This window comes from Rutidosis leptorrhynchoides, chromosome 8 (assembly GCF_046630445.1).
Source record: "Rutidosis leptorrhynchoides isolate AG116_Rl617_1_P2 chromosome 8, CSIRO_AGI_Rlap_v1, whole genome shotgun sequence".
NCBI classification, from domain to species: domain Eukaryota; kingdom Viridiplantae; phylum Streptophyta; class Magnoliopsida; order Asterales; family Asteraceae; genus Rutidosis; species Rutidosis leptorrhynchoides.
Window position 1 is genome coordinate 356,358,352 of NC_092340.1, and position 72,089 is coordinate 356,430,440.

At 34.8% G+C, this 72,089-nt stretch overlaps 3 protein-coding genes across 3 annotated transcripts; 1 reads left to right on the forward strand and 2 right to left on the reverse strand.

Annotated features, from left to right (window-relative positions):
• Positions 1-19,388: 19,388 nt before the first annotated feature.
• LOC139864646 (uncharacterized) lies at positions 19,389-20,267 on the reverse strand. The gene is made up of 2 exons (XM_071853222.1): positions 20,049-20,267; positions 19,389-19,949 (listed from the first exon to the last, which is right to left on the reverse strand). The coding sequence occupies exons 1-2, from the start codon at positions 20,265-20,267 to the stop codon at positions 19,389-19,391; spliced, it is 780 nt and encodes a 259-aa protein (XP_071709323.1).
• Positions 20,268-21,449: 1,182 nt separating this feature from the next.
• On the reverse strand, positions 21,450-23,243 carry LOC139864647 (uncharacterized). The gene is made up of 3 exons (XM_071853223.1): positions 22,259-23,243; positions 22,079-22,141; positions 21,450-21,829 (listed from the first exon to the last, which is right to left on the reverse strand). The coding sequence occupies exons 1-3, from the start codon at positions 23,241-23,243 to the stop codon at positions 21,450-21,452; spliced, it is 1,428 nt and encodes a 475-aa protein (XP_071709324.1).
• Positions 23,244-56,914: 33,671 nt separating this feature from the next.
• LOC139864648 (uncharacterized) lies at positions 56,915-57,649 on the forward strand. The gene has a single exon (XM_071853224.1). It carries the CDS (start codon positions 56,915-56,917, stop codon positions 57,647-57,649), a length of 735 nt encoding a protein of 244 aa, XP_071709325.1.
• Positions 57,650-72,089: the final 14,440 nt, after the last annotated feature.

Below are 72,089 nucleotides of genomic sequence, written 5' to 3' on the forward strand. Positions count from 1 at the left end.
CAAAAGCTGAAAATAGAAAAAAGCGCTGTGTTGATCTATTTTATGAGCTCACCACAGCCAAAACCGCCGTTGATGATTTGAAACAGCAAGTTTCTACTGCAGCTGACAAGGAAAACAACCTTCAAGCTACTGTTAAATTGTTAACAGAGGCGGTTACAAAGCTAACTGCAGAGCGAGAAAATGCTCTAGCTGGTAAGGCTTCTGCGGAGCTTGAGTTCGCAAAGCTTCGCCAACATTTACCAGAGTTGGCTAGAAAAATTCTCAACTCACAACCTGTTTCCGCGAAATTTTCAAACTATGCTGATGTCGAACGAGGTGTATATAAAATAGCTTATATTTTACTAGGAAAAACTATTAAATACGATACAATTTTACACAAGATATTTATTTATTTATAGAATGGATATACTTAAACCTTGCTACAACACTTATAGGCAGTGTACCTAATCGTACAGTAGTGTAGTTTTTAGTAAGTCCGGTTCGTTCCACAGGGAAATCTTTAAACAAAGCTCAACGCTATATTAGTTTACTTTTATAAAAATACAAATATATATATATAGGTAATATTATTATTATAAAGGGGGGGTTTTTACCGTTTAATGACCGGTTTGTCGATTTTAAAACTTTAGTCGCAGTTAAAACCTAATGTAAAATATAAAATAAATACAAGACTTTAAATTAAAGCGTAAAATAAATAACGATAATGAAATTGCGAATAATAAAAGTGCGATAAAATAAACTTGCGATAATTAAAAAGTAAGATAATTAAAAGTGCGATAAAATAAAATAAATAAAAGTGCGATAATTAGAAGTGCAATTAAATATAAAATAAAGAAAATTAAATATGATATAAAAGAATTATGCATATTTAAACTTCCGTAATCATGATGTTTGACGTGTTGATTTTAGTTTTATGCCCTTGGGTTAATTGTCCTTTGTCCTAGATTATTCAATATGTCCGTCTGGTTTTTGTCCATAACAGTCCATCAGTCATAAATATAAATTGCAAGTGTCCTTGTCAAATTATTATTATACCCGAAGTTAAATATTCCAACTAATTGGGGATTCGAATTGTAACAAGGTTTTAATACTTTGTTTAATGAATACACCAGGTTATCGACTGCGTGTAAACCAAGGTTTTACTACTTTGTTAACAATTACACCAATTACCCTTGAATGTAATTTCACCCCTGTTTTGATTATTCTAGTGGCTATTAATCCATTCCCGTGTCCGGTTAAATGAACGATTATTCGTACATATAAATACCCCGCCCATCGTGTCCGATCGAGTGTATATGGTAATTTATAGGGACGCCCAATTGTAAATCTTTATATTAACATTAACAAACTTTCATTTAGTTAAACAAATATAAAGCCCATTAATAGCCCATAGTCTAGTTTCCACAAGTGTCGTTCTTTTGTCCAAACCCCAATTATGGTACAAAGCCCAATTACCCAATTTTAGTAATTAGCCCAACATCATGATTACTTCGTTTTAAACAAGCATAATAATAACTTAGCTACGAGACATTAATGTAAAAAGGTTGAACATAACTTACAATGATTAAAAATAGCGTAGCGTTACACGGACAGAATTTCGACTTACACCCTTACAACATTCGCTAACATACCCTTATTATTAGAATTATAATTAAAATTAAAATATAAATTATAAATATAAATATTTTTACGTATGAAGAGGAAGAGAAAAAGATGTGTTTTTTGATCAGAATTCGGGTTGCTTTATAGCCAGGGTTGAAAATTGGGGCTCCGCGACTCGCGGCAAAATGGCCTTAAAACTCCGCGAGTCGCGGAGAGATATTTACAGCTCACACCCTTGGAGTTTCTTGCTGCCGACGGTTTTTATTATATATATATAATATATATATAATTAATATAATTAATTATATATTATATTATATTTATATACATAGTTAACTTGTAATTTTTAGTCCGTTGCGTCGAGCGTTAAGAGTTGACTCTGGTCCCGGTTCTGGATTTTCGAACGTCCTCGCGTACAATTTAATATCTTGTACTTTGCGTTTTGAATCTTGTACTCTTGTGATTTCGAGACGTTTCTTATCAATAATTGGAACCTTTTTGATTGTCTTTTGTACTTTTGAGCTTTTTGGTCGTTTGCGTCTTCAATTTGTCGAATCTGTCTTTTGTCTTCACCTTTTATTATTTAAACGAATATCTCTTGTAAATAGAACAATTGCAACTAAAAGCTTGTCTTTCTTGAGGAATAATGCTATGAAATATATGTTCGTTTTTAGCATTATCAAATATTCCCACACTTGAGCGTTGCTTGTCCTCAAGCAATATTGTCTTGAAATACTAGAATCACTTCTTTATTCTTCACACTTTGTACATCAGTGATTTCTATACAGCGGTATAAACAATGGTAGTAACGATATGGTTTACAGTCCCACATGACTATAAAAATTTAGATCCATTAAGGAAATTGGATCTTTATGAAAACATTTGATCTTTTGAAAATTAAATCTAGTTTTTACCCTAGATAAGTTTTTCGGAATAACCCTTTACCGGTGTTTGCAAAATATTTTTGTGGGTTTGGTGGGTTTCAGATTTGAAAATTTTAGCTCAAAATTTGCGGTTTTGTGTCACCCACTTGCTAACCTTGTATTTGGAAAGCAACACGTCCAGTTTACTTGTTCCGTATATTACCTTTCGGCAAACTACCGTCCGGTTGTAAAGGAAAGCGTTGAACAAGCAACTGTTAAGGCAATGTCTCGTGACATGCTTTTGATTATAGTTTATAACGTGTCGGACGCAATTACTATCCTTGGTAGGAGCAATAGTAAAGCTCACCCTTATAATTTGTCGGTTTGGCACAAAGTCCTGTCTTTGACCATGCTATGCAACCACCGTTCTTACGGTTGACACCCGATTTGGTTCAGGTGACCTAATGAATTCCAGGTGAATTCCTAGGATTTTACGTTCAATGGTAATGAACGCATTGAAAATAGGGTTTTCAGAAAACAAATCGGTTTGTAATTTTGATCAAAATATTTTCTCGTTCAAGCTCGAGTTTAGATATCATCGAATTCCATGAGTTTGTAATTCTCAATCTTTAAGGTCAATCTCTAGGATTGAGTAATATCAGTCTTAAAAGCTGATTTTTAATCTTTAAGGAGATTATCCTTTCTGGGGATCTGATTCATTAGTCTTATCCAGCTAATTTGCATGGTGCCCCCCCCATTGTACGAGATAAATCCTTCTCATGGTTAGGATAAATCTGACCACTTGGCGACCCTGTTTAATGCTGAGGTCCGTGGATTTCCTGCTGATTTTAGTGATGACTTTTCTAGATTTTTCGTCAACCTACAGCTGGTCTGGACGACAACTTCATGACCTAAATCAAGAAGCGCGTGTCTTTTTCGGAAGACTTTACTTCCTTTTAATGATGGAATTGATTCATCGTGTAGATCCATCTCTTCTTTTCTTTCATTGGGTAAAACAGTTTAGTTTAGTCCAAAGCAAAAGTATTTTCAGTTATTTGTTACAGATATATGTGACATATGTTTAAGATAACTTGGTAAATTTTCCCACACTTGGCTTTTTATTTTTCTTTTTATCGTCCTCTATTCCATTTTAAATGAATTTTAACATTTTAGTTTGTTTCTCAATTTATGTCCTTTCTGAGGTAACAATAATTTCGGTGTTAAAACCTAGTTTTATCGTTCATAAATATGTATAAACATGATTTTAATTCATTTAATTGAAAATTTTGAAAACTTTTACTAGAATTGGGTAGTCAGTATATAAGACTAGGGCTGTTCTTTTTTATCAGAGAGCACTAGATTCTAATACAACTACTGCTTTACTAGTATTTTTAATGGTAACCAAGTGTATAAAGTAAAAATTTTTAAAATCCGAAAGAATTTAATCCCTTCCCACACTTAAGATCTTGCAATGCCCTCATTTGCAAGAAATCAGTAACAATTTAAATTATTGAGGGTGATTTGTGTGAAAATGATTAAATTTTTACCAAAGTTTCCAAATATATTGGCGTTTGTTTGCTGAATGATAAATGGTGCACATCATTTGTTCATTCCGTCTTGTTGTTATTTCACATATATTTTGCATCTTGTCGTCAAAATTACTTGCTTTTGCTGAACTTAATGCCAGTCTTTGAAAATGCGTTGTTTTACCCTGTTGTATACATAAGATAAACTGCAAACATATATACATATTTTTTGAAGTTTGGTTTATTACCCCACATTCAAAAAATTTTTAAAATCTAAGAATAAAAGTTAGAAATTATAAAAATGATTACAATATTAACAAAAATATTAAATGTATAAATAATTACAAATTACAAAATAATAAAAAATAATAAGTAACCTAAGGATGATATTGGTACCAATAGGGGTTCCACGCATAACCATAAGTGCTATAGAATGCTTCGGCAGGGTCATACGTAGGATATGGTGGCTGCATCTCTATCGACCAAGGAGGGAAGACGGGTTTCGGTGTAGGAATATAGTTTCTACCTATATGTTGGCAATGCGCTATGATCTGGTTCTGATGAACTTGCCAATCTTCAAATGCTCTCTGTCTAGCATTTTCGTATTCCTGAGAAGCTATAAACCTATGCATTTCTTGCATCTCATTCCCCCCTCCTACATTACCTTGTTCCTGGTTTCTCTCTACCTGTGGATGTCTACCATTGTATCGTACTGCGGCGTTATTTCGCCGCTTCAAAACTTTCGCACCATGGTATACATTTAAACCTATAGTGTCGCGGGGTTCCGGCTCTTCTACTAATAATCCCCCCCGACTTATATCCACACCGAGATATTCACCAATCAAAGTAATAAAAATACCACCTCCTATTATGCTATGTGGACGCATCCCTCGAACCATAGCTGATAAATAATAACCCACACAATATGGTATACTTACAGCGCTGTGTGGGTCTCGAATACACATATGGTAAAACAAATCTTGTTCATTTACCTTTTCTTTGTTTTTACCCCTTTGTGTAATCGAATTAGCTAAAAACCTATGTATTACTCTTAATTCGGCTCTATCTATATCCAAATAAGAGTAGTTTCCCCCTTTAAAACGGTGATGGCTTGTCATTTGACTCCACACACCGTGTGTATCAAAATTTTCATCTATTTTCCTACCGTTTAGTATCAATCCTCTACAATCGGAAGACGCTAATTCCTCAGGCGTATATATACGTAAAGCCTGAGCCATGTCCAGTAAAGACATGTGGCGCATCGAACCGCCTAACAAAAATCTAATAAAAGAACGATCGGTTAAACTAGCTACCCGATCATTCAACTCTATACTACATAACAACTCTTCACACCATACTTTATATACAGGTCTGCGTATGGTGAATAAACATATCCAGTCATTAAAAGAAGAATTACCATACCTCTGTACCAGTAATTCCCTAATTGGCCCGGCCAATTCTACAGCTTCCAAGGGTCCCCATTCTATGACCCTCGGTACCTCAACAACCTTGGAATGAAGAGTATGCAAACCCCGTTGATATTTTGGATAATCTATCCAAAGTCTGTCAAATCTCAGGTTCGGGTGCAACTGTTCCAAGTGCATATCTGAAAAGGTCATGACTGGATGAGGTACATCCTGCTTGTAGTAGTTATCTACCTCCTGTTGTTCCAAGTTCTCAGCAGGAGCATGGCGGGCTTGGGATGAAGATTCACCCCTTTCATTCGTTTTTCTTGAGTAGTTCTTAGATATCATCCTTCTCAACATGATTTTAGCAAAAAATTTGGTGATTAACGGTTAAAAATTGAGATTTTTGGGGGTGATTTTCGTGGGTTTTCGGGTTCTTTTCGAGCTGTATTTGGGTGTTTATGTGTGTGGGTGAGTGAACTGATCGTGCAGCTTGTTATATTTTTTTTTCTGTAATTTTGTCCCTCCGCGAGTCGCGGAGATTTGCACTGCAAACTCCGCGAGTCGCGGAGTTTACCCTTTTTTTTTTTTTTTTTTTTTTTTTTTTATAATCTTTAACTTATAAAACAATTAAGAAATTAATTTTAAAATTTTGTTTCCCTTGTTATTTAGGACGAGGTCGTTTCGGATCGATGTCCTAGTCCGTCCCTCGACAAAATTTTAAAATTTGTCTTTTTGTAGCGATTGTTTTAAAAGCTAATATTTTTGGGTTTTTTAATGTTTTTGGCATACTTTAAATCAATAAGATTAAAAATAATGATAATAAAAGTTCTCGTCCCTCCCTCGGGTAAAGCAATTTCGGTTCAAAGACCTAGTCTTCAACTTACGACGAATTTTAAAAATCATATTTTTAACTTAATGAGATAAAGTAAATTTTTGTTTTTAATTTCACACAACTTAAATATAAAATTCAAAATTAAAAATTCACACCAAACTCAAAATTTAAAATGCATAAAATTAAAATTTCATATTTTAAAAATTAAAAATTCACACCAAACTTAATTTAAAAATTCATAAATTCATACCAAACTTATATTAATTTTTCAAATATTTACAATTTTAAATATATTGTTTTTACAAAGTTTACAATATTAATTTAAGATTTAAATATTAAGATTAAAAACATGGTAAAAATAAAATTAAAAATCTTTTTGTCTTTTTATCCCACTTTAATCAATCAAATATTATCAAAAATATGCGCCCCTCTTTTCGGTAAAGTAATTTCGGTTCCAAGACCTAATTTAACTCATGACGAATTTTTGAAATATTTTGGTTTGATTGATTAAAGATATTTATACCTTAAGAATAAACGTTAAATTTCGCAGTGATGTAATAAATTTTTGAATGATATCAATAATTTCGGTCGCCAAACCTAATTTTATTTAATACCAATTTAATACTTTTTAGCGAACAAATTAGCGTTTATTATCAAAAGGTTAAAAATAAAAATAAAAATAAAAACTGTACAGACATACCTGTGAAATAGATTTCTTAGTTATATGATCTATTATATTCATAAGATAGTCGGTTTAATTGGTTTTCCATGGCTGCATAGGCGTAACCTCGAGCATTCATTGTCTTTTCTTCTAAACATATGAACGGTCCGTCTCTGCATAAAGTAACAAATTCGGTATTTGAATAGGTTTGATTATTTGAACATTTACCTCCATGTGACCATTTTCCGCATTTGTGACATCGTTCTAAGTGTCGTGCTCTTCTTTTCGCTGCGGATTTTGATTTTCCTTTACCAAATTGTAACTTATTATCTTCGCATCTGGATCCTTTTCTAACTCCGTCCATTCTTTCTCTGATTACTGATACTATTTCACTCGGTAGTATGTCATTATTTCTTTTAGTGATCAAAGCGTGTAGCATTAGACCATGGTTTAGTTCACAGGCAGTCTTCATTTCGTAAAAACCTAAAAAAATAAAAATTCAGAATGGGGGGAGAAGACTAGTTCTTTAGGGTCTGCTAGGGAAAGACCATACGTGTTCCATTTTCGAGAACTACACGAAAACAGACAATCTAACTCTAACAGAAATACATATTATCCTTTAAAGACTTGATTCTCCCCACACTTAGTTAGCTGTGGTGTCGAAATTGTGAGTAACTTCGTTGTCGACTTCCATCGGACCATGTATGTAATGTTTAACTCTGTGACCATTAACTTTAAATTCAATCCCATTTGAATTTATCAATTCTATCGTTCCGTATGGGAAAACTCTTTTGACTATGAATGGTCCAGACCATCTTGATTTCAATTTTCCAGGAAATAGCTTGAATCGTGAATTGAAAAGAAGAACTCTGTCTCCTTCTTTGAATTCTTTTGAACTTCTGATTCTTTTATCATGCCATTTCTTCATTCTTTCTTTATAGATTAACGAATTTTCGTATGCTTCATGTCTTAATTCTTCTAATTCGTTTAGTTGACTTAATCGTAGACGTCCGGCTTCATGTAAATCAAGATTACATGTCTTCAAAGCCCAAAATGCTTTGTGTTCAATTTCTACTGGAAGATGACATGCTTTTCCATAAACAAGTCTAAAAGGTGTGGTTCCAATTGGAGTTTTGTAGGCTGTTCTGAAAGCCCAGAGTGCATCCTCCAATTTAATGGACCATTCCTTCGGATTTGATCCTACGGTTTTTTCTAGAATACGTTTTAAAGCTCGGTTGGTATTTTCAACTTGTCCACTTGTTTGTGGATGATATGCGGTGGAGATTTTATGAGTTACTCCATATCTTTTAAGAACTTTCTCAAGTTGATTATTACAGAAATGAGTACCCCGATCACTTATTAAAGCTTTCGGTGTTCCAAACCTTGCAAAAAGACGTTTTAAAAAGTTGACTACAACTCGTGCATCGTTAGTTGGGAGAGCTTGTGCTTCCGCCCATTTAGATACATAGTCAATGGCTACGAGTATATATAGATTATTATGAGATTTTGGAAATGGACCCATAAAGTCAATACCCCAAATGTCAAATACTTCACATACTTGGATGACATTTTGTGGCATTTCATCACGTTGACTTATTTTTCCGGCCCTTTGACATGCATCACAGGATTTGCAAAGAAGGTGTGCGTCTTTGTAAATTGTAGGCCAATAGAATCCAGCTTCATAAACTTTTCTTGCTGTTAGTTGAGGCCCATAATGCCCTCCTGTTGGTCCTGTGTGACAATGGTTTAAAATTTTACTAGCTTCATCTCCAAATACACATCGGCGTATTATTCCATCGGGACAACTTTTAAACAGATGTGGATCTTCCCAGAAATAGTGTTTTATATCACTGAAGAATTTCTTTCGTCTTTGGTACGATAATCCTTTTTCAAGGAATCCACAAACTAAGTAGTTTGCATAGTCTGCAAACCATGGGATTTCTTTATAATCTATCTTCAATAGATATTCATCAGGAAAGTTGTCTTGTATGGCCGATTCATTCAGAACTTCTAATTCGGGATTTTCAAGACGAGAAAGATGATCAGCGGTGAGATTTTCTGCTCCTCTTTTATCTCGGATTTCAATATCAAACTCTTGTAAGAGTAAGATCCAACGGATTAATCTTGGTTTAGCATCTTGTTTTGAAAATAGGTATCTAAAAGCAGAATGGTCGGTATAGACCACCGTTTTTGCTAGAACGAGATATGATCGAAATTTGTCAAAAGCAAAGACAATAGCAAGGAGTTCCTTTTCAGTAGTTGTATAGTTCGTTTGTGCTCCTTGTAATGTCTTACTAGCATAATATATAGGTTGAAATCGTTTTTCAATCCTTTGTCCTAAAACGGCTCCCATTGCAAAATCACTTGCATCGCACATTAGTTCAAATGGTAGATTCCAATTTGGTGTTATCATGATCGGTGCATTAGTGAGTTTTTCTTTAAGAATATTAAAAGATTTGATACATTCATCTGAAAAGATGAATGGCGCATCCTTTTCTAGGAGTTTATTCATAGGAGTGGCAATTTTAGAAAAATCTTTTATGAAACGTCGGTAAAAACCGGCATGCCCTAGAAAACTCCTAACTCCTCTAACATTTGTGGGATGTGGAAGTTTAGCAATTACATCTACTTTAGCTCTATCCACTTCAATTCCTTCTTTTGAAATTTTATGTCCAAGAACGATGCCTTCTTTAACCATGAAATGGCATTTCTCCCAATTAAGTACTAGATTTGATTTTTCGCATCTAATTAGCATTCGTTCCAGATTAACTAGACATGATTTAAATGTATCACCGAAGACTGAAAAGTCATCCATGAATACTTCCATGCATTCTTCTATCATGTCGTGAAAAATCGCCATCATACACCTTTGAAAGGTTGCAGGGGCGTTACAAAGTCCAAATGGCATGCGTTTGTAAGCAAAAGTACCATAAGGGCACGTGAATGTGGTTTTCTCTTGATCTTCGGGTGCTATTGGAATTTGAAAATATCCGGAAAATCCATCTAGAAAACAATAGTAACTATTTCCGGCTAATCTTTCCAACATTTGATCTATGAAAGGTAAGGGAAAGTGATCTTTTCTGGTGGCGTCATTTAATTTTCTATAATCAATACATACACGCCATCCTGTTACAGTCCTAGTAGGAATAAGCTCATTTTTCTCATTTGTGATGACAGTCATGCCACCCTTCTTAGGCACGCATTGAACTGGGCTTACCCATGGACTATCAGAAATTGGATATATCAAACCTGCATCTAGCAGTTTAATAATCTCTTTCTTAACTACATCTTGCATATTAGGATTTAGTCTTCGTTGGCGTTGCACATACGTTTTATGACCTTCTTCCATAAGGATTTTATGTGTGCAATACGAAGGACTTATTCCTTTAATATCATGAATCTTCCATGCAATGGCTGGTTTATGAGCTTTCAACACAGAAATGAGTTGTGATTTCTCATTTTCAGTAAGAGAAGACGATATTATTACAGGTAATTCAGATTCACCATGTAAATAAGCGTATTCCAAATGGTTTGGAAGTGGCTTTAACTCTAATTTCGGAGGTTCTTCTATCGATGATTTATATCGATATCTATCTTCTTCTTTTAGCATTTGAATTTCTTCTGTTGTTGGTTCATATCCATTAGCTATAAGTGTAGCTAACATTTCAGCTTCATCAATTGGTTCATTTCCTTCTCCTAAAGAACATTCTCCTGTTCCTTGTAATTCTGGAAATTCTTCTAATAATTCCGCATGTGCATCTATAGTTTGAATATAATAACATGTATCATCTGCAGATTGTGGTTGTTGCATTGCTCTATCAACTGAAAAGGTAACACTCTCATCCTCTATACTTAGGGTCAGTTTCTTACCGAACACGTCTATCATTGCTTTAGCCGTGTTTAAGAATGGTCTTCCTAATATGAGAGGAACTTGAGAATCTTCTTCCATGTCCAAAACAACAAAATCTACTGGAAATACTAAAGTACCAACTTTAACTAGCATGTTCTCCATTATCCCTCTAGGATATTTTATTGATCTATCGGCTAGTTGTATGCTTATTCTGGTTGGTTTCAATTCTCCAAGGTCTAGTTTAGCGTATAGTGAATACGGCATTAGATTTATACTAGCACCTAAATCTGCTAATGCTTCTATTGAACTAAGACTACCCAGAAAACATGGAATTGTGAAACTTCCTGGATCAGATAGTTTTTCTGGTATCTTATTCAACAGCACTGCTGAACAATTAGCATTCATAGTAACAGCCGAGAGTTCTTCCATTTTCTTTCTATTCGTGATTAGATCTTTCAAGAATTTAGCATATCTTGGCATTCCTGAAATCACATCAATGAAAGGAAGATTTACATTTATTTGTTTAAACATATCCAAGAATTTGGATTGCTCGGCTTCAAGTTTTTCCTTCTTCATTTTACTCGGGTAAGGAAGTGGTGGTTGGTATGGTTTAACATAAGGTTTATCCTTAACTGTGTTATCTTCATTAACCTTCTCAACTACCGGTTCTTTTTCCTTATCTTGATCAGGTTGTGGTTCTTGTGGAGTAGGAATAGTTTCATCAGAAGTTACAGGTATTTCAGGTGGTTTAAGTGTTATACCACTTCTTGTGGTAATAGCTTTAGCTGTTTCATTTCGGGGGTTAGCATTTGTATCACTAGGTAAACTTCCCGGTTTTCTTTCACCTATTAACCTTGCTAGGTTACTTACTTCTTGTTCCAGATTTTGAATAGAAGCTTGTTGATTTCTAAATGCTTGAGCATTTTGTTCATTGGTTTGTTTTTGAGATGTGAAAAACTGCGTTTGAGTTTCAACTAGCTTCGTCATCATATCTTCTAAATTCGGCTTTTTATCATCGGTTTGTTGTGGTGGTTTGTTTTGAAAATTCGGTCTTTGCTGATTGTAAGTATTATTGGATACTTGTTGATTGCTAGGACCTTGTTGGTTGTTGTATGGAATATTTCGGTTATAATTCTGGTTTTGATTGTAAATCGGTCTTGGCGGTTGATAATTATTCTGATAATTATTTCCAGGCCTTTGGTTTATGTATGAAATATTCTCTCTTTGTTCCATTGTTAATTCAATACTTAGACAATCTTTTGTCAAATGTGGTCCTCCACACTGCTCACAACTAATTCGTATTGAGTGAATATCCTTAGTCATCTTTTCCATTCGTCTCTCGAAAGCATCTATCTTTGCGGAAATGGAATCTAAGTCATGGCTAGAATCGGCTCTAGCTGCTTTAGATGATCTAATGATATCTTTTTCTTGGTGCCACTCATGTGAGTGGGAAGCAGTGTTATCAATAATTTTGTAAGCATCAGTTTCGGTTTTCTTCATAATAGAACCACCAGCTGCTATATCTATGTCTTTTCTTGTAGTGATGTCGCATCCTCGGTAGAATATTTGTACTATTTGACAGGTGTCTAAACCATGTTGTGGACATCCTCTTAATAACTTTCCATATCTTGTCCACGCCTCATATAGAGTTTCATTTGGCTTTTGTGTGAATGTAACAATTTCTGCTTGAAGTCTTACGGCTTTAGATGCAGGAAAAAATTGTTTAAGAAATTTGTCAACTAAAACATCCCATGTATCAATCGCCCCTTCAGGTAACGATTCCAACCAATCTTTGGCTTCTCCCTTTAAAGTCCAGGGAAATAACATGAGATATATCTGTTCATCCTCCACTTCTCGTATTTTGAATAGTGTGCAGATCCTATTAAAGGTACGTAGATGTTCATTTGGATCTTCCTTCGGCGCACCACTAAATTGGCATTGATTAGTCACCATGTGTAGAATTTGTCCTTTGATTTCATAATCTGGCGCATTAATGTCTGGATGAGTAATTGCGTGACCTTGGCCAGTGCGTTTAGCTCTCATTCGGTCTTCCATACTTAAAGGTTCCAGATTCTCCATAATTGAATTTGTTGACTCGGTATCACTAGATGATTCTGATTTAATAGTTCGTTCCTCAACAATTTCTGTTTGAATGATTGGTGGTTCCGGAGGAAAGTTTAGTGGTTCAGGATCTATGAACCGTTCCTGAATATTCTCTGGATTCTCAATTGTGAGGTTGGGTTCAAAAAATGGATTATCGGAAATTTGAACTGAAGTACTTGGTCGACTGGATGACGATTCTAAAGAAAAATCAACGGCGGTTATATTTGTTAAACGATGTCTTGATCGAGTTACAGGTGGTGAACGTACAAAAGGTGATGAACGTCTTGCTCGGTGCATTCACTGAATATCCTATTAGTTTTTAAAAGGAAAGAAAAATTATAATAAGTTATCCAATCAATAGACTTTTCTGATTTTGCCCACGTTTCGAATAGCCAAAAGATGCAGCAGAGGGGCAGGATTCGTTTGGTCTCAATATAATTGAGGACTGTTTGGCTCCAATAACCCGGTCCACGTACAAATCCAACTATTACTACGAACCAGAAAATTTTGATGTCTATCAATTTAACTACTCAAAATAAATTTTCGTAATTTTAAGAAATTTAGATAAGAAGTAGAAAAAAATTCTAAGTCCTAAAAACTAGAATGGCGAGAAATAAGAAAGACAAAGAGTTCGTTGAAAAAGGTCGAAAAAGAAAAAAATGGTTGAAAAATAAAAGGTGACGGAAAAATAAAAGAAACTTATAAAAACTTAAAAATACTTAACTAATTTAACCTTATTACTACAATTAACTTAAAATTATAATCGCAAATTGATATTACTAATTGGAATGATAATTGATACATAGTAAAAGGTCTAAAAATATTAAAGCTTACAAGGAAAAACTAAATCCCAAATGGAAATAACTTAAAAAGAAACTAAAACTTAAAAAGGCGTCGCAAAATTCTAAAGCACCTAAATCTTAGTCTAAAGAAAAAGCACTTAAGGAATTCTACGGCAAAGCCTAAAAATCTAGGAGTAAAAATAACTATAGCAAAAACTAAGTTTAAAATTAAATATGAGCTAAAAAAATACAAATATTACGCTACAACGATTAAAAAGGTACAAAATATAAAAATATACAAAAAGTTGTAAAAAGTACAATTTTTATAAAAATATTATTTTTATATTATTTATTTTATAAAACTATTAATTTTACAATTTTATAAAACTAATTTAACTAAAATATATATAAATAAAAAGTAAAAGTAAAATTAAAACTAATAATAATAATAATAATAATTAGGTTTTAATAATAATAATAATTAAAAATACCCGTAATCAATGCTTGATTAGGGTTTTTGTCCGTGTGTCAGAAGGTCTCCGCGAGTCGCGGCAAAGAGAGAAGAAAACCCCGCGAGTCGCGGGGATCCAGAATTCAGTTGACAGGTTTTACTTTTTCGCGTTTTTCTTTATTTATTTTTTTTTTTTTTTTATGTTTTCTGTTTTTTTAATTTAAATAAACGATTTTAAAATAAAACTTATATTTTTATAAACTAAAATAGAAATAAAGAAACTTATAAAACTTAAATATTTAACAAAATCTTAAAAATACTAATATTTTTGTTTTTCTTTTTATATTTTCGAATATTTAAAACGTATTTTTACAAAAACGACTTTTAATAAAAGTAACTAAAAATCTTTTTTTTTTTTTATATTATATTAGCGTTGCGCTTCCGGCTTTTAAGATAGCTCCCCGGCAGCGGCGCCAAAAATACTTGATGTCGAACGAGGTGTATATAAAATAGCTTATATTTTACTAGGAAAAACTATTAAATACGATACAATTTTACACAAGATATTTATTTATTTATAGAATGGATATACTTAAACCTTGCTACAACACTTATAGGCAGTGTACCTAATCGTACAGTAGTGTAGTTTTTAGTAAGTCCGGTTCGTTCCACAGGGAAATCTTTAAACAAAGCTCAACGCTATATTAGTTTACTTTTATAAAAATACAAATATATATATAGGTAATATTATTATTATAAAGGGGGGGTTTTTACCGTTTAATGACCGGTTTGTCGATTTTAAAACTTTAGTCGCAGTTAAAACCTAATGTAAAATATAAAATAAATACAAGACTTTAAATTAAAGCGTAAAATAAATAACGATAATGAAATTGCGAATAATAAAAGTGCGATAAAATAAACTTGCGATAATTAAAAAGTAAGATAATTAAAAGTGCGATAAAATAAAATAAATAAAAGTGCGATAATTAGAAGTGCAATTAAATATAAAATAAAGAAAATTAAATATGATATAAAAGAATTATGCTTATTTAAACTTCCGTAATCATGATGTTTGACGTGTTGATTTTAGTTTTATGCCCTTGGGTTAATTGTCCTTTGTCCTGGATTATTCAATATGTCCGTCTGGTTTTTGTCCATAACAGTCCATCAGTCATAAATATAAATTGCAAGTGTCCTTGTCAAATTATTATTATACCCGAAGTTAAATATTCCAACTAATTGGGGATTCGAATTGTAACAAGGTTTTAATACTTTGTTTAATGAATACACCAGGTTATCGACTGCGTGTAAACCAAGGTTTTACTACTTGTTAACAATTACACCAATTACCCTTGAATGTAATTTCACCCCTGTTTTGATTATTCTAGTGGCTATTAATCCATTCCCGTGTCCGGTTAAATGAACGATTATTCGTACATATAAATACCCCGCCCATCGTGTCCGATCGAGTGTATATGGTAATTTATAGGGACGCCCAATTGTAAATCTTTATATTAACATTAACAAACTTTCATTTAGTTAAACAAATATAAAGCCCATTAATAGCCCATAGTCTAGTTTCCACAAGTGTCGTTCTTTTGTCCAAACCCCAATTATGGTACAAAGCCCAATTACCCAATTTTAGTAATTAGCCCAACATCATGATTACTTCGTTTTAAACAAGCATAATAATAACTTAGCTACGAGACATTAATGTAAAAAGGTTGAACATAACTTACAATGATTAAAAATAGCGTAGCGTTACACGGACAGAATTTCGACTTACACCCTTACAACATTCGCTAACATACCCTTATTATTAGAATTATAATTAAAATTAAAATATAAATTATAAATATAAATATTTTTACGTATGAAGAGGAAGAGAAAAAGATGTGTTTTTTGATCAGAATTCGGGTTGCTTTATAGCCAGGGTTGAAAATTGGGGCTCCGCGACTCGCGGCAAAATGGCCTTAAAACTCCGCGAGTCGCGGAGAGATATTTACAGCTCACACCCTTGGAGTTTCTTGCTGCCGACGGTTTTTATTATATATATATAATATATATATAATTAATATAATTAATTATATATTATATTATATTTATATACATAGTTAACTTGTAATTTTTAGTCCGTTGCGTCGAGCGTTAAGAGTTGACTCTGGTCCCGGTTCTGGATTTTCGAACGTCCTCGCGTACAATTTAATATCTTGTACTTTGCGTTTTGAATCTTGTACTCTTGTGATTTCGAGACGTTTCTTATCAATAATTGGAACCTTTTTGATTGTCTTTTGTACTTTTGAGCTTTTTGGTCGTTTGCGTCTTCAATTTGTCGAATCTGTCTTTTGTCTTCACCTTTTATTATTTAAACGAATATCTCTTGTAAATAGAACAATTGCAACTAAAAGCTTGTCTTTCTTGAGGAATAATGCTATGAAATATATGTTCGTTTTTAGCATTATCAATGCTGCTGCGCTTCAATTGCGCGAGAGGGTGGAGTTTATGGACCAGATTGCCATCCACTACCCTTTTCCAGAGCCACTACCGTCTGAGATAGGTGACCGCATATGTTCTTTAATAGACGCTTTATTAGCATTTGCTGCTGCCAGAGAAAACATAGCGGAAACTCCTATCCTTAAGATAACGGCGATAAGCGAGCAGGATGATGTCACTGCAGATGACATCATCAAGCTTGAGTTATCAAATGAGTGAATTTGTACCTTGTAAAAATAGCGCGCAGCTATTCCTGCGTCATTATTAATGAAAATTTTGTTGTTTATTTTTGCAAGTACTTTTATTTATATAGCGCTTTTATCAGTAATATTCATAACATGGACTTGTCCTTTGCAATTTCCAACTCTTATTACCGTGCACATAATAAGTATGTACTTTTGTGAAACAATCTGTATGCGCGTATATTTATACGTTATGAATCTTCTAAGTCCGCCAAAACGATCCTTAGGCAATAAATTAGCATCGCGAAGCATCTAAGTATGGCAAAATCAAATACTTAGGAAATTAAGTTCCTTTCGCAATAATCAATTTCTGCGTAAGTGGGCAATTTCATCACTACGCCACTTAACCTTTGCGAAACTGATAGTGCTCCAAACGAACATATGTTTAGTCGCAATATCATCCCAATATGTAAAGTTTTTATTTGTAATTATTCTATTTTTAAGTTGTAATCGTTTAAATAAATAAATGTGAAGACAAAGCACGAAGATTAAAGAATTGAAAAAAAGTGCCACTAAAGCCTGAAAAGTGCCACTAAAGCCATAGTGCACTCAAAAGTGCCACTAAAAGTGAGTTAAAGACTTGCGCGGATTTTGGGAGTTAAGGAAAATAATTTTTTGTGCAAATTACAAATTGCAAAACGCAAAATACAAGATATTAAATAGTACGAAAGGACGTTCGAAAATCCGGAACCGGGACCTGAGCCAACTATCAACGCGTGACGTAACGGACCTAAAATTACAAGTCTACTATGCACAAGAATATAATATAATATATATATAATTATATAAATTATATATATATATATTATATATATTTATTAAATTATGTCGACAAGCTAGAAACAAAGCAAAACAGCTGCATCTAGGGTGGCCATGCGATCGCATGGCCAGAAGGCAGCATTTCCATGCGATCGCATGGAGGGAATTTTTAGGCCAAGTATTATAAATAGCCAACGAATTGATCAAATTATTTACACAATAATAATAATAATACTCCCTCTGTAATATATATATATATATATATATATATATATATATATATATATATATATATATATATAAAATATATTAGTTTAGTTTTATATTATATTAGTTTGAGTAATGTAAAAGGTTATTTTACGGGTTTTAAAGTCGAAGTTCTGTCTGTGTAAAGCTACGCGATAAATACTCAATGTAAGTTATGTTCTCCTTTTTAAATTAATGTCTTGTAACTAAGTTATTATTATGCTTATTTAAGTCGAAGTAATCATGATGTTGGGCTAAAATATTAAAGACGGGGTAATTGGGCTTTGTACCATAATTGGGGTTTGGACAAAAGAACGATACTTGTGGAAATTGGACTATGGGCTATTAATGGGCTTTATATTTGTTTAATTGAATGATAGTTCGTTAATTTAATATAAAGATTTACAATTGGACGTACCTATAAATAACCACATACACTCGATCGGACACGATGGGCGGGATATTTATAAGTACTAATAATCGTTCATTTAACCGGATACGGGAATGGATTAATAGTCAATGGACTCATTAAAACAGGGGTGAATTACATACAAGGAAAATTGGTGTAATTATAGTTTAAGTCCCCAATTAGTTGGAATATTTGACTTCGGATATAAGGATAATTTGACGAGGATACTCGCACTTTATATTTTTGACTGATGGACTGTTATGGACAAAAACCAGATGGACATATCGAATAATCGAGGACAAAGGACAATTAACCCATGGTAATAAATTAAAATCAATACATCGAACATCATGATTACGGAAGTTTAAATAAGCATAATATTTTTATTTCATATTTCATCGTACCTTTATTTACTGTCATTTTAATTACTGCAATTTACTTTATCGCAATTTAAATTCTGTCATTCATATTATCGTCATTTATCTTTACGCTTTATTTAAAATCGACAAACCGGTCATTAAACGGTAAAACCCCCTTTTTATAATAATAATAATAATAATAATACTATATTACTAATATATATATATATATATATATATATATATATATATATATATATATATATATATATATATATATATATATATATATATATATATATATATATATATATATTTATACAAATATAATTGTTTAAAAATATAGTGTACGCAATAAGCCGTCTCCCTGTGGAACGAACCGGACTTACTAAAAACTATACTACTCTACGATTAGGTACACTGCCTATAGTGTTGTAGCAAGGTTTAGGTATATCCCATCTGTAAATAAATATATAAAACTTGTGTAATTTGTAACGTATTTCGTAATAAAAATATAACTATTTCGTATACACCTTCGCTGCATCATCAGAAACATACCAGCATTATGAAGCAAAATATTATAGAATATTTCATAAACCCTGAGTATTTCGCCAAGCGTAATTATTTTAAACAATTCAGACAAACTTTTCGCATATTCTTACAAGTGTTTATTTTTCATATTCTTACAAGCGTGATCAAGACTTGCAAAAATTAAAAATGAAAACACATAGTAAAATATCAAATACATGCTTCGCATCTCATTTTGCACATTGAATATACATGCACATTATTCTTGCAAAGCTATGCATAATACCGCTTTAATAAAGCAGCATGCCATGCATTAGGGAGAGTTCGCCCTTCTATGTCTGCGAGCTTATATGAACCTGCCGCATTAATTGCCACAACTTGATAAGGACCTTCCCAGTTAGGTCCTAATTTACCAAGTTTTTCTGCTCTACTTGCATCATTGTTTCGCAGCACCCATTCGCTTACATCAAAAGACAAAGCGCGTACTCTTTTGTTGTAATATTTGGCGATTTGCTGTTTGTTATTTGCCTCTCTGATAGCAGCCATTAACCTTCGCTCTTCAACTAAATTCAAATTTTCGCGTAAGGCTTCGCCATTCACTTCTTTATCAAAGTTAGCGACTCTATGCGTTGGAACAAGAATTTCAGCGGGTATTATTACTTCAGAGCCATATACTAAACTAAAGGGTGTTTCCCCTGTGCTCTTTTTGAAAGTAGTGCGATGTGCCCATAATACATTGGGCAGCTCATCCACCCAACCAGTTCGCTTTTCATATAACCTCTTTTTGATACCGCTCACAATGTCGCGATTGGTTACTTCACACAAGCCATTAGCCTGTGGATGCGCCACTGATGTAAACTTTTGGATTATATTTAAATCAGTGCACCATGTTTTAAAAGGATCTTTCGCTATTTGAGCACCATTATCGCTAACCAATTCGCGCGGAACACCAAATCTGCAAACAATATACTCCCATACAAAATTAAGCACTTGCACTCCAGTGATAGTGCGAACCGCCTTAGCTTCAACCCATTTTGTAAAATAGTCAATTGCCACAATTAGAAATTTGACATTGCCAGGACCTGCGGGAAATGGCCCTACAATGTCAATAGCCCACTTGTGAAATGGCCATGGTGAATTGACAGGGATCATATCGTGCCTTGGCATCCGATTCTGTGGAGCATGCCTTTGACAACTTTTGCAACGCTTAACAATCTTTGCAACATCGCGGTATAAGGATGGCCAAAAATAACCCATCGCATAATTTTTGTCGCGATAGTTTTATAACCTGAATGCATTGCGCAAGAACCGTTATGCACTTCGTCAATTATCATTTTTGCTTCAATTGGGCCAACACACCACATCATTGGACCACAATATGACTTACGATACAAAATGTCATTTTGAATGATGTACATTGGTGCTCCCTCTCTAACTAAACGAGCTTCACGCTTATCACTTGGCAAAACACTATTGCGGATATATTGCAAGATTGGTTCCATCCAATTTTGCTGTTCTTCTACCACGGACGCCACCATTAAATAATTATCAATTGATTTACTTGGCAATTCCTCGACCCAAACTTGCTTTTGAAAGTGCAAAAACGTTAAAGCAGCCAGCTTACTTAACACATTCGCCTTTTTATTTTGACTCCTTGGCACTTGTGCGAGTTCAAAATGCTCAAACCGCACAGCTAATTCTTGCAACAGCTTCAAATATTTAATTGCATCGAGGAGTCATGTGCTTCAAAAGAGCCATTAAACTGATTTTCCACTAACTGCGAATCTGTAAATGCTCGCAACTTAGTGATATCCATTTTATACGCAATATTTAAACCTACCAGTAATGCTTCATATTCCGCTTCGTTGTTTGTTACATCAAAATTAAAACGCAACGTGTACGTATGCTCCTCACCACTTGGACTTGCTAATACTAAACCCGCACCAGCACCTTTTGCACATGAGGCTCCATCAGTAAATAAATCCCATGTTTCTTCCTGCACTGGCTTTAATTCTGTTCGCTCATTTATCACCTCCAACTCCCAGACATTTATGCGAGGTAATCCGCCCAAACTTGGCCCTTTATAGCATTGCGCGGAAGGTAATAAATTTGATAAGCACATAACTCTACCGCCCACAACGTAAGCCTACCAGATATTTCTGGTTTTGTTAAAACTTGCTTGATTGGCATGTTAGTTAGCACATGTATTGAGTGCCCTTGAAAGTATCTCCTTAACCTTCGTGATGTTAATATGAGCGTGTACACGAATTTTTCAATGGGCGCATAGTTTATTTTGCTTCCTGTGAGAGCTTTGTTGACAAAATACACAGGCTTTTATATTTTATCCCTTTCCGCAACTAAAACTAAACCAAAAGCTTCATTTGCCACTGATATATAAAGGTAAAGAGTTTCACCATCAACTGGCGCTGTTAACATAGGCAAAGTCTTCAATAACTTCTTCATTTCCTGAAACGCTGTCTCAGCCTTGCTTGTCCAAACAAAACTTTTTTGTTTCAAGCAGCCTTTTAAAGTTTTGAAAAATGGTAATTGCTTTTCAGTGGCTTTAGACAAGAAACGCATTAATGCGGCTAACATTCCTGTCAAACTTTGCACTTCTTTGACCGTCTTGGGCGCGGTCATATTTTCAATAGCCGCGATTTTCTTTGGATTAGCTTGAATACCTTGCTCAGTAACAAGATAGCCCAAGAACTTTCCTTCAGTTTCGCCAAAAATACACTTTAGCGGATTAAGCTTCATGTTTATTCTGCGCAATGTATCAAACGTTTCTCGCATATCATCTATAATACACTCTTGCGTTGTGCTTTTAATTATTAAATCATCCACATAAGCCTCGAGATTACGCCCAATTTGATTTTCAAACGCAGTGTCAATTAAGCGTTGATATGCCGCGCCCGCATTGATTAAACCAAAAGGCATCATTATATAAGAAAATATGCCTTTGCCTGTATGGAAAGCGGATTTATCTGCATCTTCCCTAGCCATTGGGATCTGATGATATCCCCGCGCTGCATCCAAAAAACATTTATACGGAAAAGCATGTAATGATTCCACTTTCAAATCAATTTCTGGAAGCGGATAGTTATCCTTAGGGCACGCTTTATTTAGATCCTTGAAATCCATGCACATTCTCCACGAGCCATCAGGCTTTTTCACCAAAACTGGATTTGCAATCCAGGATTGATACTGAACTTCGCATAAAATTCCAGCTGCTACCAACTTTGTTACTTCTTCGTATAGCCACTTAGTGCGATCTGGGGCCATGCCTCTACGCTTCTGTACTACAGGTTTTAAAGCAGGGTTTACATTAAGTTTATGTTCCGCAATATGACGCGAAACGCCAGTCATATCGTTTTCGCACCAAGCAAAATCATCCATGTATTGTACGAGCAATTTCACAATATGTTTTTTGGTATCCGCACTAACGTTGCATCCCACTTTAATTTTTTGATCAGGATATTCGGGATTAACCACTACCATGTTGTCCGCAACATCAGCGGTTTCTTGAACTGCACTTTTCACATTAACAGCCGTACAAATAGGCATAATGCTCACTGAACTTATCATCGCAACACCTTTATGCGTTACGAATTTAATCATGCCATGAATGGTAGATGGAACAATTCCGAATTTTCCCAATGCAGACCTGCCTAACAACATGTTATAGTAAGAAGAAGTCCGCATAACATAAAAATCTAGCCACGCTTGACGCACTAAACTATCATCATCTTCATCAAAAACCTCAACATTTAAAGGCAATACACCCATAGGCAATGAAGATTCTCCCACAAAACCAGTTAGTGAGGCTGCGGTTGGTTGTAAACTTGTCCTAATACTCTCTGGCAGTTGAACAAAACATTGCCCATAAACAATGTCAACACTGCTGCCATTATCAACATGAACTTTCATAATTGTGATTCCAGTTTGTGCGATTTTGCACGATACTACTATCGGCATTTCAGAGAAATCGTCGCTTTGCATTTTTGGAAAACTTATTGGTGCAGATTGCCAATTTTGATACATTTTTGCTGACTTACGCTTTCGTCCCCTTTTTTGGGCATTTGCTTGCATGGCAACAGCAATACCGCGGTTAATTCCCTTATCGATCATTACTTCAATTAAACAAGCAATTTACCACAAATTATGAATGTATACACCTGCGAATCATCAAAATAACACACAATCAAAATTAAACAAGCCAATTAATTGTTTGATAGCACAAAACAAAAAATTTCGAGTTTAATTTTAAAACGTGTCCCACGGATGGCGCCAATTGATCAATCCATAATCAATGAGTTACTTAATTAAGGATTGAGTGCAATAAGATTAAGATGGAGGATGAGATGTTTGATGATTATTTTGGGCCCCGATGACCGTCTTTCACTTTTCAATCAAGTGATCAACCACCCCGACCCGGTCTTGATTGTTAATTAGAATGATTCATCTTAACTCAATGTAAATTTTCCTTGAGCAAAGTCACAAGTGAAAATTACAAAGGTCTGGGCCAATGGCAGAAAATCAACAACCCATATATGAGATGCCGAGCTCTCTATTTATAGTATTCAAAATATTCGCGGTGTGCGAACTGTTTAACTATCCGCGAAAACTTAGCGAAGTGACTCGCAGTCTTTTATTAACACGGCAACTGATCCGCTATCTATATTTTCAGCGAATATTCCAAGCCTTTCGAATATACTTCACGTTACTTCTGTTTTTAGCCTTTAGCAAATAAAATATACATATACAATGCTATGTATATGATCACTCTCACTTACGCATTTTTGGTTGTTTATGTGTGACGCCCCGTACAAAATCAATGTGTACAGATCATCAACAACAGGTCCATCACACGGTTACAACACTACATGCTGTTTTAAAACAAGTTTTGCATTCATGAAAAGATAACGTCTTAACCAATGTCAAATGTTTTACAAAAGATAAAGTGCTTCTACGAATAGAGAGCATTAACATAAGTACGTGACACAAAGGTCATTACAAAACCATAGCTCGTAAATATCATAAGTTGTGAATGCAAAATAAAAGTTCCATGATTGAGACATCTCTAAACAATGCAGCAGAAGTCTAACACAGCGAGTCTATAACATGAAACAACCCAACCTGTATTTAAACCGGCCCATAAAATTTTTTCTTTATAATACATTAATATCGTTAACATTTGGGTCCCAATTATGTTTCCAAAAACATCTTTAATAAGATAGTAAGTTTAATAAACTTTAAAACATTTAATACATGAGTTAAATATCCAAACGGGCATACACGTCCCGACTAATTTAATTTCCAACAAAACCGAGCATGGTGATTGGGGATACGCTACCTAATCCTAATAAATCCAAAAGCACATCTTCTAAAGCAAACTACGCTAGTCCACTAGTCCCCACACTTACTCGAGCCACCGCCTCCATGCAAATCTATAAAAATGTAAACAACGAGAGGGTAAGCTAACGCTTAGTGAGTGAAAGTATACTACATACATATATATGCATAAAATGGACGCGCCACACGATAATAAACAAATAGCACATACCGGAGCATCCAAGCATAAAGGCAAGCTAATCTAAGCATACCGTACGGTCGTTATACAACAAGCTAATAAAATCAATAATATAAGTTCACCAACAACGATATGAACAACGCCATCAAGCTACACCCGGAGGGCTAGCTACATCACCAATACGACGATATATATATAACAATAAAGCGTAAAATACCCAAGGTTAACCCCTTAACCCAATACCAAAAGTCAATTACCAAAATACCAAAATGAAGAGTGGCCGAACTACACGAGCCTTAGTAAATCTGCATCCACACGAGATTACTATCTTCAATACCACAACAACATCGAGGTTGGACGAAATACACGAGCCTTAGTGAATCCGCATCCACACGAGATCACTACCTCAATAAGATGACCGAACTACACGCGTCATCGTGAATCCGCATCCACACGTAATTCACTTCCCAAATCAAAACCCACATCATCGGGGTTACTCAACCGCAACTCAATACCAATCCCACTACATCGGGATTATATAACTCCACATCACAATTCCATGTGATAACGTACACACAAATTATGCACCTCGCCAAAGGTGGTCAACCAAAACGCACAACCGTGCCCATTGGACCTATACACAAGTCCATCAAATCCACCTATATGTGAAGTGAGCTCTATAGCCAAGAATCACTTCACTCGACCCGCACCCATCCTATACATACATATGCACATAGTATATTAACACTCACCTTGAAGTCTTGATAGATGCCAAACCAAAATCCACAACACGTTAATGGAAAGTACCTATTCCATTAATCACATAACAAACAACAGAATTAGGGTGGATTACAAACTAACCCATATCGACAACTAGTGCAATTTCGATCCAATTGCACTTCCAAGTTCAAACCGCGCCCAAACTAACCAATAATCACTAACACAAGTGAGAATGGTCCTAATACGCCAATTAAACCCAATCATAAGTGTTAAACACCAATCTTGCCCATTTTAACATCTAAACCCTAATTTTGATCCATTTCAAAATTAGTCAACCTAAATACACCCAAAGTGGTTCCAACACTTCTATAATCACTAACACTAGTGATTATACACCACTTACAAGCCTTAAACATGGTTAAATCATTAACCAACCCAAAACCCGCCAAGTATCAACAATAACAAGTTTCCATAAACCTTCTTCATCATGTAAATGGGTTTTACAACTAACAATCTCAAAACCCTAACATTGAATCTTAAATTAAATAATGAAACTCGGAGTTAGAACTTACCAATACCGCCAAAGTGATGCCGTTGACAAGTAGAACAACTTTAACACTTGAGGTTTGACCCGAAACACCCTTCTTCTTCTCCAAATGGAGCTCTCTCTCTCTCTAAACTCCCTCCTCTCTCTCTAGTGTTTGAAGGTGAGAGTGTTGATGTGTGAAAATGAGGATTAGATGAGCCTTGAATCATTCTTATGGCTCTAGAACTGGCCATAAGTGAATTTACCAAAACACCCCCAAAAGATTCCATTAAAATGGGTTAAAATGTCATTACAGCGACAATTGTCGCGTTTCGCGGCACTACGTTGAGTTTCGCGACACCTGGACGCGATACACATCATTCAAACGCGACAAAAGGGACAGAAGTCATCATCAGAAGTTGTCGCATTTTGACCCTGTTTGTCACGGATCGCGACACAACAGAACGCGACAAACCCCCTTCAAACTCGACAGTTTACCTGATGCACTCCAATTTCACTTTTAGAACATCCCAAAGTCAAACGTGGTCAACTCATTACATCTAAACTATCAAATACTCATTCTTAGACTCCGTAGGACACCACAAGCATCATGTTTAGAAAAAAACGGGGTGTTACATAACAGCGGAAGCAAAATCGTCTAAGCACCTGAGAAATAACATGCTTAAAAAATCAACACGAATGTTTGTGAGCTATAGTTTGATTGTAAACAACAATGTAATGTAGACCATGAGATTTCGTATTCAAAACAGTATTTCAAATCCGTATGATAAAGTATATGCTTATCCGTGGGCACCCGGTAACTAATTTAACAAAGTAATATAAATATCACCCCCTAAAAGTACACTTGGTGAGTGCATAAGTTTACGAAGTATTAAACACCCGTTAAATACTAGCACGACTAGCCCGAGTGGGGATGTCAAACCCTATGGATCCATATCTAAGATTCGCGTTCACCGGTTCATAAATCAATGACTAAACGTTACCGAGCTAAGGGGGAAATTTGTGCCGTTATGTCACCCACACATATATAAAGTTTAAGTACTCCTGTCTAGTATGTAAAACATAAAAAAGCACATGTATTCTCAGTTCCAAAAATAGTTCAAGTAAAAAGGGAGCTATAACTCACAGTGAATGTGCGGTAAAATCGATACGAAAATGTAAGCAAGTAGTAAGTCGGTCCAAACAAGTAAGTTGGTATATCCAAAAAGGTCATCAACCTAAGTCAATGGTTACTAAGTCAGTAAATTGTCAACAAAAGTTTAAAAATAAATAAGTTAAGTCTTAAGTATCATCATCGTCATAATCATTCGTAAAAGATAAATTAAGTTTTTAACAAGAATAGAGGTCTAAACAAAAGGCTGAATTCAATCAGCTGCTACGACCTCTATACAAACTGAAAAGACGCGCGGTCAGTGGCTAAGGCTCCGTATGTGAGTCCTCTTACCGCTGTCAAATTTTCAGATTCTAACTCGATGTCGTTTAACCGTGGCGACGGTTCAAGCGCGAGTAGGTCAGAAATTTCAGCACGTCGTTACAAGGGCGTAGTGATTTTCGGAAGGCTATAAATCCTAAACCGTATATCGGATTTAGGCGAGTCTTAAATGAAAAGTCATCTACTCAAATCGAACTATCTGGAAATCAACTTTCCAGAAGCCTCAAGAGTCTGATCTGACCCTGAAAAATAAAAACAAGTGCTCCGGTGGGTTTCTTGGTGTTTGATGCTCATCACGGTTCTCATACTTGATGCGTGTAAGCTTCAAGTGTACAACTCTTTGATGTTTTAGCATCACTTTGACCAAGTTCAACCATCAACACACCATGTCAAGACTAAGGAGAAATACAACTCACTTAAGAGTTTTAGATGAATGATGAACCAAGGTTACATCATGTTCTTAGTCTCAACACAAATACAAGTTTTATTCAAAATTTAAAGCTACAAACTTTGATTCAAATCAAGCAAGCAAGAACTTAGTTACATAAATTAGATCAAACAAAGAAATGAAACCCAAAGCCAGGAAACTTGGATCCCTTAACAATAATTATGAGATTTCAAAGCTAGAAAGCTTGAATCTCTTATGTCCTTGAAGATCTTCAAAGCAAAGAGCTAGATCTTCAAGTTTCATGAAGATCATAAACACAAGTTTTGATCTTTTAACAAAATAAGGTGATCTTAAGCTATAAAGCTTAGATCCATCAAAGTAATGAAGATCCAAAGCTAGAAAGCTTGAATCTTTTATGTTCTTGAAGATCTTTAAAGCAAAAGGTTAGATCTTCAAGTTTCATGAAGATCATAAACACAAGTTTTGATCTTTTAACAAAAATAAAGAGATCATAAGCTAGAAAACTTAGATCCAACAAAGTAATGAAGAGTCAAAGCTATAAAGCTTGAATTTTTCATGTTCTTGAAGGATTCAAATCAAAGTTTGAATCTACAAGATATAACAAAATCAAAAAGCTAAAAAGCTTGATCTCATGATGATGATGATGATGGCGTGTTTAAGAAGAAAAGAGAAGAAGAAGAAAATTTAAGAACTTACAATTTTAGTGTGAAAAAGACTAGAGAGAAAATTAGAGAGCAAGTGTGTGTAAAATGAGAATGAAATCAAGTGTGAAATGAAGGATGACGCTTGCATTTTATAGTGGTGGTGGGTTGGCTAGGCCATAGGTCTTGGGGGGAACAAGGGGGACAACTTTTTGCTTTTTGTATGGTGGTGGTACAAAGGTGGTGCTTGTTGTTGGGATCTCATGCAACATGTGTAGTAATGGCTAGCAAAAATGCCAGTATGTTGGCTCACCTAAATGGATTTTTTTCTTACATTTTAATGGGTCGTAATTCGATTAAAATTGGGCTAACTTAAAAGTCCATTAGCTAGAGTAGAGTGGGCTAAGTCCATTAAGGTAAAAAGTCCATTAAGACTAACTAGTGTGCATTAGTAAAACACTAAGCGTAATTAAGCAACCAATAAGCCAAGTAATTGTCATTAGAAAATAACAATTAGTTTTACGTAGTCATAATATTCCAATTATGACAAAAATTTAACGTGTACAAAGTACATAGCTCGTTTTAAACGACAAGTGACACTAGCGATCGTAAAAGCATTCGAGGATCAAGTTAAGTGGTTACGCACTTAACAACACTTTGTAAGATACTAACGAAAGTAATTAATCATGAATAAAGATCCCAGAGCATAAACTAGCTCAGTACGCACATATACGCAGATTCGTGAAAGTATAGAGCACAAAAGTATAAGTCAAAAAAGTCGGGTCGTTACATTACCCACTCGATAAAGAAAATTCTGTCCTGAAATTTTGAGGAGTGACCAACACGATACCGAATTTGGAAAAGAATGAGCGTATCAAAGTTCTGAGAGACTCGTGGGCTCAGAAGTGAGCTATTTACCTTGAAAGGTACTTGGGGGTATTTAAGTAAGAATAGGTATATGCCATTAATTAAGTCTCTTAACCTTAAGATCAACAAATTGATTTCGTTTCTTGTTAACATGAATATATCATCTGAATATATATCCACAAAAGGAAAGATGATGATTTTAGCCTTATAGGCATCTTCAGTAAGCTGGATGCATGAAATGCATCATGAATGTTACCAAACCTATCTAAAACATTGAGCGCTTATGTGGTAATACAAAGCTTACAGATAGAATGGAAAACATGGTGATCACAACCATGCGATTTGATGCAGTCTGGATAGTGTTAGCCACGGATTTTACTAACCCCTTAATTTCAGAAGGAGACCATATAAAGAACCCGATATTTAAGAAACGTTTGAATTGAATAAATGAATTGAAATTTTAGCTGAAAGTGACTAATCAGAATTACATGCAATGCAAGCCATAATTATTTATAGTGTCTTCAGGGCAGTCTGAACGAACAATGAAAGATATCACCCAGTTTATCATACTGCATGTGAACTTATCCTTGGATGGAATGAAAGCACAGTTTCATAATGTAACTATATGCTTTCAGTTACATGATGAAGTTATGGTTAACATCGACTAGAACAACATATAGTTGCAACCAACGAAGGAAGAAATATATAGAGTAACCAAATCAGTGTTATAGATGTTTTAAGCAGTCCCTTTTAAGAGGATAACATGATTCATAGATTTTTAAAGTAATTTATATTACATTTCCGAAAGAAAATCGCACGAAAGGGGTGATTTTTGAACGAGAGTGAACTCTTCGTACAACGAGCGAGTTGATCTGAATTTATCCTTATACTTAAGGGGATGCGCGGATGAGAAGGTACGTGAACCCTTGGTCATAAAGAATGGTTTACTCCAAGTGAAAAGAATCTCAAAAATGATTTCTTGTACGTCAACATACTGATTCATAGAGATGATGTTTACGAGGGTGTTGCGATTAGCCGTGAAATATTGAGATTAGAAACCCACCTAGTGCCTTTCCCACCATAGGGTGACCACTGAGTGTACCCCAGAAAACTAATTTATCGGCCCACGTTTTTGCCATGTCTAACCTTAAAAGGAACATTTTATGAGCGCAAGACTTCCTAACAAATTTTATAAAACTGCCGTCCAAAGTGGCTCAAGAGTTTTTAACAAAGATCTTAATAGTAAGCTTCATCCCTAAAAGGAGGACGAGAAGAAGTGTGATCCATACATGGTGTAGACTAATTCGAAAACTGATGTTATGCGAGTGGTATATGAAATAGTATTAATTTTTACAAGGAAATACTATTAAATACGATACAATTTTACACAAGATATTTATTTATTTATAGAGTGGATATACCTAAACCTTGCTACAACACTTATAGGTAGTGTACCTAATCGTATAGTAGTGTAGTTTTTAGTAAGTTCGGTTCGTTCCACAGGGATCTTTTAAACAAGCTTAACGCTATATTTTTTATATTTATAATTGTAAAAATACAAAAATATATATAAGTAGTATTATTATTATAAAAGGGGGTTTTTACCGATTAATGACCGGTTTGTCGATTTTAAAACTTTAGTCGCAGTTAAAACCTAATGTAAAATATTAAAAATAAATACAACTTAATTTAAAACGTAAAGTAAATAACGATAATGAAATTGCGATAAATAAAAGTGCGATGAAATAAAATTACGATAATTAAAAAGTGCGATAATTAAAAGTGCAATTAAATACAATGATAATAAATAAAAGTGCGATAATTAGAAGTGCAATTAAATATGAAAATAAAGGAATTATGCTTATTTAAACTTCCGTAATCATGATGTTTGACGTGTTGATTTTAGTTTATTCCCATGGGTTAATTGTCCTTTGTCCTAGATTATTCAATATGTCCGTCTGGTTTTTGTCCATAACAGTCCATCGGTCATAAATTTAAAGTGCGAGTGTCCTCGTCAAATTATCCTTATATTCGAAGTCAAATATTCCAACTAATTGGGGACTTAAACTATAACAAGGTCTTAATACTTTGTTTAGTAATTACACCAGGATATCGACTGCGTGTAACCCAAGGTTTTAATACTTTGTTAACAATTATGCCAAGTGTCCTTGTACATAATTCACCCCTGTTTTAATAAGTCTATTAACTATTAATCCATTCCCGTGTCCGGTTAAATGAACGATTATTCGTACATATAAATATCCCGCCCATCGTGTCCGATCGAGTGTATATGGTTATTTATAGGTACGTCCAATTGTAAATCTTTATATTAAATTAACAAACTATCATTTAGTTAAACAAATATAAAGCCCATTAATAGCCCATAGTCTAATTTCCACAAGTGTCGTTCTTTTGTCCAAACCCCAATTATGGTACAAAGCCCAATTACCCAAATTTAAATATTTTTAGTCCAACATCATGATTACTTCGTCTTAAATAAGCATAATAATAACTTAGCTACGAGACATTAATATAAAAATAACATTAACCATAACTTACAGTGATTAAAAATAGCGTAGCGTTACACGGACAGAATTTTGACTTATACCCTTACAACATTCGCTAACATACCCTTATTATTAGAATTAAAATTAAAATTAAAATTAATATATATATATATATATATATATATATATATATATATATATATATATATATATATATATATATATATATATATATATATATATATATACGTATGATAGATAGAGAGATGGATGGATATATATTAAAAACTGAGCCAAAACACGCGAATTTATAGCATGTGGCCTGGATTTTAGGGCCATGCGATCGCATGGCTTTTGTGCCTCCAGGCCATGCGATCGCATGGAGGTAGGTAACAGCTCACACTCCTTTGTTTTCTTGTTTGCCGACGTTTATAATATATAATATAATATATAAATAATTTATATAATTATTTAAATATTATATTATATTCTTGTGCATAGTTGACTCATAATTTTTAGTCCGTTGCGTCGAGCGTTGAGAGTTGACTTTGGTCCCGGTTCCGGATTTTCGAACGTCCTTGCGTACAATTTAATATCTTGTACTTTGCGTTTCGCGTCTTGTACCCTTGTAATTTTGAGACGTTTCTCATCAATAATTGGAACCTCTTTGATTGTACTTTGTACTTTTGAGATTTTTGGTCGTTTGCGTCTTCAATTCGTCGAATCTGTCTTTTGTCTTCACCTTTTATTATTTAAACGAATATCACTTGTAAATAGAACAATTGCAACTAAAAGCTTGTCTTTCTTGAGGGATAATGCTATGAAATAGATGTTCGTTTTTAGCATTATCAAATATTCCCACACTTGAGCGTTGCTTGTCCTCAAGCAATATAGTCTTGAAAATAAAAATACTAGAATCACTTCTTTATTCTTCACACTTTGTACATCAGTGATTTCTATACGGCGGTATGAACAATGGTAGTAACGTTGTGGTTTATAGTCCCACATGACTATAAAAATTTAGATCCTTAAGGAAATTGGATCTTTATGAAAACATTTGATCTTTTGAAAATTAAATCTAACTTTTACCCTAGATAAGTTTTTCGGAATAACCCTTCACCGGTGTTGCAAAATGTTTTTGTGTGTTTGGTGGGTTTCAGATTTGAAAATTTTAGCTCAAAACTTGCAGTTTTGTGTCACCCACTTGCTAACCTTGTATTAGGAAAGCAACACGTCCAGTATACTTGCTCCGTATATTACCTTTCGGTAAACTACCGTCCGGTTGTAAAGGAAAGCGTTGAACAAGCAACTGTTAAGGCAATGTCCCCTAACATGCTTTTAATTATGGTCTATAACGTGTCGGATGCAATTACTATCCTTTGTAGGAGCAATAGTAAAGTTCACCCTATAGTTTTTTGGTCTGGCACAAGGTCCTGTCTTTGACCATGCTATGCAACCACCGTTCTTACGGTTGACACCCGATTTGGTTCAGGTGACCTAATGAATTCCAGGTAAATTCCTAGGATTTTACGTTCAATGGTAATGAACGCATTGAAAATGGGTTTTCAGAAAACAAATCGGTTTGTAATTTTGATCAAAATATTTTCTCGTTCAAGCTCGAGTTTAGATATCATCGAATTCCATGAGTTTGTAATTCTCAATCTTTAAGGTCAATCTCTAGGATTGAGTAATATCAGGCTTAAAAGCTGATTTTTAATCTTTAAGGAGATTATCCTTTTCTGAGGGTCTGATTCATTAGTCTTATCAAGCTAATTTGCACTGCGCCCTCCCCATTTTACAAGACAGATCCTCTCATGGTTAGGATAAGTCTGACCACTTGGCGACCCTGTTTGATGCTGAGGTTCGTGAATTTCCTGCTGATTTTAGTGATGACTTTTCTAGATTTTTCGTCAACCTACAGCTGGTCTGGACGACAACTTCATGACCTAAATCAAGAAGCGCGTGTCTTTTTTGGAAGACTTTACTTCCTTTTAATGATGGAATTGATTCATCGTGTAGATCCATTTTTCTTTCAAATATATTATAGTAAATAGGTTAAAACTGATAAAATTGTCCAAAACAAAAGTATCTTCAGTTATTTGTACAAAAATATGTGATATATGTTTTAAATAACTTGGTAAATTTTTCTCACACTTGGCTTTTGTTTTCTTTTCTTTGCCTTTTTATTGTCCTCTATTCCATTTTAAATGAATTCTAATATTTTGGTTTGTTTCTCAATTTATGTCTTTTCCGAGGTAACAATAATTTCGGCGTTGAACACCTAGTTTTATCGTTCATAAATATATATAAACATGATTTTGAAATCATTTAATTGAAAATTTTGAAAAATTTTACTAGAATTGGGTAGTCAGTATATAAGACTAGGGCTGTTCTTTATTATCAGAGAGCACTAGATTCTAATACAACTACTGCGTTACTAGAATTTCTAATGGTAACCAAGTGTTTAAATTTAAAATTTTAAAAATCTGAAAGAATTTAACCCCTTCCCACACTTAAGATCTTGCAATGCCCTCATTTGCAAGAAATCAGTAACAATTTAAATTATTGAGGGTGATTAGCGTAGAAAAATGATTAGATTTTACCAAAGTTTCCAAACATATTGGCGTTTGTTTGCTGAATGATAAATGGTGCATATCATTTGTTCATTCCGTCTTGTTGTTACATCACATTTGTTTTTCGTTTTGTTGTCAAAAGTACTAGCTTTTGTTGAACTTAATGCCAGTCTTTGAAAATGCGCTGTTTTACCCTGTTGTGTACAATTGACAATATACATACATACAAATATAAACAAGCATGGTAATTTGAAATGGGACTTAAAATCCCACTTTCAAATCAAATATGAAATATTAGTAAAAAAATAAAAATATTAAACATTAAAAGTATCATAATATAATGTGTTTAAACATAAACAAACAGAAATAATAAAAATAAAAATAATAAAAATTACCAACAGGAACTAAATCAATCTGGATAGGGGTTCCAGTTCATGTCGTCATCCGGGTTCCATGGTTGGTGATAGGTGTACTGGTATGCCTGGTTAGGGTCGTAGAGAGTAAATGGCGGTCTCATCTCGGGCTGGTGTGGAGGATAGTAAGCAGGTCGGGTCGGAATGTAGTGATCCTGAGATGACAGCCGGCTCATAATCTGATGCTGATGATAGTCCCATCTATCATGCTGTCGTTGCCTGGAATGCTCGTAATCATTCCGGGCTTGCCACTGCTCCATCCGACGAAATCTCTCCGCGTTTGTCATATCTACCTCATCTATATGCTGGTAGACGTCAGTCATAGCCTCCCGAATGACATCCCTAATGTCATCCGCTTCCTCCATTTCCTCGTCTGAACCTCTCTCTACCTGAGGATGATTACCTTCATAGGGTACTGGCTGATTGCGTCTACTCTTTAATACCTTAGCACCCGCATAAACCTTCAATCCTAAAGGCTCGACCTGTTCCCTACATTCCAAAAGTGGACCCCCTTGGTTCCTATCTACACCTAAGTACTCTCCAATGAGAGTAACAAAAATACCTCCTCCTATAATCCCCCCTTCCTGTATTCCTTCCACCATTTTTGACAAATAAAAACCAACACAGTAGGGGATATTAACAAAGCTTCTTGGATCTCGAATACACTTTAGGTAAAATAAATCATGTAAGGTCATTTTCTCCTTGTTGTGACCTCTCTGTGTAATCGAGTTAGCCAAAAATATATGAATTATACAAAGCTCGGCTTTGTTAATATGCAAGTATGAGTGTTTTCCTCCCAGTGTAAAAACATTATAGTTTGACATACGCCTCCAAACGGCGTTCGCGTCAAAATTCCTATCTACCCTTTCACCACGATAAATCAAATTCATACAATCGGGTAGTAGCAATTCACTAGGAGTGTAAATCTGTAATGCCCTGGCCATGTCCAGCATGGACATCCTGTACATCCTACGGCCAAGTATAAACTTAAGAAAACTTCTATCATCTAACCTATCTACATCTACATTTAACGCTATAGTACTCATCAGCTCAACACACCATTCCTTATATACAGGTCTACGAATGGTGAATAGACGTTCCCAATCGGGAAAAGAAGAACTGCCATACCTTTGGATCAGATGGAGTCTAACTCGGTTAGCTAGTTGGACCCTTTCCAAAGGATCCCAATCGATTACTCTTGGCACCTCTACATTTTTCAGTAGCAGTTTGAATTTGTTACTTTGATATGATGGGTAATCTCTCCAGCTTCTATCGAATCTCAGATTAGGATGCAACGTGTGTTCAGGAATTATTGGGTATTCTACTGGTGGATGCATCGAAAATACTGTGAAGGCATCAACAAATTGTAGCGGATCATAATAAGGTACGTGTTGATCAGGCTGTTGTTGTGGTTCCTGTTGTGGTTCTTGTTCAGGTTGATATTGCATTTCAGGTTCAGGTTCTGGTTGTGGTTGTCTAGATGATGATGTTGCACCATCAGTATCTGTAAATCTCTGCAAAACACATTAAACACAAAATTTGTGCATCCAAATATGCATTAGTGTTAGCAAAATAACAAATTGAAACAATTACAATAACATGTTAAATCAAAATTAAACTTATACACATTTTCACAATTTTTACAATTTTACACTTTTTTAAATAAGCATATATGAAAATGTATACAAAGTTCATAAGCATTTAACTCAAATAACATGTTAAAACATCCATTACTAACAATTAAACAAGTCTCAAATGGCAATTATATCAAATTAATCAAGTTCATGAATTTTGGACTTAAAAAGTCCACTTTAATCTTCAAAAATCATGTTTAGGATCAAAGTTTGGATCATTTAGCTACCTAAACATGTTACACTACTTAATTTAGCAATAATTCATGACAAAAATCGGCCATAACCTGTTTATATCAAAAAGCCCCAAATTGCTCAAGAACACAAACCCTAGATTCCTAAAAATTTTGAAGTTTTTAGTTTCAAATCATGTTAAATAGCATCAATCTAGGTTATACATGCATAAAATACTAACAATTTAACTCTAATTACACTAGAAATTAACAAAATCAAATTAGAAAAAATATAGCTCAAGAACACTAAAAATCAAATTTAAAGAGGTTTTAGGGATGTAATTGTTACCTTTCTTGATAAACTTCTGAACAATTTCATGTTTAGAGCGGATTGTAGCAAGAAATTTGGTGAATTTTGGTGTTAAAATGGTGATTTTAGGAGATAAAATGTGTATGTGTTCGTGTATGTTGTGTGTGTTTAGTGTGAAGACAGACTGCTCGCTGGACTTTTTCTATCTGACCTGAATTCCAGCCTCATGCGATCGTATGAGGCTCCAGTGCAAACCCCATGCGATCGCATGGGGTCCGGGTACAGTGATTTTTCCTTTTTTTTATTTTTTTTATATAAAACCTTATACTTAATAAAACATATAATTAATTAAAAATTAAAATTTTGTTTCTTTTTAGGATGAGGGCGTTTTGGAATGATGTCCTAGTCCGTCCCTCGACAAAATTTTAAAATTTGTCAATTCAAAGCGTTGTTTTAAAAGCAAAGATTTTTGGATTTTTTTATGTTTTTGGCATACTTTAATTCAATAAGATTGAAAATAATGATAATAAAAGTTCTCGTCCCTCCCTTGGGTAAAGCAATTTCGGTTCAACGACCTAGTTTTCAACTTAAGACGAATTTTAAAAATCATATTTTTGACTTAGTGAAATAAAGTAAATTTTTGTTTTTAAATTCTCACCAAACTTAAATTTAAAATGCATAAAATTAAAAATTCATATTATTATTAAAAATTCACACTAAACTTAAATTATATTTTTGTTTTTATACATACAAACTTATAAAAAATATTAATTTTTCAAATATTTACAAATTTAAATATATTGATTTTAAAAAGTTTATAATATTAATTTAATTTTTAAATATTAATTTTAAAAACAAAGTGAAAATAAAATTAAAAATCTTTTTGATCTTTTATCCCACTTTAATCAATCAAATATTATCAAAAATATACGCCCCTCTTTTCGGTAAAGTAATTTCGGTTCCATAACCTAGTTTAACTCATGACGAATTTTTGAAATATTTTGGGTTGAATGATTAAAGATATTTATACCTTAAGAATAAACGGTAAATTTCGCAGTGATGTAATAAATTTTTGTATGATATCAATAATGTCGGTCGCAAAACCTAATTTTATTGAATACCAATTTAATACTTTATAGCGAACGATTTAGCGTTTATTATCAAAAGGTTCAAAGCAATAAAAATAAAAATAAAAACTGTACATACTTACCTGTGATATGGAATTCTCAGTGACCTGTTTTAGCCCACTCATAAGATAGTCGGACTAATTGGTTTTCCATAGCTACATAGGCGTAACCTCGAGCATTCAACGTTTTTTCTTCGAAACATATGAACGGTCCATCTCTGCATAAATTAACGAATTCGGTATTGGAATATGTCTGATTCGTCGAGCATTTTCCTTCATGTGACCATTTCCCGCATTTGTGACATCTTTCAAGGTTTCGTGCTCTTCTTTTCGCTGCGGATTTTGATTTTCCTTTACCAAACTGTAACTTATTATTTTCGTTCCTGGATTCTTTTCTTACTCCGTCCAATTTACCTCTGATTAATGATACCAATTCACTTGGAAGGGTGTCATTATTACGTTTAGTGATCAAAGCGTGTAGCATTAGACCATGGTTTAGTTCACAGGAAGTCTTCATCTCGTATAACCTAAAAAAAATAAAAATTTAGAATGGGGGGAGAAGACTAGTTCTTTAGGATCTGCTAGGGAAAGACCATTGGGATTCCATTCTCGGAAACTACACGAAAACAGAACATCTAACTCTAACAGAAATACTTATTATCCTTTAAAGACTTGATTCTCCCCACACTTAGTTAGCTGTGGTGTTGAAATTGTGATTAACTTCGTTGTCAACTTCCATCGGACTATCTATTAATGTTTAACTCTGTGACCATTAACTTTAAATTCAATCCCATTTGAATTTATTAATTCTATTGTTCCGTATGGGAAAACTCTTTTGACTATAAATGGTCCAGACCATCTTGATTTCAACTTTCCAGGAAATAGCTTGAATCGTGAATTGAAAAGAAGAACTCTGTCTCCTTCTTTAAATTCTTTTGAACTTCTGATTCTTTTATCATGCCATTTCTTCGTTCTTTCTTTATAGATTAACGAATTTTCGTATGCTTCTTGTCTTAATTCTTCTAATTCGTTTAATTGACTTAACCGTAGACGTCCGGCTTCATGCAAATCAAGATTACATGTCTTCAAAGCCCAAAATGCTTTGTGTTCAATTTCTACTGGAAGATGACATGCTTTTCCGTAAATGAGTTTAAAAGGTGTGGTTCCAATTGGAGTTTTGTAGGCTGTTCTAAAATCCCAGAGTGCATCCTCCAATTTAATGGACCATTTCTTCGGATTTGATCCTACGGTTTTCTCTAGAATACGTTTTAAAACTCGGTTGGTATTTTCAACTTGTCCACTTGTTTGTGGATGATAAGCAGTGGAGATTTTATGAGTTACTCCATATCTTTTGAGAACTTTCTCAAGTTGATTGTTACAAAAATGAGTACCCCGATCACTTATTAAAGCTTTCGGTGTTCCAAACCTGGCAAAAAGACGTTTTAAAAAGTTGACTACAACTCGTGCATCGTTAGTCGGGAGAGCTTGTGCTTCCGCCCATTTAGATACATAATCAATGGCAACGAGAATGTAGAGATTATTATGAGATTTTGGAAATGGACCCATAAAGTCAATACCCCAAATGTTAAATACTTCACATACTTGAATGACATTTTGTGGCATTTCATCACGTTGACTTATTTTTCCGGCCCTTTAACAAGCATCACAGGATTTGCAAAGAAGGTGTGCGTCTTTGAAAATTGTAGGCCAATAGAATCCAGCATCGTAAACTTTTCTTGCTGTAAGTTGAGGCCCATAATGCCCTCCTGTTGGTCCTGTGTGACAATGGTTTAAGATTTTACTAGCTTCACCTCCGAATACACATCGACGAATTATTCCATCAGGACAACTTTTAAACAAATGTGGATCTTCCCAGAAATAGTGTTTTATGTCACTAAAGAATTTCTTTCGCTTTTGGTACGATAATCCTTTTTCAAGGAATCCACATACTAAGTAGTTTGCATAGTCTGAAAACCATGGAATTTCATTATAATCTATCTTCAATAGATATTCATCAGGAAAGTTGTCTTGTATGGCTGATTCATTTAGAACTTCTAATTCAGGATTTTCAAGACGAGAAAGATGATCAGCGGCGAGATTTTCTGCTCCCTTTTTATCTCAGATTTCAATATGGAACTCTTGTAAGAGTAAGATCCAACGGATTAATCGTGGTTTAGCATCTTGTTTTGAAAACAGGTATCTAAGAGCAGAATGGTCAGTATAGACCACCGTTTTAGCTAAAACGAGATATGAACGAAATTTGTCAAAAGCAAAGACAATAGCAAGGAGTTCTTTTTTAGTAGTTGTGTAATTCGTTTGTGCTCCTTGTAACTTCTTACTAGCATAATAAATAGGTTGAAATCGTTTTTCAATCCTTTGTCCTAAAACGGATCCCATTGCAAAATCACTTGCATCGCACATTAGTTCAAACGGTAGATTCCAATTTGGAGTTATCATGATCGGCGCATTAGTGAGTTTTTCTTTAAGAATATTAAAAGATTTGATGCATTCATCTGAAAAGATGAATGGAGCATCTTTTTCTAGGAGTTTATTCATAGGAGTGGCAATTTTAGAAAAATCTTTTATGAAACGTCGGTAAAAACCGGCATGCCCTAGAAAACTCCTAACTCCTCTAACATTGGTGGGATTTGGAAGTTTAGTAATTACATCTACTTTAGCTCTATCCACTTCAATTCCTTCCTTTGAAATTTTATGACCAAGAACGATGCCTTCTTTAACCATGAAATGACATTTCTCCCAATTAAGTACTAGATTTGACTGTTCGCATCTAATAAGCATTCGTTCAAGATTAACTAGACATGATTCAAATGTATTACCGAAGACTGAAAAGTCATCCATCAAAACTTCCATGCATTCTTCTATCATGTCGTGAAAAATCGCCATCATGCACCTTTGAAAGGTTGCATGGGCGTTGCAAAGTCCAAATGGCATGCGTTTGTAAGCAAAAGTACCATAAGGGCACGTGAATGTGGTTTTCTCTTGGTCCTCGGGTGCTATTGGAATTTGAAAATATCCGGAAAAACCATCAAGAAAAAAATAGTAACTATTTTTGGCTAATCTTTCCAACATTTGATCAATAAAAGGTAAGGGAAAGTGATCTTTTCTGGTGGTGTCATTTAATTTTCTATAATCAATACAAACACACCATCCTGTTACAGTCCTAGTAGGAATAAGCTCATTTTTTTTCATTTGTGATGACAGTCATGCCACCCTTCTTAGGCACGCATTGAACTGCGCTTACCCATAGACTATCAGAAATTGGATAAATTAAACCTGCATCAAGCAGTTTAATAATTTCTTTCTTAACAACATCTTGCATATTAGGATTTAGTCTTCTTTGGCGTTGCACATACGTTTTATGACCTTCTTCCATAAGGATTTTATGTGTGCAATACGAAGGACTTATTCCTTTAATATCATGAATTTTACATGCAATATCTGGTTTATGAGCTTTTAACACAGAAATGAGTTGAGATTTTTCATTTTCAGTAAGAGAAGACGATATTATTACAGGTAATTCAGATTCACCATGTAAATAAGCATATTCCAAATGGTTTGAAAGTGGCTTTAACTCTAATGTCGGTGGTTCTTCTATCGATGATTTATATCGATATCTGTCTTCCTCTTTTAGCATTTGAATTTCTTCTGTTGTTGGTTCATATCCATTAGCCATAAGTGTAGCTAACATTTTAGTTTCATCAATTGGTTCAGTTCCTTCTCCCAAAGAACATTCTCCTGTTCCTTGTAATTCTGGAAATTCTTCTAACAATTCTACATGTGAATCTATAGTTTGAATATAATAGCATGTATCATCTGCAGACTGCGGTTGTTGCATTGGTCTATCAACAGAAAAGGTAACACTCTCGTCCTCTATACTTAGGGTCAGTTTCTTACCAAACACGTCTATTATTGCTTTGGCCGTGTTTAAGAATGGTCTTCCTAATATGAGAGGTACTCGAGAATCTTTTTCCATGTCCATAATAACAAAATCTACTGGAAATACTAAAGTACCAACTTTAACTAGCATGTTCTCCATTATCCCTCTAGGATATTTTACTGATCGATCAGCTAGTTGTATGCTTATTCGTGTTGGTTTCAATTCTCCAAGGTCTAGTTTAGCGTATTGTGAATACGACATTAGATTTATACTAGAACCTAAGTCTGCCAATGCTTCTATTGAACTAAGACTACCCAGAAAATATGGAATTGTGAAACTTCCTGGATCTGAAAGTTTTTCTGCTATCTTATTCAACAGCACTGCAGAACAATTAGCATTCATAGTAACAGCCGAGAGTTCTTCCATTTTCTTTCTATTTGTGATTAGATCTTTCAGAAATTTTTCATATCTAGGCATTCCTGAAATTACATCAATGAAAGGAAGATTTACATTTATTTGTTTAAACATATCCAAGAATTTGGATTGCTCGGCTTCAAGTCTCTCTTTTCTCATTTTACTCGGGTAAGGAAGTGGTGGTTGGTATGGTTTAACATAAGGTTTAGCCTTAACTGTGTTATCTTCATTAACCTTTTCAACTACCGGTTCTGTTTCCTTATCTTACTCAGATTGTGGTTCTTGTAGAGTAGGAATAGCTTCATCAAAAATTACAGGTATTTCAGGTGGTTTAAGTGTCATACCACTTCTTGTGGTAATGGCTTTAGCTGTTTCATTCCGGGGGTTAGCATTTGTATCACTAGGTAGACTTCCAGTTTTCTTTCACCTATTAACCTTGCTAGGTTACTTACTTCTTGTTCCAAATTTTGAATAGAAGCTTGTTGATTTCTAAATGCTTGAGCATTTTGTTCATTGGTTTGTTTCTGAGATGTGAAAAACTGAGTTTGAGATTCAACTAGCTTGGACATCATATCTTCTAAATTTGGCTTTTTATCAACGATTTGTGGTGGTTTGTTTTGAAAAATAGGTCTTTGCTGATTGTAAGTATCATTGGATACTTGTTGATTACTAGGACCTTGTTGATTGTTGTATGGAACATTTCGGTTATAATTCTGGTTTTGAATGTAAATTGGTCTTGGCGGTTGATAATTATTCTGATAATTATTTCTAGGCCTTTGGTTTATGTATGAAACATTCTCTCTTTGTTCCATTGTTAGCTCAATACTGAGACAATCTTTTGTCAAATGTGGTCCTCCACACTGCTCACAACTAATTCGTATTGAGTGTATCTTTAATCATCTTTTCCATTCGTCTCTCGACAGCATCTATCTTTGCAGAAATGGAATCGAAGTCATGGCTAGAATCGGCTCTAGCTGCTTTAGATGATCTAACGATATCTTTTTCTTGGTGCCACTCATGTGAGTGGGAAGCAGTGTTATCAATAATTTTGTAAGCATCAGTTGCGGTTTTCTTCATAATGGAACCACCAGCTGCTATATCGATGTCTTTTCTTGTAGTGATGTCGCATCCTTGGTAGAATATTTGTACTATTTGACAAGTGTCTAAACCATGTTGCGGACATCCTCTTAATAACTTTCCAAATCTTGTCCAAGCCTCATATAGAGTTTCATTTGGCTTTTGTGTGAACGTAACAATTTCTCTTTGAAGTCTCACGGCTTTAGATGCCGGAAAGAATTGTTTAAGAAAATTTTCAACTAAAATGTCCCATGTATCAATCGCCCCTTCAGGTAATGATTCCAACCAATCTTTGGCGTCTCCCTTTAAAGTCCAGGGAAATAAAATGAGATAGATCTGTTCATCCTCCACTTCCCTTATTTTATAGAGAACAGATCATATTAAAGGTTCGAAGATGTTCATTTGGATCTTCCTTCGGCGCACCACTAAATTGGCATTGATTAGTTACCATGTGTAGAATTTGTCCCTTGATTTCATAATCTGGTGTATTAATGTCAGGTTGAGTAATTGCGTGACCTTGGCCAGTGCGTTTAGCTCTCATTCGGTCTTCCATACTTAGAGGTTCCAGATTTTCCATGATTGAATTTGTTGAATCTGAATCACTATAGGATTCTGATTTAATTGGTTGTTCCTCGACAATCTCTGTTTGAATGATTGGTGGTTCCAGAGGAAAGATTAATGGTTCAGGATCTCTGAATTGTCCCTGAATATCCTTCGGATTCTCAATTGTGAGGTCGGGTTCAAAAAATGGATTATCGAAAATTTGAATTGGAGTACTTGGTCGACTGGATGACGATTCTAAAGAAAAATCAACGGCGACAATATTTGCTAGATGTCTTGATCGAGTTACAGGTGGTGAATGTACAAAAGGTGGTGAATGTTTTGCTCGGTGCATTCACTGAATATCCTATTAGTTATAAAAGATAAAAATTATATAAGTTATCAAATTAATAGACTTTTCTACTTTTGCCCACGTTTCAAATAGCCAATAGATGCAGCAGGGAGCCAGAACCCTTTAAATTGGAAGCTCACAACTCAGCCACTAACAAATCCAACTATTACTACGAAGCAGAAAATTTGGATGTCTATCAATTTAACCGCTTAAAATAATTTTTCGTTGAAATTTAAAGAAATTTTAGAGAAGAAATAGAAAATAAAAATTCTAAGTCCTAAAAACTAGAGCGGCGAAAAATAAGAAAGAAAAAGAGTGCGTCGAAAAACGTCGAAAAATAAAAGGCGTCGAAAAATAAAAATAAGAAAATAGCGCGTCGAAATTTAGTCTCTTAACCTTAAGATCAACAAATTGATTTCGTTTCTTGTTAACATGAATATGTCGTCTGAATAAATATCCACAAAAGGAAAGATGATGTTTTTATCCTTATAGGCATCTTCAGTAAGCTGGATGCATGAAATGCATCATGAATGTTACCAAACCTATCTAAAACATTGAGCGCTTATGTCGTAATACAAAGCTTACAGATAGAATGGAAAACATGGTGATCACAACCATGCGATTTGATGTAGTCTGGATAGTGTTAGCTACGGATTTTACTAACCCCTTAATTTCGGAAGGAGACCATATAAAGAACCCGATATTTAAGAAACGTTTGAATTGAATAAATGAATTGAAATTTTAGCTGAAAGTGACTAATCAGAATTACATGCAATGCAAGCCATAATTATTTATAGTGTCTTCAGGGCGGTCTGAACGAACAATGAAAGATATCACCCAGTTTACCATACTGCATGTGAACTTATCCTTGGATGGAATGAAAGCATAGTTTCATAATGTAACTATATGCTTTCAGTTACATGCTGAAGTTATGGTTAACATCGACTAGAACAACATATAGTTGCAACCAAAGAAGGAAGAAATATATAGAGTAACCAAATCAGTGTTATAGATGTTTTACGCAGTCCCTTTCAAGAGGATAACATGATTCATAGATTTTTAAAGTAATTTATATTACATTTCCGAAAGAAAATCGCACGAAAGGGGTGATTTTTGAACGAGAGTGAACTCTTCGTACAACGAGCGAGTTGATCTGAATTTATCCTTATACATAAGGGGATGCGCGGATGAGAAGGTACATGAACCCATGATCATAAAGAATGGTTTACTCCAAGTGAAAAGAATCTCAAAAATGATTTCTTGTACCTCAACATACTGATTCATAGAGATGATGTTTACGAGGGTGTTGCGATTAGCCGTGAAATATTGAGAGTAGAAACCCACCTAGTGCCTTTCCCACCATAGGGTGACCACTGAGTGTACCCCAGAAAACTGATTTATCGGCCTACGTTTTTGCCATGTCTAACCTTAAAAGGAACATTTTATGAGCGTAAGACTTCCTAACAAATTTTATAAAACTGCCATCCAAAGTGGCTCAAGAGTTTTTAACAAAGATCTTAATAGTAAGCTTCATCCCTAAAAGGAGGACGAGAAGAAGTGTGATCCATACATGGTGTAGACTAATTCGAAAACTGATGTTATGCGAGGGGTATATGAAATAGTATTAATTTTTACAAGGAAATACTATTAAATACGATACAATTTTACACAAGATATTTATTTATTTATAGAGTGGATATACCTAAACCTTGCTACAACACTTATAGGCAGTGTACCTAATCGTACAGTAGTGTAGTTTTTAGTAAGTCCGGTTCGTTCCACAGGGATCTTTTAAACAAGCTTAACGCTATATTTTTTATATTTATAATTGTAAAAATATAAAAATATATATAAGTAGTATTATTATTATAAAAGGGGATTATTACCGTTTAATGACCGGTTTGTCGATTTTAAAACTTTAGTCGCAGTTAAAACCTAATGTAAAATATTAAAAATAAATACAACTTAATTTAAAGCGTAAAGTAAATAACGATAATGAAATTGCGATAAATAAAAGTGCGATGAAATAAAATTACGATAATTAAAAAGTGCGATAATTAAAAGTGCAATTAAATACAATGATAATAAATAAAAGTGCGATAATTAGAAGTGCAATTAAATATGAAAATAAAGGAATTATGCTTATTTAAACTTCCGTAATCATGATGTTTGACGTGTTGATTTTAGTTTATTCCCATGAGTTAATTGTTCTTTGTCCTAGATTATTCAATATGTCCGTCTGGTTTTTGTCCATAATAGTCCATCGGTTATAAATTTAAAGTGCGAGTGTCCTCGTCAAATTATCCTTATATCCGAAGTCAAATATTCTAACTAATTTTGGACTTAAACTATAACAAGGTCTTAATACTTTGTTTAATAATTACACCAGGATATCGACTGCGTGTAACCCAAGGTTTTAATACTTTGTTAACAATTACGCCAAGTGTCCTTGTACATAATTCACCCCTGTTTCAATAAGTCTATTAACTATTAATCCATTCCCGTGTCCGGTTAAATGAACGATTATTCGTACATATAAATATCACGCCCATCGTGTCCGATCGAGTGTATATGGTTATTTATAGGTACGTCCAATTGTAAATCTTTATATTAAATTAACAAACTATCATTTAGTTAAATAAATATAAAGCCCATTAATAGCCCATAGTCTAATTTCCACAAGTGTCGTTCTTTTGTCCAAACCCCAATTATGGTACAAAGCCCAATTACCCAAATTTAAATATTTTTATTCCAACATCATGATTACTTCGTCTTAAATAAGCATAATAATAACTTAGCTACGAGAGATTAATATAAAAATAACATTAACCATAACTTACAGTGATTAAAAATAGCGTAGCGTTACACGGACAGAATTTCGACTTATACCCTTACAACATTCGCTAACATACCCTTATTATTAGAATTAAAATTAAAATTAAAATTAAAATTAATATATATATATATATATATATATATATATATATATATATATATATATATATATATATATATATATATATATATATATATATTTACGTATGATAGATAGAGAGATGGATGGATATATATTAAAAACTGAGCCAAAACACGCGAATTTATAACATGTGGCCTGAATTTCAGGGCCATGCGATCGCATGGCTTTTGTGCCTCCAGGCCATGCGATCGCATGGAGGTAGGTAACAGCTCACACTCCTTTGTTTTCTTGTTTGCCGACGTTTATAATATATAATATAATATATAAATAATTTATATAATTATTTAAATATTATATTATATTCTTGTGCATAGTTGACTCATAATTTTTAGTCCATTACGTCGAGCGTTGAGAGTTAACTTTGGTCCCGTTCCGGATTTTTGAACGTCCTTGCGTACAATTTAATATCTTGTACTTTGCATTTCGCGTCTTGTACTCTTGTAATTTTGAGACGTTTCTCATCAATAATTGGAACATCTTTGATTGTACTTTGTACTTTTGAGCTTTTTGGTCGTTTGCGTCTTCAATTCGTCGAATCTGTCTTTTGTCTTCACCTTTTATTATTTAAATGAATATCACTTGTAAATAGAACAATTGCAACTAAAAGCTTGTCTTTCTTGAGGGATAATGCTATGAAATAGATGTTCGTTTTTAGCATTATCAGAAACCTTTAATAAAATCAACCAAGGAAGTTTTGAAAAACCTTTAAACGTTTGATGTGAGAACATAAGCGGAGCGAAATTCTTAGTAAATTTAGAAGTATGTATAACGTGTATCATTTTGCACAAAACTATTTAACTTAAGTTAAACAACTCAATAAAGGAGCGATTTTTAAATTAATTTGAAGGTATAACTTAGTATGTACTAACCCAAAATAAGTAAGGGTAAATTTATTAACTTAATTATATACATACATATATGATTTTATAAATCACATAAGTGACAGAAAAATTTATTACTTTCATTTGTCCATAAATCTCGTGAAGACAGCACAATAAACGTGTAAATTTTTTGATAAACATAGTTTTTCGTATTTCAGAGGTTACGAGTTGAAAACGATTGAGTGAAAACTCTTTGAATCATCGGGTGACATGTTACTAGGTAATGAAAACTAATGAATTAAATGTAGTTTTTATAATTATCAGGACAAAAGTCTTTGGGCCAAAAATGTTCACGTGCGAAGCCGTTACTAAAAAGTGAGGTATGAAGGATAGAACATGAGGATGAGAAGTTAATCGCTTCTTGACTTTGCAAAATGTCAAACAGGTTATGACTAATATTAAAGTCGGAATACTGATGGTGTTAATATCACTAAATGAGAATCCCCTGGAATAAGTCAGGACTTAGAGTTATGTAAGAAAGAGCATCGTTCCAACAGGTGTGGCAAATAAGATCCCTGGGGTAACTCAATAATTTTGAATGATTCAAGTGTTAGTGGATGCCCAAAGGATCTGCATGATGTGGCAGTAAGTGCCTTTATCACACACACATGAATCTCTCGATTTCGACGGTTGTAAAGTCTTCATGATGACTTGGATACGAATAACACGAAGAATTTTATATATCAAGCAACGAAAATTTTATAGAAATCATTTAAGGTGACAATATAAGAAAAGAAATGAAGTTCTTAGTAAACTAGAGTTATGTACAACATGTACTATTCTAAGTAAAATATCTTTTGAATAAAAGAATTGATTTGTAAAAGTGAAAGTAAAATTTCATATGTACTAGGCAAAAATAAGTAATTATTTACTTTATTATATATAACATATACGATTTCAAAAATTTGTACGAATGGCAATAAAATAAATTTATTTTTGTAAAACTTTGAGAGGATCGCACTGTAAAATAGTGTGTGTAAAATTTTGGCAAACAAAAATTTCATATTTCGGAGGTTACAAGTTGGAAAAAGATTGATGAGGATCGAGTAAAAGATTTTTGAAAATTTCGGGTGATATTTGAGCAACAATGTCATGAGGTAATGAAAACTATTGAATTTAAATGTAGTTGATGACTATTAGTAGGGCATAAGTCCTTCGACTAAAAATGCTTAAGTGTGAAGTTGTTGCTTATAAGTGAGATACGAATGAGAGAGTATGAGGATGAGAATTTACCATCCATTGATTTTGGAAAATTTTGAACTGGTATGACTAATATCGAAGTAAGAAGGATGATGGTGTGATTATCATCAAATAAGAAATCTCTCAGAATAAGTTAGGATTTAGAGTCGCGTAAGAATGAGTATCAAATAAGATTCTTGGGTAGTCTTTAATATAGAATTTGAATTGCTGAAGTGACGGGATACAATTTCCTTTATGTATCGTTGTGCAAGTTTGTCCATTGTATCGGTTTCTTTCATGGGTAGAAAGTGAGCAGATTTGGTGAAGCGGTCAACAATAACCCAGATAGTGTCATAACCGCCTACCGTTTTTGGTAGCTTCATGATGAAATCCATTGTTATTCCTTTCCATTTCCATTGTGGGATTTTGGGTTATTGAAGTAACCCAGATGGCTTTTGGTGTTCGGCTTTGACCTTGGAACAAGTCAGACACTTCCCAACATAAGTAGCAATGTCCTTTTTAAGGTTCGGCCACCAATATTGTTCCTTGAGATCATGGTACATCTTACCAGCTCCGGGATGAATCGAATGCCGTGACTTACGGGCCTCGTCTAGAATAAGGCTTCGCAAATCCCCATAACTAGGCTTCCAAATTCTTCCGGCGAAAAATCGGAGTCCAACCTCGAATCGAGAGACGAGCATGTTCAAGCGTTCTTGAGCAATATTCTCCTCAGTCTCCAAATTCTTCACATGTGCCAAAATAGCAAAACGCCCTTTTCTCATGTCCCTTTGTGCCTTCATGCAACTAATAAGGTTCAGCTTCGGGCTACTTCTCTCCCCGTAAACTATTAGTGGCTCACCATTCTCGCGAGGTATACGAATAATCTTCTCACTATAAATAACTTTCGCTTTCATCCTTGAAAGCCAGTCCATTCCAACTATTGCATCAAAGCTTCCTAACTTGATGAGTATTAGGTTAATCCTAAAGTCCATTATAACTATTACATCAAAGCTTCCTAACTTTATGGGTGTTAGGTTAATCTTAAGGTTCATTCAAACCAAATCTTATTATACTACCGTGAAAAATTCTATCAATATTCTCAAATAACATCTGCTTGTGCGTAGGTAACTAATCCTTTCCAACTACTACTTTAAAACTTCCAAGTTTTGTTGACATGAGGTCATCTCCAGATGACCCACCTGTTAATTTTTTTAAGGTACTACCTTAAATTATTCCTCTATCTCTGCCAGCTTACCATTAGCTTGTCCTATAGAATACTTAACTCTCATGGTTGTTAATGGCTTATTAGTCATAACACTAAGGTTCTTAGATATAAGGTTTCTATTGCTCTAGTATTAAACAATTTTGAGACAATAAAAAGTTCTGACGAAATGTACCCTAACTAAAATCAGGATCCATGCGAGTCTCCCTAGCTGAGATAACGATTGCTCTACCACAAGTAAGTCCAAAGTTTTTCCTATTTGAAAACTTTTTCTTTAAGTGTCCAGGGTGTCTATATCTATAACAAATTTTCGGGTAATCAATTCTGCAATCAAGGCCCTCCTTGTACAGTATCTGGGCTAAGTGGTTATTCTTTCCCTACCTCTAACAGACCATAATGCGTATACTCAAGTGGTTCCTACCAAAATTTTCTTCGAATAACTTCATATTCCTTATGTAGTAACATTGGAACTTCTTCATGATTTACTTCAATATAATCACGTTGGCCGGGTGTCATTATATTGTACTAAATCGTACGTTCATTCCAATATCACTCCATATGGCCAATGTAACGTGATCACTTCAAGTTCTACTCAATTTCATCTAATGGTGCTTTATCTATGCTATCTCAAAACAAAATCTACATAGTTAATCTCACGGTTTCTCGGTGTGGGTGCGTACGTTCCGTAGATCTTGCATCAATGGCTAAATGTCCCGAAGTTTTTTTTAAAATGTTCTGGTTCAGGTAATGTCGTTAGGTTCCTTTCAAAAAATTCAATCTGAGTCTCGTGTCGAGTTGTACGTGTAGCAAGTAGTAATACGATATGTCTTAAGGCGGCTCCCAAGTCTTTGGGTATGGCTGAGCATCAGTGGAAGACACTATGACCTTGTGAAAGGAGATGCCTTCCCGTCTTCTCCAATGCCTAAGAGTGTTAGGGACCTAAGTCCAGAAGTGTCGTTAGATCGTCAAGTAGTGGTGAAGAATGAAAGAGATAAGTGACGGTCATGAAAGCGTACGGGATACGGGTCAACTTGCAGAAACTGAACAACCTTCTAATGTTCATACGTTGTACGTGGCTAATTAGGGTGAGCGCGGGGGGTGGGGCGAGGTGCGGTTACTCCGACAAGTCATCACATATCTCCTTCTCCGAGGATCAACTTTAGTGGGCGTGTAATCCGAGGGGTACTCTTCCTAGATTGCGTGAAGTAATGTTTCGATCTCTAGAACAGTGGAACTGTAGTAACAGGTGGATTATAATACTAGTCCTTAGGGTTAAACGAGTGGGAAAAGGGTTCAGAAAAACATCTGAACTAGGAAAGATAAATTTTTCCAAGTCGGTACAGCGGATAGCAGACATGTAGCAAGAAACAGCATCAACAATAACCTAGGTAGTCTATTGCAGTACACAAAACGGTAGTAGATAGTAGTGTCATGCAGTAGTACCAGGTAACCAGTAGCATGCAGTAGTTTCGCAGGAACAAGTAAACGAGGAAGTTGTAGATTTGTCCTATTAGTGAATCCTACTCGACTCGGTCATGACACACTAATGCAACCTAATTCCCTACAACCAATGCTCTGATACCAAATGTGACGCCCTGTACAAAATCAATGTGTACAGATCATCAACAACAGGTCCATCACACGGTTACAACACTACATGCTGTTTTAAAACAAGTTTTGCATTCATGAAAAAGATAATGTCTTTACCAACGTCAAAAGTTTTACAAAAGATAACGTGCTTCTACGAATAGAAATAATTAATATAAGTACGTGACACAAAGGTCATTACAAAACCATAGCTCGTAAATATCATAAGTTGTGAATGCAAAATAAAAGTTCTATGATTGAGACATCTCTAAACAATGCAGCAGAAGTCTAACACAGCGAGTCTATAACAGCGGAAGCAAAATCGTCTAAGCACCTGATAAATAACATGCTTAAAAAGTCAACACGAATGTTGGTGAGCTATAGTTTAATTGTAAACAACAGTGCAATGTACACCACGAGATTTCGTATTCAAAACAGTATCTCAAATTCGTATGATAAAGTATATGCTTATCCGTGGGCACCCGGTAACTAACTTAACAAAGTAATATAAATATCACCCCCTAAAAGTACACTTGGCGAATGCGTAAGTTTACGAAGTATTAAACACCCGTTAAATGCTAGCATGACTAGCCCGAGTGGAGATGTCAAACCCTATGGATCCATATCTAAGATTCGCGTTCACCGGTTCATAAACCAACGACTAAACGTTACCGAGCTAAGGGGAAAATTTGTGCCGTTATGTCACCCACACATATATAAAGTTTAAGTACTCCTGTCTAGTATGTAAAACATAAAAAAAGGGCATGTATTCTCATTCCCAAAAATAGTTCAAGTAAAAAGGGAGCTATAACTCACAGTGAATGTGCGGTAAAATCGATACGAAAATGTAAGAAAGTAGTAAGTCGGTCCAAACAAGTAAGTTGGTCGATCCAAAAAGTTCCTCAACCTAAGTCAATGGTTACTAGGTCAGTAAATTGTCCCTAAAAGTTTAAAAGTAAATAAGTTAAGTCTTAAGTATCATCATCGTCATCATCATTCGTAAAAGATAAAGTAAGTTTTCAATAAGAATAGAGGTCTAAACAAAAGGTTGAATTCAATCAGATGCTACAACCTCTATACAAACTGAAAAGATGCGTGGTCAGTGGCTAAGGCTCCGTATGTGAGTCCTCTTACCGCTGTCAAATTTTCAGATCCTAACTCGATGTCGTTTGACCGTGGCGACGGTTCAAGCGCGAGTAGGTCAGAAATTTCAGCACGCGGTTACAAGGGCGTAGTGATTTTCGGAAGGCTATAAATCCTAAACCGTATATCGGATTTAGGCAAGTCTTAAACGAAAAGTCATCTACTCGAACCGAACTATCTGAAAATCAACTTTCCAGAAGCCCTAGGAGTCTGATCAGACCCTAAAAAATAGAAACAAGTGCTCTGGTGGGTTTCTTGGTGTTTGATGCTCATCACGATTCTCATCCTTGATGCGTGTAAGCTTCATGTAACAACCTCACATTGGGCCTAGTGGTAAATATCCTAATTTCCATTGTTTGTTATTATATGTTATTTTAATAACTATATGTATATAATTATTTAATTATATAGTTGAGTCCAGTTTGTGACAAGGGTCACAGAACAGGTTTATTTATTTAATTTGGAACTCGTTTAGACCACTTAATGTGGTGTTTCGTATTTCAGATAACTAGTAAACACCCGTGTGTATCACGGAAGAGGTTTCCTCTTTATGAAGAAACCCATTTGTGCCTTATATGCATCTGCTTCTTTTATTTCCATTTTTGGAAATTTCTATACACACACATACGATCCTAAATCTCAAAAACCCTAACCTTTGATTCTCGTTTTTGTGTTAAATTGAAGTTGGAAAATCATTCCTTGTGATTTCACGAATCTAACAAGGTAAAATAATCAGATTTTCATAGCCAAATCAGTTTGCAAAATGGGTTTTTGTTTAGGTTTTGGTAAAAGTGGGTTTTGAATCAAAAAGTGATCTGAATGTGTTGTTTATGTCAAATTGATGTTATAAAATATTTGTATATGAGTTATATATGTTTCCTAAGTGATTTGTAGTGTCAAAATAGTGCAAAAACGAGATTTGGAGTTAAAAATCACGAAAACAGCGACCTGATGATGATGAACAGCTCCCGTACGGTTGCAGGATGCATCCATACGGTTACGGGGTGTATCCGGGACATTTTGGTTGCATCCATACGGTTGTAGGGTGCATCCGTACGGTTGCAGGGTGCAACCGCGCGGTTGCAGTCTGGCAGATTTTTGGAAAACTTGTTTTGGCCGTAACTTTCAAACCGTACCTCTGTTTTTGATGAATAAACTACCGTTAGAAATGTAATGAGGTGTGGTAATGTTTTGAAACACTAAATCAAACTTTAATTTGAGTCAAAATAATGGGATAACACGTATGCCTCGTTCTACACGCGTGGGATAGTTGCAATTGGATGAGAAACCATGTAAACTTGTCATATATGAATATATTAGGCTATATTATGTTGTTTAGAGTATGAATTGGTGATTTTATTGGTAATATATGTACTAACTTGAGATATTGTATTCTCAGGTAATAAGGGAACGGAGAAGGCTCAGTAATATAAGACTTCTGAGTTCTTGCTGTTTATCTTGAGAGTGGGACTATCTTAACTATTATATGTATGTAGTAGCGGGTTATGCTACTGTTGTCCTACCATGTTATACTTGATGAGTTAGCATATGATGTTTATGCTTATGTGATGATTATGTGCACTTGGGTATTATCGGCTATGATGTCTAGTCGGTAATCAGCTTTGGGTATAAAGCTGAGCATAAGGTCAACCTTGCTGTCAGGTTGGGTTCAAGAGTTAATATTCGTGTAGTATAGTTTAAATGATGTATCCCCTGCGTACGGATTAATATGCGAGGGAGACAGTAACAGGAACTTTCGGTAAACTCTAGCTCGATCAACTAGTAGTTAATAGCCCGTACAAGCCGCCGAGCCTAGTGTTACCATTCTGGTTTACCTTGTTGATGCTATGTCATTGTGCTTAGCTTGATGTTAGATAGCTATGACTGTTAGGATAATTCCATTCACTTAGCTTTATGCTAATCCTCCACAGTTTCTCCCTTGCAGGTTAAGTTTTGCATGCTATAGTTTTAGGAGCTGTTGCTTTTGGATATGTTTGACAGGCTACACTCTGATGTTTATATTTTGATACCCATATATGTGTAAAAGTTATTTTTGGTTAACGTAACACCTGGATGACTGTAATAACTATGGTTTAATTAATTACTACGTATGGTTTGTAAATATCAATATATTATGTTTCCGCTGTGATTTAAAAAAAACGTACGGTGTTACAAATTGGTATCAGAGCGTAGGTTTGGCAACGTGTACACATGGATGTCATGTTCCCAAACCTTTCTTATGTTGTGTCAAACATATCCATGGGGTAGAGTTAAGTGAATGTGGAAGTTGTATGTTAGTCTTAGGTACTAACAAGTTATCCACTAAGCTTTGGTGAGATGATGTGCAGTACAGGTTAAAGACTACTGACGGACAACAGAATGTTCATGCTCCCCCGACCCCTGGTATCTTCAGAGCTCCGATAGAGGGTGAAATCTCATATGAAAATCAAGGAGAATACATCCAGAGGTTGGAAAGAAAGCTACAGGAAACTCGAGAAAAGATTACAGAACTAGAAAATACTCTTTCTGCACGTACCCTAGGGACAAATGTGAAACCGCCACCTCCTGGTTTTCCATTTCCCCAACATGGGCCTGCACCCACTGGGAGTTCATCTTAGCAACAACAACAGTACCAGTTTCCGTTACCTCCTCAATTCCAAACACTACAGCCTAATCAGATACCCCTCCAAACTGGAAATCAATATCCTAACCAGTTTATGTACACTTACCCATTGCAAATGATACCGCAACCAGTTGTTGAAACCCGAAAGAAATGTACATTTAAACAGTTCATGGATTGTAAACCCCCAGAGTATTCTGGAAGTACAAACCTGACAGACACCTTAGATTGGCTGCGCGAAGTGGATTGAGCATTGGACTTGTCAATGTGAACCTGAATTGCGTGTTACTTATGCAATCCGACTTCTGAAAAAGAAAGTAATGGGCTGGTGGGATTCTTTGACTGCCCAAGTGCCCAAAGAACAATTAAACGAAGTGACGTGGGAATAATTTTCAGTAAAGGTGTGCAAGCAGTACTGTACTCCTTACGAAATCTCCAAGATGAAGCGCGAGTTTATGAATTTAAGAATGACTGAGCAGATGTTAATTGATGAAGTGATCGAAAAGTACACAGACAAACTCCTCTTTGTACAACAATGGCTTCCTGACGAACAATCCAGAATTGATCAGTTTGTTGAAATGATATTGCCTGAATACCGATCGATGGTAAGATTAACAACAACCTTGCCACAAGTGTTTGCTATGGCAAGAATGGTGGAAGGAGACATTAAAGCCACTAAGAGTAAACAGAGAGAGCAGATGTCACTACCAAAATAAGCGACAAGCCAGACAAGCCAAATGAGTAGTAAATCTAGAAGATCTCATGGTAACCAACAAAGAGGTAGGGTTACCCAAAGCAGTAGTAGTAATTTAAGTCAGACAACGTGGTGCAATGTGTGTAGGTCAACACATGCTGGACCCTGTACAGAGTCGACAAAAAGGTGTATAAGGTGTGGAGCGATGGGTCATGATGTTCAAGTTTGTTCATTTCGAGAAAATGTTTGTTAGAATTGCAAAAAATCGGGTCATCGATCAGCTGATTGTCCTTCTGCAAGGCGAGTGAGCTCTGGGTAGGGGTCGGAGTAAGAACAATGTCAGTCGGAGGATCCTCTGCTTCTTCAACGGAACAGAAGCGAAAGAATCCTCCACCACCTGAAGCAAGAGCCTTTCAAATGTCGGTTGATACAGCTACTGAAACCGACGATGCGATTACCGGTATGTTTCTGATAAATTCTTTGCCAGCTCTTGTGTTATTTGATTGTGGAGCAAATCGCTCTTTTGTGTCTGTTACACTATGTGATAAGTTGAAATTTCCTATCAACGTATTATCTGACCCTTTAAGAATAGAAGTGGGTGATGGTAGAACGGTTCCAGTCACAACCTCTGTGTCTGGAGTAACCATTGAAATAGATGGAAATGAATTCCCTATTACTTGTCTTGTTATGCCTATACCGAGCTTTGACATCGTATTAGTTATGGATTGGTTAGGCCGCCATAAGGCAAGTATAAAATGTGATAAGAAAATAATTCATTTTCCTTTGGCCGATGGGACACGGGCTGTGGCCCAAGGTGACCGGAGCGGGTTTAATTATCCATTAATTTTGATGATGAAAGCTAAGAAATCGTTAGCCAAGGGGTGTGATTCATTTCTAGCATATGTGATCGACGGAAAGAAAGAGAAGAAATCCGTGTTCGATATCTCGATAGTGGCCGAATTCCCAGAAGTCTTCCCAGATGAATTGCTGGGTTTACCGCCAGTTAGGGAAGTAGAATATAAAATCGAGTTGTTGCCGGGATCCACACCAGTTGCTAAAGATCCGTATTGATTAGCACCATCCGAGATTCGTGATATGATGTCGCAAATTCAGGAGTTGCTAGATCGTGGGTTTATTCGGCCAAGTTCTTTGCCATGGGGTGCTCCAGTGTTGTTCGTGAAGAAGAAAGACGGAACTCTCTGTATGTGCATTGATTACCGAGAACTAAATAAAAGAACGGTGAAGAACAAGTACCCATTGCCGAGAATTGATGATCTGTTTGATCAGCTACAAGGGGCATCGTACTTCACTAAAATTGATCTACGATCAGGTTATCACCAGGTTCGAGTAGCCGAGGAAGATATTCCAAAGACAGCATTTCGTACAAGATATGGTCACTACGAGTTTTTAGTCATGCCGTTCGGGTTGACAAATGCGCCAGCAATATTCATGGATTTAATGAATCGGGTGTGCAGACAGTTTCTCGACAAATTCATGATAGTATTTATCGATGATATTTTGATTTAGTCAAAGACAAAATCAGAACACGCTACACATCTGAGACAAGTGTTAGAACTGTTGAAACGAGAAAGGTTGTACGCTAAATTTTCTAAATGTGAGTTTTGGTTAAGAGAAGTACAGTTTTTGGGTCACGTTATCTGCCAAGAGGGTATCAAAGTTGATCCATCTAAAATAGAAGCGGTAATGAATTGGAATTCACCAAAGACTCTGACAGAGATTAAGTGTTTTCTAGGTTTAGCCGGTTACTACCGAAGGTTTATTAAAGATTTCTCAAAGATCGCGGGTCACCAAGTTAACCAGGAAAGATGTAACTTTTCGATGGAGCGATGAGCAAGAAAATGCCTTCCATACATTGAAACGGTTGTTGTGCTAAGCTCCGATTTTAGCGTTACCTGATGGTACAGAAGATTTTGTTGTGTATTGTGATGCGTCATTAGCCGAATTGGGTTGTGTGTTAATGCAGAGAGAGAAAGTTATTGCCTATGTCTCATGACAGTTGAAAACTCATGAGAAGAATTATCCGACACATGATCTAGAGTTGGCTGCAGTTCTATTTGCGTTGAAATTATGGAGACATTATCTTTACGGCACTCATTGTGTGATTTGTACTGACCACAAGAGTCTTCAGTATATATTTTCTCAGAAAGAATTAAACATGCGTCAGAGACGGTGGCAAGAGCTAATCAAGGATTTTGATTGTGAAATTCGTTATCATCCAGGAAAGGCAAATGTAGTTGCAGATGCTTTGAGTCGAAAGAAATCCACTGACAATGTAAAATTCATGCGAATTGAGATTGTGTCAGATTTGATTGATCGATTAAAGATAGCACAATTAGAAGCCTTGAAGGATGAACATTTGAAATCTGAGATATTAGTAAAGCGAAAAGTGGATTTAATTGATGATTTTTGTGGATTAAAGACTTTGAGTAACAGAATTCGGGTTCCTTTGCTAGGAGGATTGAGGGATTTAATCTTGAATAAAGTGCACAAATCAAGACTGTCTATCTATCCTGGAAGTACGAAGATGTATCATGATTTGAAACCTTTATATTAGTGGCCAACAATGAAGAAAGATATCGCGCATTACGTGGAAAAGTGTCATATATGCGCTCAAGTAAAAGCTGAACATCAGAAACCTTACAGGTCATTACGTCAACTTGAGATTCCTCAGTGGAAGTGGGAGCACATAACGATGGATTTTGTAACAAAGTTACCCCGAAACCAGAAAGGTCATGACATGATTTGGGTGATAGTTGACAGATTGACTAAAAGAGCACATTTTCTAGCCACAACTGAGACAGCTTCACTCAGCAAGTTAGCCCAACTATATGTGAATGAGATTATAGTTCGACATGGAATACCATTATCTATTGTATCAGATAGGGATTCGAGGTTCGTGTCTAATTTTTGGCAGAGTTTACAGGAGAATTTGGGTACTCGAGTTAATCTCAGCACAACGTATCATCCTCAAATAGACGGTCAAAGTGAACGTACTATTCAAACGTTAGAGGATATGTTAAGAGCTTGTGTATTAGAGTTTGGAGGATCATGAGATTCTCATCTACCTTTGATTGAATTCGCTTATAATAACTCGTATCACTCTAATATAGGCATTCCGCCCTATGAAATGCTCTATGGTCGATGCTGTAGAACGCCGACTTATTGGTTAGAAGCTGGAGAGAAACAGTTTGTGGGTCCAGAGATTGTACAGTTAACTGCAGAGAAAGTGGCAATTGCACGCGAGAAATTGAAAGCCGCAAGAGATAGACAAAAGATGTACGCCGATCCGTGCAGACGGCCAGTTATTTTCACCGTAGGTGAGCAGGTATACTTGAAAGTATCGCCTTGGAAAGGAGTCATTCGTTTTGGTAAAAGAGGCAAATTAGCTTCGAGGTACATTGGGCCGTTTAGAATACAACATGTGTTGAATGATCAGACAGTAGTATTAGATCTTCCTGCTGAGTTAGCTGGTATTCATAACACATTCAATGTGTGTTATCTTCGTAAGTGCAAAGTAGATGATGAAAGTCAGATTCTACCACTGCAAGATTTGAAAGTTGATATGAATAAGAAGTTAGTGAAAGAGCCTGTAAGAATAGTATACAAGAGGATTACTAAGTTACGGCATAAGCAGATATTGATGGTATTAGTTGAGTGGCAGCACAGCTTAGGTTCAAACCTGACATGGGAGACAGAAGAGTTGATGAGAACTCGTTACCCTCATTTGTTTGACCTTGACCAGATTTCAAAAACGGAATCTCCTTTAATGGGGGTAGATTTGTAACAACCTCACATTGGGCCTTGTGATAATTGTCCTAATTGCCCTTGTGTGTTATTATATGTTATTTTAATAACTATATGTATATAATTATTTAATTATATAGTTGAGACCAGTTTGTGACAAGGGTCACAGAAGAAGTTTGTTTATTTAATTTGGACCTCGATTAGACCACTTAATGTGGTGTTTCGTATTTTAGATAACTGGTAAACACCCGTATGTATCACAGAAGAGGTTTCCTCCTCATGAAGAAACCCCTTTGTGCCTTATATGCATCTGCTTCTTTTATTTCCATTTTTCCAAATTTCTATGCACACATACGCTCCTAAATCTCAAAAACCCTAACCTTTGATTCTCGTTTGTGTGTTAAATTGAAGTTGGGAAATCATTCCTTGTGATTTCATGAATCTAACAAGGTAAAATAATCAGATTTTCATAGCCAAATCAGTTTGCAAAACGGGTTTTTGTTTAGGTTTTGGTAAAAGTAGGTTTTGAATCAAAAAGTGATTTAAATGTGTTGTTTATGTCAAATTGATGTTAGAAAATGTTTGTATATGAGTTATATATGTTTCCTAAGTGATTTTTAGTGTCAAAATAGTGTAAAAACGAGATTTGGGGTTAAAAATCACGAAAACAGCGACCTGATGCTGATGAACAGCTCTCGTACGGTTGCAGGATGCATCCGTACGGTTACGGGGTGTATCCGGGACATTTTGGGTGCATCCATGCAGTTGCAGGGTGCATCCGTACGGTTGCAAGGTGCAACCGCGCGGTTGCAGTCTGACAGATTTTTGGAAAACTTGTTTTGGCCGTAACTTTCAAACCGTAACTCCGTTTTTGATGAATAAACTACCATTGGAAACATAATGAGGTGTAGTTTCTAATGGTGAAGTTTTGAAACACTAAATCAAAATTTAATTTGGGTCAAAATGATGGGATAGCACGTATGCCTCGTTCTACACGCGTGGGATAGTTGCAATTGGATGAGAAATCATGTAAACTTGTCATATATGAATATATTAGGCTATATGATGTTGTTTAGAGTATGAATTGGTGATTTTATTGGTTAGATATGTACTAACTTGAGATATGGTATTCTCGGGTAATAAGGGAACGGAGAAGGCTCAATAATATAAGACTTCTGAGTTCTTGCTGTTTATCAGGTGAGTGGGACTATCTTAACTGTTATATGTATGTAGTAGAGGGTTATTCTACTGTTGTCCTGCCATGTTATAGCTGATGAGTTAGCATATGATGTTTATGCTTATGTGATGATTATGTGCACTTGGGTATTATCGGCTATGATGTCTAGTCGGTAATCAGCTTTGGGTATAAAGCTGAGCATAAGGTCAACCTTGCTGTCAGGTTGGGTTCAAGAGTTACTATTCATGTATTATAGTTTGAATGACGCATCCCCTGCGTCCGGATTACTATGCAAGGGAGACAGTAACAGGAACTTTTGGTAAACTCTAGCTCGATCAACTAATAGTTAATGGCCAGTACAAGCCGCCGATCCTAGTGTTACCATTCTGGTTTACCTTGTTGATGCTATGTCATTGTGCTTAGCTTGATGCTATATACCTATGACTGTTAGGATAATTCCATTCACTTAGCTTTATGCTAATCCCCCACAGTTTCTCCCTTGCAGGTTAAGTTTTGCATGCTATAGTTTTGGGAGCGGTTGCTTTTGGATATGTTTAACAGGCTACACTCTGATGTTTATATTTTGATACCCATATATGTGTAGAAGTTTTTTTTGGTTAACGTAACACCTGGATGACTGTAATAACTATGGTTTAATTAATTACTACGTATGGTTTGTAAATATCAATATATTATGTTTCCGCTGTGATTTAAAAAAAATGTACGGTGTTACACTTCATGTGTACAACTCTTTGATGTTTTAGCATCACTTTGACCAAGTTTCAACCATCAACACACCATGTCAAGACTAAGGCGAAATACAACTCACTTAAGAGTTTTAGATGAATGATGAACCAAGGTTACATCATGTTCTTAGTCTCAACACAAATACAAGTTTTATTCAAAATTTAAAGCTACAAACTTTGATTCAAATCAAGCAAGCATGAACTTAGTTACATAAATTAGATCAAACAAAGAAATGAAACCCTAAGCTAGGAAGCTTGGATCCCTTAACAACAATTATGAGATTTCAAAGCTAGAAAGCTTGAATCTCTTATGTCCTTGAAGATCTTCAAAGAAAAGAGCTAGATCTTCAAGTTTCATTAAGATCATAAACACAAGTTTTGATCTTTTAATAAAATAAGGTGATCTTAAGCTATAAAGCTTAGATCCATCAAAGTAATGAAGATCCAAAGCTAGAAAGCTTGAATCTTTTATGTTCTTGAAGATCTTTAAAGCAAAAGGTTAGATCTTCAAGTTTCATGAAGATCATAAACACAAGTTTTGATCTTTTAACAAAAATAAAGAGATCATAAGCTAGAAAACTTAGATCTAACAAAGTAATGAAGATTCAAAGCTTTCTAGCTTGAATCTTTCATGTTCTTGAAGGATTCAAATCAAAGTTAGAATCTACAAGATATAACAAGATCAAAAAGCTTGATCTCATGATGATGATGATGACGTGTTTAATAAGAAAAGAGAAGAAGAAGAAAATTTAAGAACTTACAATTTTAGTGTGAAAAAGACTAGAGAGAAAATTAGAGAGCAAGTGTGTGTAAAATGAGAATGAAATCAAGTGTGAAATGAAGGATGAGGCTTGCATTTTACAGTGGTGGTGGGGTGGCTAGGCCGTAGGTCTTGGGGGAATAAGGGGGAAAACTTTTTGTTTTTTATATGGTGGTGGTACAAAGGTGGTGCTTGTTGTTGGGATCCCATGCAACATGTGTTGGAAGCTTTGATAAGCCCAACACACCCACTATAGAGGATCTAGACTATACTAGACTCACTACACCAACACTTTAACGTTGATTAGCCTTTAATTTTATGAATTCTTAGTGCACAATAGTACTTAGGCGACAGTGTCGACCATATATCATTTAGGCGGTATAACTGACCATGTATCACTTAAGCGACAGAGCCGACCATATAAGAAGAACAACACAAGTGTACTATGAACTTAAACACAAACTAAGGCTTAACCGGGAAACTTAACAAAGAACACTTTTATTAATACAAAATACAATTACTTACTTACAAGCTTTTCTTCTCTACTCACACTCTTCTCACTTCTTACTTCTTCTCTACTTCTCAACTCACTCTTTTCACAACTTACTCACAAATGAAATCACCACCCATATTTATACTACTCCATGGAAACTTCTACACACTAGATTTTTCCATGGATAAATATCTAGATATTTTTACCACATAAAAATATCTAGATTTTTCATTTTAACATCTAGATTTTTCTTCATATATATATATATTAATATCTAGATATTTCTTTTACATTTTAATATCGAGATATTTATATACATTACTAATTCCATATTATCTAAATTTGCATTGTATTTTAACACTCCCCCTCAATGCAAATTTTCTTCCAACGATGTCTTGCAGACCATTCCAAGTGCTTCTCTGAATTGTAAACTTCGTTTTACTTAGGCTCTTGGTGAATATATCTGCAACCTGTTCATCTGTCTTTGTTGGCATCATCTTGATCTCCCCTTCAAAAACCTTCTCACGTACATAGTGATAGTACACTTCTATATGTTTTGTTCTTGCATGGAAGACTGGATTCTCTGCTAATCGAATAGCTGATAGATTATCACAGAAAAGTTTTACTTGATAATTTGTTGATTGATGAAGATCTTCCATTAGTTGCTTCAATCAAGTAATTTCTTGTGTTGCTGATGATGCCAATCGATATTCTGCTTCAGTGCTTGATAAGGATACAGTTGGTTATCTCTTACTGCACTATGATATTACTCCCGATCCAAGACTAAACATGTATCCAGTTGTTGACCGTCGTGTATCATAGTCTCCAGCATAATCAGCGTCACAATATCCAGTCACCCGACATTCTTTTGTTCTCTTATATAAAATACCAAAGTTAATAGTACCTTTAATGTACCTTAAGATGCGTCGTACAACATTAAGGTGAGGCTTCTTCGGATTGCTCATGTATCGACTAACCACTCCAACTGCATAAGATATGTTTGGCCGGCTTAGTGTGAGATAAATAAGACTTCCGACCATCTTTCGATACATGGTAACATATTGAAGACTTTTTCCTTCATCTGCTCGTAGTTTTGTATTCGGATCCATCGGAGTTGAGATAGGTTTGCAATTAAGCATTCCATACTTTTGTAAAAGATCTTGTGCATATTTCTATTGTCCCAAAAATAATCCTTCTCTTTTCTGCTCTATTTCGAGTCCAAGAAAATGTTTGAGTTCTCCAAGCTCCTTCGTATGAAATCTGATGGACAGATTCTCTCTTGTTCTTTAGATCTCCTCATAGTGATCTCCTGTGTTGATTAAGTCATCCACATATACTAGCACTATGGCTAGTTTCTGTAGTGACCTGAACTTTTCCATGATTATATATTAAATAAAAACTATATTTGCATGATTAAATGTTTCCAACATGTTAAGCAATCAAACTTGTTAAGACTTGATTATTTGAAATGAGTTTCATGTAGACAATTGACCACCCAAGTTGACCGGCGATTCACGAACGTTAAAACTTGTAAAAATTATATGATGATATATATATATATGGATATATATATATATATATATATATATATATATATATATATATATATATATATATATATATATATATATATATATATATATATATATATATATATATATATATATATATATATATAGTTGATATGATATTATGATAAGAAAGTATCTCACTAGGTATATTAACAATGAGTTATATACATAAAATGAGACTATTGAATTAAGAAAACTCGAAACGATAAATATAATGATTATCGTTATAACAACGTCTTACTAAATACATATGTATCATATTAAGATATTAATACACTATGTTTAACATCATGAAATGATAATTACATATATCATTAAGCATATTAACAATGAACTACATGAGTAAGATGAGACTACTAACTTAAGGATTTCGAAACAATATATATATGTAACGATTATCGTTGTAATAGTATTTTACACATATATATATGATATTAAGATATATTAATACACCATGTTAACATGTTAACATAACAATTTAACATCTCATTTAAGTGTAATAATAATGGATCAATTACATTTAATAAGATCGTTAACTTAAAGGTTCCGAAACAACACTTACATATAACGACTAACGATGACTTAACGAATCAGTTAAATGTATATACATATAGTGTATTAAGATGTATTAATACACTTTTGGAAGACTTCATGAAATATATCAAAGTACTTCTACTTAACAAAAATACTTACAATTACATCCTCATTCATTTTCATCAACAATTCTACTCGTATGCACCCGTATTCGTACTCGTACAATACACAACTTCTAAGATGTATATACTATTGGTATATACACTTAATCATCAACTCCTTAGTAGCCCATATGAGTCATTAAACATGTGAGAACCATCATTTGGCAACTAGCATGAAATATCTCACAAAATTACAAAAAATATTATAAATCATTCATGAATTATTTACATGAAAATAAACTTACACATCCTTTATATCTAATCCATATACCAATGACCAAAAATACCTACAAACACTTTAATTCTTCAATTTTCTTCATCTAATTAATCTCTCTCAAGTTCTATCTTCAAGTTCTAAGTGTTCTTCATAAATTCTATAAGTTCTAATTTCATAAAATACAGAATACTATCAAGTTTGCAAGATTACTTCCAAGCTTTCTAATCCAATCCAAGTAATCATCTAAGCTCAAGAAATCTTTCTTATTTATAGTAAGATACCTTTCTAATACAAGGTAATACTCATATTCAAACTTTGATTCAATTTCTATAACTATAACTATCTTATTTCGAGTGGAAATCTTACTTGAACTTGTTTTCGTGTCATGATTCTACTTCAAGAACTTTCAGGCCATACAAGAATCCTTTGAAGCTAGATCAATTTTTGTTACTTCCAGTAGGTTTACCTACTAAACTTGAGGTAGTAATGACGTTCATAACATCATTCAATTCATATATATAAAACTATCTTATTCGAAGATTTAAACTTGTAATCACTAGAACATAGTTTAGTTAATTCTAAACTTGTTCGCAAATAAAGTTAATCCTTCTAACTTGACTTTTAAAATCAACTAAACACATGTTCTATATCTATATAATATGCTAACTTAATGATTTAAAACCTGGAAACACGAAAAACACCGTAAAACCGGACATACGCCGTTGTAGTAACACCGCGGGCTGCTTTGGGTTTGATAATTAAAAACTATGATAAACTTTGATTTAAAAGTTGTTCTTCTGAAAAAATGATTTTTCTTATGAACATGAAACTATATCCAAAAAACATGGTTAAACTCAAAGTGGAAGTATGTTTTTCAAAATGGTCATCAAGATGTCGTTCTTTCGACGGAAATGACTACCTCTTTAAAAAATGACTTGTAACCTGTATTTCTGACTATAAACTTATACTTTTTCTATTTAGATTCATAAATTTAAGTTCAATATGAAACCATAGCAACTTAAATCACTCAAAACGGATTTGAAACGAAGAAATGACGGGTAAAACAAAATTGGATAAATTTGCTAGTTTTAGCTACGAAAATTTTGTAACAAATCTAGACTAAACATATCCTAACTAATTTATATTGTATTATACATATTATGAAATTTTAGGATACCATAGACACGTATACAATTTTTTGACATATCATATCGACCCATCTATATATATATTTCAGAACAACCATAGACACTCTATATGCAGTAATGTTTGAGTTAGCTATACAGGGTTGAGGTTGATTCCAAAATAATATATATACTTTGAGTTGTGATCAAGTCTGAGACTTGTTGACACTGGGTCGTGGATTGATTCGAGATAATATATATTGCTTTATTTCTGTACATCTAACTGTGGACAACTAGTTGTAGGTTACTAACGAGGACTGCTGACTTAACAAACTCAAATCATTAAAACGTAATAAAAAAGTTGTAAATATATTTTGAACATACTTTGATATATATATACATATTTGTTATAGGTTCGTGAATCGACCAGTGGCCAAGTCTTACTTCCCGACGAAGTAAAATCTGTGAAAGTGAGTTATAGTCCCACTTTTAAAATCTGATATTTTTGGGATGAAAATACATGCAATTTTATAAATGTTTTACGAAATAGACACAAGTAATCGAAACTATATTCTATGGTTGAATTATTAAACCGATTATGCCCCTTTTAGCTTGGTAGCCTAAGAATTAGGGAACTGACCCCTAATTGACGCGAATCCTAAAGGTAGATCTACGGGAACTAACAACCCCCATTCTGGAATTTGGAATGCTTTAGTACTTCGAGTTTATCATGTCTGATGGGTGTCCCAGAATAATGGGGATATTCTATATGCATCTTGTCAATGTCGGTTACCAGGTGTTCACCATATGAATGATTTTTATCTCTATGCAGTTTGTGAAATGTCTGATATGAGATGTGTTATAAAAATGAAATCTTGTGGTCTATTATTATGATTTGATAAAATATAGGTTAAACCTATAACTCACCAACATTTTTTGTTGACGTTTTAAGCATGTTTATTCTCAGGTGATTATTAAGAGCTTCCGCTGTTGCATATTAAAATAAGGACAGGATTTGGAGTCCATGCTTGTATGATATTGTGTAAAAACTGCATTCAAGAAACTTATTTCGATGTAATATATTTTTATTGTAAACCATTATGTAATGGTCGTGTGTAAACGGTATATTTTAGATTATCATTATTTGATAATCTACGTAATGTTTTTTTAAACCTTTATCGATAAAATAGAAGTTATGGTTGTTTTAAAAATGAATGCAGTCTTTGAAAAACGTCTCATATAGAGGTCAAAACCTCGCGACGAAATCAATTAATATGGAACGTTTATAATCTATATGAACGGGACATTTCAGTTGGTATCCGAGCATTGGTCTTAGAGAACTAGAAATTGAATTAGTGTGTGTCTAACCGAGTTTATTAGGATGCATTAGTGAGTCTGGACTTCGACCGTGTTTTCTTTAAAAACGATTGCTTAACACTTTTTGTTGGAAACTATATATTATTAACATGTAAATATTATGTGATATATTAATCCCTTAACGTGTTTGATATTGTGTGATAGATGTCTACCTCTAGTACAAATCCCATCGACTCAACTAATAATAATGAATAGTCGAATATATTTTGGGAAGATTCACAAATTCCCGAAGAGGAACCAGAAGAAGAGGAACCGGAAGAGGAGGAACCTGAAGAAGAGGAACCGGAAGAAGAGGTTCCGGAGGAGGAAATATTAGGAACCACAGAAAAACAGATAAATAAAAGAAAATCCTCAACCAATGGACCAAAGTTAATAATGGTCAATGGTGTTTCCGCCGAGGAAACAAAATATTGGAAAGATTACCAATTTTCCAATGAATCGGATCCCGATGAGGATTCCGATGATGTTATAGAAATTACCTCGACCCAATTTGAAAAATCAAAAGAAAATAATAAGGGAAAGGGCATCAAAATAGAGAAATCTGATTCCAACCCCGATGAACTTTATATGTAACGTCAACACCCGTATTTCTTAAGTTGTAACAATAACCCGGGAACCTCTAAGCCACCAGGTTTTTCTAAACCATTTGTGAAGACAACGGCTCGTATTAGAGGAACATCATATATCCCTAGAAAATTAGCAAACGAAACAGGTCCGAAGAAGAAACTAGTGAGTCGGAATAAAGAGTTGTAATCATGAGGTGCAAAATATGTAAAATAAGTGTGCTTGTATTTTTCTTGTCGTATGTGAAAATTGCTTGTATTATTTGATACTTATCTTTTACAAATCTAACTCTCATCTATTTTTAAAGTATAAAAATAAAAAATGGATGTTAAGGATAGACAACCAAAAATTTTAGAAGACATATCCGGGGACATGATTGATGAAATCTTGTCTAAAGTCGGTCAGAATTCGTCGGCACAATTATTTACGGCAAAATTAGTTTGTAGAACATTTTAAGAACGTTCCAGGCATGCCTTAGTTTATAAAAGGTTTTCATTTGAAAGATAGGGTATATCACATTGGGGACACTGTAAGTTACGCCGTGTTTTCTTTAAAGCGTTAAATGTGGGGAACCCAAATGCAATTTTACGCTACGGGTTAAGAACCTATTTTGACTCAACATATCCCAACGTAGGACTTCGTGAGTTAGAAAGAGCTTCTAACATGCAACATAAAGAAGCATGTTATGCTTACGGGTTAGTGATGTTCGCTTCTCACCAAAGTGAGAAAAAGAACATCGGATTACAACTTTTAAATAAAACCTTCCCACAAGTATCGGATTCAGTAGTTGAGGTGAGAAACAAGGTTTTTAGATTATTACGGGGCTGTTGGGCATTACGAAACCCTCGTCCCTTTGACGACGTTACAACATGCTATCTTGTCAACGGCCACAACGCTTATGTTTCACAAGACCAAGGATGGGAAGTAGTCTTAGTAAAACCAGAATGCATGACTTGTTTCTGGACTTATGAATTACGTGTTTTTATTGTCTTTGCTAAATGACTTGCGTATTAACTAGGAATGTTGTCACAACTATTTTGTATCAAAGTGACTGTGTGCTATATTTCATTCCTTATGTATAATAGCGGTATTGTAAGTTTGTAAATTTTTGTATAAAAGTTTGAACACGAAATATTATTATAATCAGTTTTTCATATAGAATTGTAGTAGTTGAATGGTATATTAGCTACTAAGTATGAACTTAACGGGTAGGTACTACCCGAATTAAAACTATAAAACGCTAATATGAAGAAAAAGCTTTTATAAATGAGTTCATATTATGCTACGAAATACTATTGACTACTCTTAATATTCTATATGATTAACTTAATTCTTTTGGGCTATTTTTGAAGGAAATGGCACCGACGACTCATCAGAATTTGAACATGAGCGAGGAAGACTTCCGTGTTTTCCTTGCAGCAAACATAGCCGCATTACAGGCTGCAATGCAAAACAACAACAATAACTCGGAATCTAGCAATGCAAATAACTCCACAAGAAATCGTGTAGGATACTCCTACAAAGAATTCATTGCCTGTAAACCTCTGGAATTCGATGGAACCGAGGGTTCAATCGGATTGAAACGGTGGACCGAAAAGGTTGAATCGGTGTTTGCCATAAGTAAGTGTACTAAAGAAGACAAAATAAAGTACGCTACACATACCTTCATAGGTACGGCGTTAACATGGTGGAATACCTATATAGAACAAGTGGGACAAGATGCTGCGTACGCACTACTGTGGTCAGCATTCAAACATCTGATGACTGAGCAGTATCATCCCAGAAGCGAGGTCAACAAGCTAAAAGCAGAGCTTAAGGGATTACGAACACAAGAATTCGATATTTCCACGTACGAACGACGATTCACGGAGTTGTGCTTATTGTGCCCGAGAGCGTTCAAAGATGAAGAGGAGAAAATCGACGCATTTGTAAAAGGGTTACCAGAAAGGATCCAAGAAGATATAAGTTCACACGAGCCCGCTTCCCTACAAAAGGCGAGTCGAATGGCTCATAAACTCATAAATCAGATTGAGAAAAGAGTTAAAGAGCAGACGGCCGAAGAAGCCAACACGAAACAAATCAAAAGAAAGTGGGAAGAAACCAGTGACAAGGGTCACAATTTTAACAATCAACACAACAATCACAACTTCAATCGCACCAATTATCGCAACAACAAACGCAACAACAATCGTTCTAACAACAACTACAACAACCATCCTAACAACAATAACCACCACAAAAATCGTCCCAACATCAATAACAACCGCAACAACAACAATTCCTATAACAATAATAATCAGAAAAAGCCATGCCAAAGGTGTGAAGAGTACCTCCCGAATGAGTTCTGCACGACATTTTGTACCAAGTGTAAAAGAACTCACCGTGGTGCGAGAAAGTGTGAGGTCTACAGCCCAATGAATAACAGAAATAAAAGAACAGATAATGTCGGAACAAGAAATGCCGCCTTTGTTTGTTATGGATGTGGAAAACCGGGCCACAGTAGGAGTAATTGCCCGAACCCATAGAAAAATGATGGGCAAAGTCATGGAAGAGTTTTCAATATTAATACAGCATAAGCGCAGAAAGACCCGGAGCTTGTTACGGGTACGTTTCTCATTGACAATAAATCTGCTTATGTTTTATTTGATTCGGGTGTGGATAGGAGCTATATGAGTAGAGATTTTGGTGCCAAATTAAGTTTTCAATTGACGTCTTTGGATAATAAATATTTACTTGAATTAGCAAACGGTAAATTAATTTCAGCAGATAATATATGTCGGAATCGAGAAATTAAACTGGTTAGCGAAACGTTTAAGATTGATTTGATACCAGTAGAGTTAGGGAGTTTTGATGTGATAATTGGCATGGACTGGTTGAAAGAGGTGAAAGCAGAGATCGTTTGTTACAAAAATGCAATTCGCATCATACGAGAAAAAGAAAAACCCTTAATGGTGTATGGAGAAAAGAGCCGCGAAGCTAAATCTTATTAGTAATTTGAAGGCGCAAATACTAATAAGAAAAT

Excerpts from the sequence above, each read along its gene's own strand:
- LOC139864646 (XM_071853222.1), bottom strand. The coding sequence starts at position 20,267 with ATGATCCCTGTCAATTCACCATGGCCATTTCACAAGTGGGCTATTGAC. Across the intron at positions 19,950-20,048 it reads TTGGTGTTCCGCGCGAATTG|GCTAATGGCTTGTGTGAAGT; the intron begins GTTAGCGATAAT and ends GCGCATCCACAG.
- LOC139864647 (XM_071853223.1), bottom strand. The coding sequence starts at position 23,243 with ATGATCGATAAGGGAATTAACCGCGGTATTGCTGTTGCCATGCAAGCA. Across the intron at positions 22,142-22,258 it reads TGATGGCTCGTGGAGAATGT|CGCGGGGATATCATCAGATC; the intron begins GCATGGATTTCA and ends TTTTGGATGCAG. Across the intron at positions 21,830-22,078 it reads TAAATCCGCTTTCCATACAG|GAAAGTTCTTGGGCTATCTT; the intron begins GCAAAGGCATAT and ends GCGAAACTGAAG.
- LOC139864648 (XM_071853224.1), top strand. The coding sequence starts at position 56,915 with ATGTCAGTCGGAGGATCCTCTGCTTCTTCAACGGAACAGAAGCGAAAG.